The following is a 72089-nucleotide window of genomic DNA, read 5'->3' as shown; positions in this document are numbered from 1 at the left end:
CAAGGGTTTTTTGACTTTCTGACTCTTCTTCCCTGGTTTCCCTGTTTGTTCTTCTTCCGACCTTTTTTGTTGGCTTTTCAAATGTTTCATCGTCTGATGAGCCCATATTCTCTGTATTTTTCTTCTTTTGTTTGATTATATCTGCATAAGAAGGGGAGGAAGTATTACTTGGGGTTGGGATTGGGTTATTACCTGGTTCTAAGGTGTCATTGTTCTCCAGCTGAGGTGGATCTTCTCGCTCTGTCTCTGGAGGATCCTTAAGAGATTCAAAGGGGTTTTGGTCCCCCTCAATGCTGATTGTATCTCTGCTTCCAGTGTTTTGATTGCTTGCACTTTCATGTCCTACTTTATTCTCTGTCTCTTTAGCTTTATTTTTGTTGTTCTGCCTGTTTCTTGTTGTTTTCTTTGCTTGTTTCCATTTTTCGCCCTTTTCTTTCTCTCATACCTCATCATTTCTCTTTTTCCAGTATCTTGCAAAGTGCCCGTACTCGTGACAGTGTCGACACTTGAAGGGCAATTGTTCGTAGTCGAGCTCTTGGATATGCGTTCAATCTGCCACCGATTGTCTTATTGCTTCTGGTAGCCCGATTTCCAGGTCAACCTCTACACAGATTTGAGCACGGGAGGATTGATCCTTCCTCGGTGCCTGATCTATGTATCTTTCTAGGGCATTGTCGATGGATTGTAGCGAGTTCTGACTCCAGCAATGAAGGGGAAGGTGCGGGAGATGCACCCATACAAGGACTGCCTTGGGCACATCTTGTGCTGGATCGAAATCTGGGGACCATTTGTTCAAGTAGAGGCCTTGGGGACCCATGAAGTATGGCCCATTTCTGAAGATTAGGCTTCTGTCCTCTACGTTATCAAACACGAAAATGAGGAACCCTTTGCCTACAAAGTGACTCTTTATTCCTTCATTGACCAGTGGTATCCAGTTTCTTTTAACCCATTCTTCCACTGCTTTCGGGGATGGCCACAATCCCGTAAACTGGCCGATGAGGCCTCTTTCTGCTAGTTTCAGCGCTGTTCTGCAGGTTTCCTCCACAGGCAAGGTCACCGTGGGGATGCTGTCCAGTTTTTTACGAACTTTTGCTGCGAGCTCGTGGTCTGGCGTTTTCCTGTAGCGGCTACTAAAGTTCTGAAGGCTTCGAGCTCCGGAGGCAAGGGAGGAGGGGCCGCAGGGCCACCTCCAAGCTCCATGGGGGAAAGATTGCACGAAGGAGTGTGGAATCAGTCGGGCACGGCTAGGGTTGCAGTAGCGTAGCGCTAGTTGACATACTTACACAACACCTTCACGTTGGGTTGTAGAATGAGCCTATGATTGCTTACCAACTATTTAAGTTATATTGTTGCACTAGTTGATAATTAAATTAAAATTCTACACACCACAAAAACTCAACATCTCCCCTTTAACCAACCAAATTAATTAAAAAAAAACATAATATTTTTTTTAATATTATTTGAACTTTAAAATTAAAAATGAACATATGTACCATGAGCCATCTCTATTTTGGAATAGGGTTTCTAGAACTTTAACCTAATTATCAAACTTAATAGGTGGATTGTAAAGATTTATCCTCCATGGAATATTTTAAAATATTCTTATAATATACACAAATCAAGAGTTGAAATCTATCTCCAAAGTAGGTGTGTACTTTTTGTCTTTCTAATTAAATTGATTAATTAAAAAAGATTCATATAAACAATGAACAAGTGTCATATAAAAAGAGTTATGCTTTTTTGGGTGTGTGGTATTTATAAACCATGATATTGACCCATAATATTATAAGAAAACCTATTTATAAATGAAAAACTTGTAATGATAAAAAAATCATATAAACATTGAACAAGTGTCATTTAAAGAAAGTTATTCTTCATTTGGTGTGTGGTATTAATAAGCCATGATATTAGCCCATATTATTATAAGCAAATTTATTTATAAATTAAAAACTAGTATTGATAAGTCATAGTATCATAAAAAAAACTTATTTATAAATTAAAAGATGATATTGATAAGTCATGATATTAATTCATAGTATTATAAAATTTTTATTATAAATTAAATTTTTTAATAATAAAGTAAAATAAATCTCAATAATTAAAAATCTGATTACATAATAATTTATTTTTTTAACCTATGTTTTTAATCAATATAATATTTTAATATTTATTATATATTCATCTCATTATATGTTTAATTCATATTAATTTTTTTTGTAAACTAAGGCAAAATTCTATTACTTCAAATATGGAGAATATACAAACAGAGGCAGGTCACTACCCGCCCTTAAGGGAAACCGGGTACCACCGATAGTTTTTAACAGCCATCCACAAAAAATACATATCCAGTCTATCTAACCATACAAAAATTCCAGCTATTTGTTCTACAAGCAAACTGTTTCGCCTTTGAGACATTACCATTCAGGATTACAAAAATTCAAAACTGAAAATGATAAAAACCTCTTTACAGCAGTGGCCATATCCTATTTATTCAGGGTGTCTGGCTTGGGTCCGCTTTCTGTCTTGATCTCCATTCCATTTTCTTTGAACAGCTGCAGAATTTTATCAATCTTTCTATCCTACATAATCAGAGTCATCTGGATGTTCCTTAGTTCCCTCTTAAAGGTGGGGAAACCTTGAGCTAATTCCACCATTTCAACAGCTACCTGCTCCATGGCTTTAGCCAATAGCCGCTTCATGCCCCAGTAAGCATGCAAAGACTGTTTGTACAGCGACATTCTCCCTCTCGTATGTCCTGGATCGGGCAGAAACCTCTCCCAGTCCTCCATTTCCGGGTCCGAAGCTGCCTGCATAGCCTCTTCTTCTAAGTGATCTATAATTCTTCTAATGTGAGGGTTTGTCTCTTGAATATATGCATCCTCTGCTTCATTAAGTTTCCTCCTCATGTCCCGCTTCCCTCTTTTCCTGCCTCTGCGTTCACAAGCTCCTCCGTCCTCCGTTCTTTGGTGCCTGCTCCCTCTACCACCTCCTCCACCGTTCCTTCCTCGACCCCACTGTTTCCCTCGTCCTCTCGCTCGTCGACCTCTTCCGCGCCTTCCACCCTCAGCCTCGTTAGTATCCTCTTGCTCCTCAAGCTGTTCTGCTGAATCCTCCGTTTCATCACTCCGACGCCTCCACTTACCTACCTTCCCTCCTGTTGTCCGACGCGGTTCCTCCTCTACCAAATAGTCTCTTATATCAAACTCCTTCTTTGATTCATCTGTAATATCCAGATAAATCCGCGGTAAAGATTCCTCTTCAACACGCTTTCCTTGATATCTGCCTCGGCCAGACCCTTTCCTTTCTGATATACAGGCTTCCCCTTGCTCCGTGTCCAGCGACCTTCTCCCTGCTCTTGACTCCCAGCCTTGCTTGGCATTGTCGACTGCTGCATACTCATATCTCGCTTCCTCTGGTTATAGCAATTGACCCCGACTCTCTCCCTTCTCTCCACTCGATCACATGCAAAACATCATAACTCCCTAATCCGCCACCCTTTCTTCTTAATGCTTCGTGTCCGCCTGTCGCCTTCATTAACACTTGCCTCATCTGCTGGGTCATGATGTGAGATGTACCCAATCTCTCTGACGCAGCTACCTCTCGTTCTCGAAAGTGTACCCATATTCGTCCTTGGGATGAACATTCCGCTCGTTTCTTGATTACCCTCGCCGCCCCTAAGGTTAATTCCATCCACGCGCTTCGTAATCCCCTGCCCAGCATTAATTATCATGTCATATCCCCTCCTATCCATAATAAGGAAGCAATTAATCATGTCCGTGTGATGCAATCGCCTCTTCATAATCCTGTCGAAGTATGGTTTGCAGAGCGTTCCACCTTGGGTCATCCTGATATGATACCCAGCTCCCATCGATTACTCGGTTCGACGCTTCGCTGCCCCAATTGGCTAATAAATCCGCTGCCTAATTGCCATTCCGCAGGACATGATTTATCAGTGTATACTCTATCCTACTAAGCAGCCCTTCTATGTCTTGTATGATCGCTGTTGTCCGCCAACTCGTCGCCACGTGATCCCACCGTTTGCCATTTCGTAATTTTCGGAGCATATCAATCGTAATTTTGGAGTCGCCTTCAACTTCAAGATTACGGTATCCATTTCGAACTGCAATTCGAAGTCCATTATACACTCCCCATAATTCCGCTTCATTATTTGTCATGTCTCCTCCCCATTCCGCATACACCCATCGTGTACTCCCTGTATTATCTCTAAAAATGCCTCCCCAACCTGCTTGTCCAGGATTTCCTTTTGATGCCCCATCGAAATTCAGTTTAATTCGCCTATCCCCTGGAAATCTGAAGTGGTTTGGACTTTGCACATGATATCTATTACGCCTGTCAAGATTGGGGAAGATCATTGTATAATCTATATTCAGCTTTGAGACTATTCGTTGTTCCTCCGGGGTCAGTTTCCAATCATCCTCATCCCATGCTTCAGACAAAACCGTTTCCTTTATCGACTTACATATTACTTCCCAAATTCTTGATTCTTGGGAGCTTTTATCCCTAAAGATCCTTCGATTGCGCTCCTTCCAAACTTCCCATATTGCGAAACCAACCACCAAATTCCATAGTCTCCTTACAACTTTACTCTGAAAATTCCCCTTGCCCCAATGAAATAAGGTATTCCGAAGACTAGTTGGGTCCCTATTCGTTTGACCAAAGAGTACCCTAATTTCTTCCCATATACTCTGAGCGTAGAGACATCGATTGAGTAAGTGCTCCTGATTCTCTGCCTCTTTACTACACAAATAACATCGTGAAGGTCCATGCATACCTCGTTTCTGAATATTTTCCCAAGTCAAGATCCGTCCTCTGCAAACCAACCACGCAAAATATGTTATTTTAGGCCACCATTTTCCTTCCCAAATCTTTTTCCAGTCCATTATATCATCGACCCTTTCCTCTTTCAATTTCCAATAATACGCTTCTTTGACTGTAAACATTCCCTTCATCATTTTACCCCATCTTAGAATGTCCTTACCATCTCTGATCTTAATTTTACGCGATTCAGTTTCGTGGGAGTATCGTTGCCCTGTCTCCAAGCTGATTCGATCTGCCCATTCCTGAGGCTATTTCCACACTTGCCAGATATCGTTTACAGTCCCTCTATGCCAATAATCTCTCACATACTCCATTCCTGCTCTTTGCGCTGACACTTGAACCTCATGAAGAGATTGGTTCCCATTGAGCTTATCACATTGCTGCCACCCCTCTTCCCAAAATCTTGCTGTACTACCCTCACGGATTTCCCAAAAAGCTAGGTTCCCAACTATATCTTTATTACTTCTTGCAAAATCCCATATTTGTGATCCTCGAGGAGTTTCTGCTATTCGTAGGCGTTCTTCAATTGTACCTGGCATGTCATATTTTTGGTTCCAGATTCTTTTCCACAGATCAGTACCCCCCTGCACCCATCGCCACCATAATTTCGCCCCTAAAACCTGATTGATGACTTCCGGATCTCGAACTCCTAAACCTCCTTCCTCTTTTCGCTGGGTTACCTTCTTCCATGAAACTAGAGTCCATTTTTTCTGTTGTTGAGGACCTCCCCAAAGGAATTTTCCAAATAGTTCCCTCAATTTAGAGAGGACACCTTTGGGAGCAGCCATAATAGACAATGAATAGATGGGAATAGACAGTAAAACCGATTTTAAGAGGACAACACGACTGGCTAAATTCAACAACCTGAACGACCAATTAGCTAATCGTTTTCTAATCCTTTCCAACAAGCTCTGCCAATTCTTTATGCGGTGTGAGTTTATATCCAATTGAATGCCCAGATATTTAGTCGGTAATTCACCCTGTCTAAAGCCTAATACTCTGGTTAAATGAGCTTTGACAATTTCAGGTGTATTAAAAATAAAAGTACAAGACTTATCACTATTTATCGCCATACCTGAAGCATTCATAAAAACTGCTAGAACATGCTTGAAACTTCTCACCTCTCTAAGCGACGCTTCTCCGAATAGCATCAAATCATCAACAAACTGTTGATGTGTGATAACTAAATTAGCCCCCCACAATCTAATACCTTTGATTCTTCTTTCACGTACTTCCATCTTGAGCTTTCGACTTAATCCTTCCATAGCTAAGATGAATAAAAACGGAGAGATTGGATCTCCCTGCCGAATGCCCCTGGTGGCGTTAAAGGGATCTGTTGGGATACCGTTGACCAAGATTGAGAAATTGGGAGTAGAAATCATGCTAGTTATCCATACTATCCATCTGTTATCAAATCCAAAAGCTCCCAAAACCTCTCTGAGATAATGCCAGTTAATTCATATTATTGCACTAGTTAATCTTCATATTAAATTTATGTCAATCGGTGTAAAGCTCAAATGGTTTCCATTGTCGAAACGCAAATATTGATTGATATGGAACCTAGTTTTCTTTTAGTGGATCTGAAACCTAATTTTCTTTTTAGTGGACCTGAAACCTATTTTTTTTTGAGTGGTACAGAACCTGCAAGTAACCATAGAAAAACACCAGTATGCAATTTTTTTTGTGCCGTCGGCCGACACGGATTCTAGTAAGACAAAACATAAGAGATCAGATCTGCAACCTTGGGCTTGTCGTGTGATATAAGTATTCTATTATATGTCACAACATGTGGAATTCCTTGTATACTCGTGACTTGATACCGAGAGTCTGTTGTTGCAGTCGATCGTCATACGCATAGTCGGAATTTGGAAAGTCATATCCAGATGATGAAGGAGTTAATGTTCGTTGGCTGTATTGTCGTATACCTGATTTTCACTTAAGATCTTGTGTGGTAGCGATTCTGCCCCATTTTTGCTGTTACTACAGTCCTAGTGATGACAGTTAATGCAACAACAACCAGCTTTAGAGTGGGGCCTGTTGAGCATTCATACAGATAATATAGGTGTTACAAATTTGTTTGGATTTTGCAGGAAACTGGTAATTTAAAAAAAAAATAAAAAAAATTAAATGGTTGAATGGTTTTAAAAAATTAAGTGGTTGAATGGTTTTTGATAGTGGAAATGATTAACAACTGTAACATAGATTTTATTTTTTTTGACAAAATTCTATGAACTGCGTGACGGAACAATATTGATCTCCTTCATTCATTTACTCAAAATGTCCATTTCAATGTTGAAAATTTCTGGGAATTTCAAGCACAAAAGAAATTGCACAGAGAACAGTGCTCTATTGAGGATCTTAATAATAACAAAAAAAAACTGTTACAAAATAGTCTTCCTCTACTCAGAGGGATTACATCAGGAACGCTTCAGTTTTAGAAACCAATTTCACTATCTCATAAAATTAAAGTTTCAGCACTATTTTGCGTTCAAAAAAACTCTAACATTGTTCTAACATGAAAAGAGGAACTGTTGTTCATTACATTTATATGTTAAAAACATATTTGACATTTAAACAATAAAATAAAAAATATCTTCTAAAGCTTATCTGCGTATTGAATGCAGCAAGCTGTGATGCTTTTTGAAGAAAATGAAGTCGGCTGTTTGGAAGCTGATAAATGCCCTGCGGCCAGCTCTGCTGTAAGAAACCCATAATCCTTTTTTTTTAATGCACCTGCACGTGGCGCGTCCTTCTTGTTCTCGGCCATGCTGTTTATTAAATGCTGTAGCTGAGCATTCAATGTGCAGGAGCTGGATCTGATCTTCCTCTTCCTTTGGGAACATAAATAAGTAAATGGTGAAAAGACAGCAATGGCGGTGGCGTGAATAAGCCAGAACAAATAATGGCCGTTGGATCAAAATGGATGGACGGCTGGGATCGTATGCAGGTGAGAGTGCGATCTGCGATGGCTCAGGTCGCATCGCAACATCGCGGAGGGTTTAACGTGTACTGGTGAAAAATCGTGATCTGTGATAATATCGTATCGCAATATCGCATTGCATCGCATCACGATCGGGAAGCAACAGGGTAAGGCGCGATGGCGATCTGTGATCGCATCGTAAGATCGCATCGCATATAACAAGGGAAGCAGGCGAAAGGGTAACATCTGTGATTTGCGATGGATCGCATCGCAGGGAAAAAATCTGCAGTTTTGAAATTATAATTTTCAACATTCAACACTGTGGTATAATTTAATGAAAATAACTTAATGAAAATACTAACCATTCAGTGATATTTAAACAAATATTGATGCCGTGGCCTGCACTTAATAAATAGGATCTGATTGTTCTAAATTGGTGATGTGCTGGGTTATACTAAATTTTGTAAATGTGTGATGAATAAAGAGTATAGATTGTCTGACGGGCTTTATCTTGACCACAGTAAGATTTAGATGGCATGTCTACATGTACACAGATGTAATGATCGAACCCAAGTAGTCTGAGATAAGGGGAACTTCAAGCACCATTCAATAATATAATTGGTGATGTCGTGATGTGGTTGGTTAGACTAAATTTTGTAAATGCGCGATAAATAAAGAGTATAGATTATCTGAGGGGCTTTATTTTGACCACAGTAAGATTTAGATGGCATGTATACATGTACACAGGTCTAATGATTGGACACAAGTAGTCTGAGATAAGGGGCACTTTCAGCACTATGCAATAATATAATTAAAATAGATAGATTAGATAATGTGATATTTAATAGAAAGGTTGAAAGCTGCATATCAAGAGGCATTAATTGCATTTTTTATTAGTGAAAATTTACTCAAAACTAAGTGTTGATAATTCGAGGCTCTTTGATTTTTTTTGAATAATAATGATGATTTATCTTAGCAGTTAGTGATGATTGTTCTTATTTTTTATTTGACAATTGAATTATGATAAGTTTTTATTCCGTGTAAATTTCTTTTTCTTAATTAAGAAACATGGCCAAAAATAATTTTGGAACACTATATAAACTTGATAAGATAGTGCCACGCTGCTCACGGAGCCAACCGACATCTTCACAGCTCCATCAGGGAGCCAACCATCGTTTTTCTCAGCCGTCTCAGGGGGCCAACCAACGTTTTTCCTAGTTGTTATGAGTAGCCAATAGCCTCAGCCACTTTGCAAAACATCGTAATCATTCCCTAAGGCATGCTGGGATCCTGCCACGCCACAGCTCCTGCATGCTGAGCTTTCCGTTTCCACGTTTGTCAGCTCGTGGATGTTCATGCATGCATGCCCCTCTTGTTTCACTGACGCCTGTCTGGAGTTGTGTCATGCTCTTGAAGCCTGAGTTGTGTCACGCTCTTGAAGCCTTCCTCATGCTTTTTAATTGATCTTTTCTCGGCTGTGCGCGGTTTCTGGCCTTTCGGCACCTTGGCCTCCTTGGCCTCTCGCCCTTCCTCTTCTGCGAAGGGGAGGTTTTCACTATCTATCCTTTTTCTGACTGTTTTCTCTGCTCCTTCCTGGTGATTGTCTAACGGATGGATGGTGCTTCGCGCATGGGGTCTTCAGCGCTCTCGCTCGTGGTACAAGCGTATGGTCAAAAGGTTATTTTATCTCTGTTCTTTTTACTAGCTAAGTCTGCGCAATCTTTTGAATACACGTCTAAGGTATGCTTCAATGGATTCTGGTAAATATAGAGAGTAGCTTGTTTGGTTTCAATGGAAAACTGTTTTTAAATGGAATTTCTTCAGATCATTTTGTTATTGAATTGCTAACAGTTTTTAGTTTTATCCTTTTAAGAGCTTCTCCTGTCTTGAACCGTCATAATGCTTAAGACTTTTCTTCTCAAGCTGAAGAAATCTATAGTAATCTACAAACCATGCACTGACTTTCGTTTTAGAATTGGAGAATGGTGGTGTATACTCCAGATGTATTGTTGTTGTATTGATTGTCAGGAAGCCTCTGCCAGTTAGATGCCTTCACTCCCCTTGCCCTGCATCCTCATTCCGAAGTCTGCAATAGCTCCCTAAGGGTTGGCCGGAGAAGGCAATCGGTAATTTCTTTCCGGGATCGGAAATTCTGTTAGTCTTTCCAAGAAATGCTTTTCAAACTCCTTAGAGTTATGGCCCCTGTCCTTCATATGACGTGTTTCTTGTACTTAAGAGTACTTGCAATCTAGGAACATCCCTTTTTGTCAAATTGACGGTTAGCTATCGTCATCCCTTAGCGAAAGGTCTCCCTTGGTTATTTGTGCCTGCCTTGTTTGTCCTAACATTCCCTCTGGAGTCTTCTTCGCGCTGTTTCCAATGCCTGTTCTGAGCCACCCTCCTTAAATTCCCCCCATCTGGCATTCATTCCATCCAGGTGTTTTGTTCAGTCTCGGATCTGGGGAGTAGATATTCCCTGTACAATCCTATCCCGGAAATTAATTAAGGGAGGGGTTTCGCCAGAGTTGGGATTTTCTCTTGATTCAATGGAAGGTGGGTCAGACTCATCTGCCACGGAAGCAATGATCCAAGCCACCATACTGGCTGAAAAGGCACGTGAAGAGTCCAAGTTGTCAGCTGCGTGGCAAGCCACTGTGGACGATATGATCGTTAAGCCTGTGTGGCTAGAAAAGGACAGACCTTCTTCTAGTCGTCCATATCTGAATGCTTTTAGCAAAGGGGAGCCCTCTGCAAAGGAAGTGCGTCCGAATGAACATGCTTCCCATTATAATAAATCCAGAATCCCGGTCAAAACCTCTTCCCCTCCAAAAGCAATCTCTCTGGACAGTTCTTATCTCTAAGAAAGAATCGATAGCCTTCAAAACCTTGCCCTGGTGGGCAGATGGCATTTCCCGGAAATGGACGATGCGGCTATGAGGAAATGGCTTGATGACCGATGGAATCCTTTGATCGGTTATACCCCCATCATTTCCCGCCTTATGAAAGAATGGTATTGTTTCCATTTCCTTAAGGCTTCTGATTTAGAGGTTGTCTTCAAGAGTCCATGGGTTTGTGGTAGGAGCTTTTTAGCTCTCTTCAGATGGTATATTGGGTTTGATCCTTTAAAAAATACTCCAACAAATAACTTGATCTGGGTGAAACTCCCAAATCTCCCATTGGAAATGTGGTCCATGGAATCCCTCACAGAAATTGGAAACTCCATCGGCAGATTTGTTTATGTCGATCCATGGTGCAGAGGAGAAAAAGATAAGAGGATAGCGTGGATTCTCATTGAGAAGGTATATAAAGGAGGATACCCAGACCATATTGAAATTGCATGGGGTCGGCACAGAATTAAACAAAGGTTAGATTTTTGGGGAATTCCTTTTAGGTGTTCCTCATGCCACAAAACTGGGCACTTGATTAAAAATTGCAAGCGCCATCCTATTCCGAAACAAAGGCTGGTCCATCGTAGTCGTCGGGCTGACTCTTCCTTCCCCCTTTCAGAGAAACTCTCTTCATCCTCTTTGAGTTTACCAGATGTCGACCACATGGAAAAGCAGGTTCTTAAAAATCCCGGTCCTAATCTATCACAGAGGCATTCATCCCGGGACCTACCATATGGGCCGGATATCAGACAGTCCTCTCCAACAAATCCTGTTTGCCTCGATATAAATAGGTCCCCATCTTCTTTTTGCGCACCTATCCCTGAACCATCGGATGAAAAGGCTGTCCCTTCTCCTCCGCCTATGCAATTAACAGATTTTGTTGTTGGCTCTCATCCCATTATGATCTCATCATCCTCCCCGACTCCTGATAAGAATCCTCTTCCATCTTCAAAAGGCAAAGAGCCTTGGGTAGCAGCCACTCCTTTCAACTCCCCGGAGTCATCCCCAATTAACAAGTATGACAGCGACATTGACTTCTTGCTCAGTAAAAAATCTCTTGAGCTGGAACCTTTGACTATTCATAAACCTAATAGCCCTACTTCCCCTTTCATAAGCCCAAACTCCGCCAAGAATATTACAGTCAGGAAAAAACACAATGGAGGAAGTCGGCATTTTAGGGGGAGAACGATTGTTTCTGAGCTTGGAGTAAGGAATTTATCCCTTATTGATGTTCCTATTCATGATGCGACTGATCTTCAGCCTCTTAGAGAAAGTATGGCTGGTGAGCCATCCAAATGACTTTTATTGTCTCCATGAATATCAAGGGTTTAGGCGCAAACCCAAAATATCTGGCGCTAAAGGACATCTTCCATTCAGCTCGTCCAAAAATCATTCTAATCCAAGAAACCATGCACAATAGCCAGGTCTCTATTGCTTACTTTAGGAAAATGTTCCCTACATGGTTTATGGTTGCATCTGAGGCTCGAGGTCTATCAGGGGGGTTGGCAGTCTTATGGGATCCTGTATGGATCAAGGCCAAGGCCTACAAGTGTTTTGCAGGGATTCTTATTTCGGCTTTTCTCAGAGGTCAAAGCTTTAATATCAACATTCTGAACACCTACGCGCCCTATAAGAACAGACTTCCCTTCTGGGAAAAATTGTTTGCCTCGGAAATATTTGAACTTGATTCTCTGATGATAGCTGGAGACTTAAATCTAACTTTAAACTCTGATGAATGTTGGGGCAAATGCAGGAAAAAAGATCAGATTGCTGACCAGATTAAGATGGAATTTCTTAATAAAAATTTTGTGGACATTGCCCCTATAAAAATGATGCCTACATGGGATAACAACAGGTCGGGAGAAGCATATATTGCCAAGAGGATTGATCGTTTCATCTTGCATGCTAGCATCATTGACAAAATGGGCATGCCCATATCATCCATAGGAAATGCCTTCACATCTGATCACAGGCCTATTTTCCTCAGCTGGAGGGAGAAAGGTTTCAGATTGGGTTATCCCTTCAAATTTAGTAGAATTTGGTTAGAGGACCCAGCTTTCAATGAAATCATATCAAATTCTTGGAAGGATCTTTCGATGAGGGACCTATTCCCATTCATGACCTTTCGAGAAAAGTTGGCGACTCTGAGGAAGGTGGCGAAGGAATGGCAAATCGAAAAAAGGAAAAAGGACAGACAGGCGCTTCAAGACATTCAAAAAGAGATGGACAACATTTTAGGGGTTATGGACGCTAATGATTTTCCTCTCAACATCAAATGCCTCATAAGAGATCTGGAAAAAAGAAAACAAAAGCTTCTAGATCAGGAGGAGGCTTCATGGAGGCTCAAAAGTAGAGCAATATGGCTAAAGGATGGTGACCGAAACACTAGATTTTTTCATAATTTTGCAAATGCCAGGCGAGAGAAAAATACGATCTGGAGAATCAGTAATGGAAAAGGTGGCTATTATTTTTCCCAACAGGATATCACAAATGAAGCTGTGAGATATTTTAAAAATCAATACAAAAGGAAGGAAGTAGGTGATTTTCAGGATACCCTTTGGGGTATCGAATTGGCTCCATTAATGTTTGATGATGCAAAGAATGAAAGTTTTTTCCAGCCAATCTCAGAAGAGGAACTTCTTAGTGTTATCAAAGCCTTTAAGAAAGATAAAAGCCCGGGTCCGGATGGCTGGCCCATAGAGTTTTTCTCTCATTTTTATGACATTTTCAAAAATGACCTGTTGAGGATGGCAGAGGCATCTCGTATGTCCGGAAGTATCCACCACATCATTTCTTCTACTCAGATTGCTCTAATCCCAAAAAAGGCAGAGGCGGATTCCTTCCAAGATTTTAGACCAATATCATTGTGCAATATCTTGTTCAAAATTATCTCCAAAATTATTGCGGAGAGAATGAAATCCACTTTGGCCTCCTTCCTATCCAAGGACCAACATGCTTTCTTAAAAGGGCGCAACATTTTGGATGCAGTTGCTATTACTCAGGAAAGTCTGTTCTCAATGATATCTAGAAAGACGGATGCAGCCATTCTAAAAATTGACTTGCAGAAGGCCTACGACTGCTTGGATTGGGGATTCTTGAGATGTTTACTGGCAAAGATTGGACTAAAATCTCAATCTATCAATTGGGTTATGTCTTGCATAGAGAACGTTCGCTACTCGGTCATTATAAATGGAATGCCTTCTCCCTTCTTCTCAGCGGAAAGAGGTCTTCGTCAGGGGTTCCCCCTCTCTCCTCTTTTATTTATTCTGGCGATGAACTCTCTCAGTCTTCAGATTAACAAAGCAGTAGATGAAAAGAGGTGCAAGCCGGTTAGGATATGCAGGGACGTCTATTTATCTCACAACCTCTTTGTTGATGATGTACTCATCTTCGCCATGCTGTGCAGAGCTTCCTGGATTTGCCTCAATGAAATTCTTGATAGATTCCAGAAAGCCACTGGCTTATTTATCAACAAAGGAAAATCCACCCTTTTCCATAATGATACAAACATGGCAATGGTGATCTGGATTGCTGAGTTGCTTGGTATTGTTTCGAGACCGCTTAAAGATGGGTTGAAATACTTGGGATTTCAACTAAAGGCCAAGGGCTACTCAAAAGCGGATTGGCAATGGTTGGTGGAAATATTTTATAAAAAGATCTCAGGCTGGGAGTTTAAGACTCTCTCTCTGGCAGGCAGACTTGTTCTTACTTAGGCAGTCTTAGCGCAATTAGCGGTTTATTGGGCTCATATTTTCTTCCTTCCAGCAAGCATCATTAATAAAATGAACAGACTGTTGCAAATTTTTTATGGGGTGGAAACTCCAATCAAAGCAAAATCCATTTGTCGAAGTTGGACAAAATTTCTATGCCTAAGAAGCTAGGTGGCTGGGGCCTGCTTGATATGCGGTCTTTTGGAAGATCGCTCTTATGCAAATCGCTGTGGAGAGGCATTTTTGGTGATGGTCTGTGGAGTCTTACTATCAGAAAGAAATATCTGCAAGATAAAGATCTGGAATTTTGGTACAGAAGGGGATCTATCGGAATCAGGCAAGGCTCTGCCATCTGGCTCAGTCTCAGAAAAGTTCAACAATACTTTCTGGAGAACTTAAGATGGAATCTCTTCTCTGGCTCCCGAATCTTAATCGGTATAGACTCCATTGTGGGTGGTCGGGAATGTGTGTTTTTTCCTGAAAACCTATTAACTTTTCTTCACAGGAATGGTTGCTTTACTTGGGATAAAATGATCTCTTCCTGGAGCGGACCCATCCCATTATGGAAAGATGGCCACGATCTTCATCTGCCAGGCCCGCTGCTACCAGTATGGAAATCAGTAAAAGAAGCCTTATGTAGCTTGGGTATCCATCGTTCTGGATCCAAGGACCATCTTATATGGACCGTTCCAAACGCAAAGGCACCTGTTTGTGTTAAAGATATCTATGTAGATATGATTTCTTCAAAGGCTCCAAGCTCCAGTTCTTTATATCCTCCATGCTTATGGAAATCGGGATGCCCTCTCAAAGTGATTTTGTTCTCGTGGCTAGTTTTCAACAACAGAAATCTGTCATGGGAGAATTTGAGGAAAAGAAGCTAGCATGGCCCAAGCAGATGTTCTATGTGCGAAGCTGTGGAGGAATCTAATCTCCATATGTTCTTCCAATGCAACTCTTCACTTCAGATCTGGTATGACTATCTCTGTTTTATAGTTTTCCTCACATTGTCTTTGTTTCAGTACAGGATGCTTTTCAATGTTGGAGCGAGCAAAAACACTCTTGGAGATCTTTGTTTATTATTGCCTTGTGGTTCTTATGGAAATTGAGGAATGCTAAGATCTTCCAAGAGTCAAAGGAGCCCATAAAATCATCTCTGCAGCGCATAATGGCCTTTCAAGATATGATGCCTATGAAAAAGGACAAGATGAAAAAGGATTGCAAAAAAGTGCCTGATGCTATCTCCATTGCTTCTCCCTGTGCTTTCTTCGATGGAGCTGAGCAGAATAACATTTGTGGATGTGGGGTCCACATTATTATCGACGAGAAGCTGCAATATTTCCTATCTTGGAATGGTGGGAGGGGCTCTAACAGCTTGGCCGAGGCGAGGGCTCTTGTTGGTCTACTTGCCTTCTGTGTACTTTTTGACATCGAGAACATTTCAATTTTCGGTGACTCGAAATCAATGATTGACCATGTTAGGGGAGCTTGCCACATCAACTGTCCTCATTTGTCTGGGTGGTTAAATAGGATCATGTATTTCTGGAGCAATATGAAACAACGCTCAATTCACCACATCCCTCGCTCTCTAAATGATCAAGCTAACCATCTGTCGAAGAAGGGTTTGTTTATGGTGCTGGGTTCTTGGTCTTTGATGGTCTCTGATGATGATTTTTCCTGTTTCATCCAGGACTTCTTCATCCCGGGAATATGACCTTTTTCTCTTTTCATCCATCTCTTTACCTGTATTGTGGATAGTTCCTTGTGTTATATATGTTTAAGACAGTTGCTGATCTTGTCATGGATACCTTTTTGCACTGATTTTGGTATGATATAGTGATGATCTCCTTTGTGATATCCTATGGCTTTAAGATTTTGATTTAGATACTTGCAAGGTTTCTGATCCTTGTCATATCTTATGTACTCTTTATATTATCTCAATAAAATTCTATAAAGATTTTTCTCTCAAAAAAAAAAAAAGACCTAATAAGTTTTTTTCATCAATTTTTAAATAATTCTATTGAAAATTAAATGAAAACACCAACTCCTGCAATGAATAAAATAACTATAAACCAAAAAATCTAATGTCACAGATAGTTCTGAATAACAAAAATAAATCGGGCTACAACAAAGCATCATGCATTAACTATAATCCTAGGATATGGAAAGACTTAAAAAGATAAAATGGAAAAATAGGTGATTTGTAAAACTACACAAACCTCAAAGTGCTTTAGCTAGTCTTTCATTTACTCCAAAGATATGAAAAGAAGTAAAAAAAATGGAAAGAAGTAAAAAAAATGGAAAAATAAGTGATTTGTACCATTATACAAAAGTGCTTTAGCTGGTCTTTTATTTTTTGCTCAGATATGAACGCTTAAGATCAAAAGTGATCATTTATCTCTAAAGACCTGCTGTACATATATCTACGGAATATAATTTTATTTCATTTTTAATAATAAAATTAATTCTCTTATTTTTTGCTCAGATATAAAAGCTTAAGATCAAAGTGATCATTATCTCTACAGACATGCTGTACATATATCTACAGAATATAATTTTAATTTTATTTTTGTCCTGACAATTAGATTTCAAAATATAATTTTTTTCCATGACAAATAGCTTTCAAAAATTATTTTTTTCCATGACAATTAGATTTCATGACGATTTTTATATACAATTAGATTCATTTCCATATTTAAAAAGATTCATTTCCATATTTAAAAATATGACAAAACATTATCATCAATTCTGAATCACCGTATTACAGCTTTAAATAAAAAACAAACAGTAACCCCATTAACCTACGCCCTTCTCTATCACGTACAGAATTTCCAAGCATTCACGTATTTTGGATCCTGCGGAGAAATCGCAGTGAAACAACTGTCAATCAAATTAATTTTTATTTCCTTTTAAAATAATTATAGTATAGTTTAATTTCACCTCATAAAATATTACTCAAAAAGTACCTTTTCACATGTCACACCATACGGATTTTGTGAATGAAATCCCACTAGAATTTCTATCTCAACTTAAATTCTGTGCGGACCATGCCAAAAAGGTTTTAACCTACTAATTCATTTGTTAATGAAAATGTTTTTGTTAGGAAATGGACGTAATTATGTCCTCATCATGAGCTCCTCAAGACCGACTCACTTCCAAATTCTTCTGAGAGGGTGACCTAGGCCTATAAATTATGTTACAACAATAACTCATAGGACGACACATGTTACATAATCTTGCACTCTGCAATGGAACACCATAATTCTATCAGGCATGAGGAGAGAAGCGATGGAACATATGGATCTGGGCACTGGGATGCTAGATCTGAATTTCTGCACTTAGTCAGTGTTGAAATTCCTGCAGCGAGATACTTTGAAGCATTGGAGGGGCCCGAGCTTGAAGTTCTAAGGGTGAGAAGACTATGGATATATGCTTCACTGTATTATTAGTAGATCAATAAATTCAAGCTATATTTGTTTGCATATGTACTTGTACTGGTTTATTGAGGTATAAATTATTAAGTATCTATGTTGACATGTATTTTTATGGTAGTTGAAAGCTTTTTTGATTAATCATATTATTAGGATTGGGTAGATCTTTTGAACCAGTTAATGTGGTTTATGCTCAGCTAATTCCAAACTTGAACCCAATTTTAATAATGTGATTAATCTTAAAAAAAATTATCTATAATATAGATCACAAAAATCTCAAATCTAACACATCTTTATTTTTAATTTAATTTTGATTTGTAATATGAAATATAAAAATATTTGAAAAGAGTAATTCGCTGTGAAATATCCAGAGTCCATGAGATATCAAATTCTTTGGAGGTATTCTATTCTTGAGAGATATCAAGTGTCCACGAGATATCAAAATCTTTGGAGGTAGTAATTATTTGTGAAATAATAGTGCTGTTGAGATATCAAACTTTTTTTTAGGAGGTAGTAATTGCATCAATACAATTGATAAAAGGATAGTTGAGTTTAGTTCATGCTGCAGTCTGTATGGGTTAGGTGTAAATCTATTTCGATTAATTATGAACAATTCGATTAACAGCCCAAGGATCATCAATACCGAATATTTCACATACAGAACTTAATATGATCTATTGTTTAAGATGACATACCTTGATTAACAACGGAAGATGTAATGGCTGCCATCTTCTTACTTCTGACTCCAAACGGTTACTCGAATTCGGTTTCTCTTTCTAGCCATCTTTCTTTATGCGCTTCTTGATGGAGAAGAATGCGACTCTTGGCAGGGGGAGAGAGGACCCAATCCTTTTTATATTATTTAACACTAAATCTGGTACGTCCATCATATACCAATTCAACGCTTTAATGCTTTAATGCTTTAATGCTTTTAACGCTTTAATGCTTTAATCGGGTCACATTAAGATTTAGAAACTGCAGATTTCTAACATTCTCCCACTTGACCCGACTATTCATAATATTAAGTGTTGAACATCATACTATGATAAATTGCTGAGAGTTATGGCAGTTGTGCACTATTAATTCAATGCATTTCCTTCCATATACTACAATACCAGCAAACCATCAATTCATACTCATAATTTATATAAAACAGCATAATGGTCCACATAATGTCTTATATCATAATGATTAAACATAATATCTTTATAAGACTCTTTCTTGTTTAAAATTACATAAAATACGTACTACTATATTAAAACAAGAGACACATAATTGTATATCAGAAACACATAAAAGAGCTCAGAATGTCACACATCAATTATTATTAATACAACCAAGACCCATTCTTTGAACATGTTCCTTAAATTGTCTTGGTTGTAACCCTTTCGTCAAAGGGTCTGCAATCATAAGTTTTGTCCTGATGTGCATGATTGACACTCTTTGTTTCTGAACCTCATCTTTCACAACAAGATACTTCAGATCTATGTGTTTGGCACCTTTAGAGTACTTGTCGTTCTTTGAGAAAAATACTGCTGCAGAGTTATCACAATAAATTTTCAGCGGCTTGCTAGTGGTGTCGACAACCGCAAGTCCTGAAATAAAGTTCCGCAACCATAATGCATGAATTGTGGCTTCAAAACATGCCACAAATTCTGCCTCCATAGTGGATGAAGCAACGATAGTCTGTTTCGCACTTTTCCATGATATGGCACCTTGAGCAAACATAAACAGGTAACCAAAAGTCGATTTTCTAGTATCGATGCATCCAGCAAAATCTGAATCGCTATATCCGATCACCTCCGATTCATTGGATCTTCTATACATGAGCATGTAATCTTTCGTGCCTTGTAAGTACCTCAAAACTTTCTTTGCAGCTTGCCAATGTTCCCTTCCTGGATTACTTTGATACCTCCCTAACATACCGACCGCAAAGCTGATATTCGGTCTAGTACAGGGTTGAGCATACATCAGGCTACCAACAAGAGATGCATATGGAATTGATTCCATTTCCTTTCATTCAACATCATTCTTAGGACATTGCATGAAACTGAATTTATCACCTTTCTGTACAGGAACTGTCCCAGTTGAACATTTACTCATTCCAAATCTCTCTAGAATCCTTTCGACATATCCTTTCTGAGACAATCCCAATATTCCTTGTGATCGATCACGAAATATTTCTATTCCAATCACATAGGATGCCTCTCCCATATCTTTCATTTCAAAGTTCGTTGAGAAAAATTCCTTAGTCTCATGCAATATACTTAAATTATTTGCAGCAAGCAAGATGTCATCAACGTAAAGGACCAGATAAATAAACTTGCTCCCACTGATCTTTTGGTATATACAGTGATCAACCGTATTTTCCTTAAAACCAAAGGATGTAATAATGGTATTGAACTTAATATACCATTGCCGGGATGCTTGTTTAAGCCCATATATTGACTTATTAAGTTTACACACCAATTGTTCTTTACCTTCTATAGAAAAACCCTCAGGTTGATCCATGTAAACATCCTCATCAAGATCTCCATTCAGAAAGGCTATTTTCACATCCATTTGATGCAACTCCAAATCATAATGAGCTACTAATGCCATTATTATTCTTAGTGAGTCCTTTTTCGAAACATGAGAAAATGTCTCCTTGTAATCAACACCATCTTTCTGAGTGTAACCCTTAGCAACAAGTCTAGCTTTATACCGTTCGATATTACCACTAGAGTCGTGTTTGGTTTTAAAAACCCATTTGCATCCGACTCTTTTACAGCCATGTGGTAACTCAACGAGATCCCAAACTTCATTCTGTTGCATGGATTTCAGTTCTTCTTTCATGGCATTAATCCATTCCTTTGACTCTTTACTTTCTACAGCATGTGAAAACGAAACTGGATCCTTATTGATTCCAATATCATAATCTGATTCTTGCATATAAACCACATAATCATCAGAAATAGCTGACCTACGATTTCTTTGAGGTCTTCTTAATGCTACTTGTTGTGGTTCATGCATATTAGCATTATGTAAGTCATTTCCTTCAGGAAGTACTTCTTCATTTATATGTTGTTCATTATCATCATGCTGTTCTACAACAGCTGGAACAACATTTGGAGTAATAGTAGATGGAGGAACTATTCTAGGCAATGTAACATTTACCCTTGTTTCCTTTATTTCTACTATTTCTCTTCGAGTACTCCCACTGACTTCACCATTCTCAATGAACCTTGCATTACCAGTTTCTACAATTCTTGGACTATGATTAGGACAGTAAAACATGTACCCTTTAGATTTCTCAGGGTAACCTAAAAAATACCCACTGATCGTTCGAGAATCTAATTTCTTTTCATGTGGATTATAAATTCTCACTTCCGCTGGACAACCCCAAACATGCAGGTGTCTTAAGCTAGGTTTCCTGTTAGTCCATAACTCAAAAGGAGTCTTTTGAACAGCTTTACTAGGAACCCTATTCAACAAATAATTAGCGGTTTTGAGAGCATACGACCACAAATTCTTAGGTAGTGTAGAATCTGACATCATACTCCTAATCATATCCATTAACGTCCTATTGCGCCTTTCTGCTACACCATTTTGCTGTGGTGTACCTGGCATTGTGTATTGCGCACATATGCCATGACTTTCGAGGAATTTTGCAAATGGACCTGGACACTGGCCTGACTCATTATATTTACCATAATATTCACCACCTCTATCAGACCTTATGATTTTCACCTTTTTATCTAATTGCCTCTCAACTTCCTTTACAAACGCCTCAAGGACATTCACAGATTGAGATTTTTCATGAAGCAAATAGACATAACCATAACGGGAAAAATCGTCAATAAAAGTGATGAAATACTTTTCTCCATTAAAGGCTAGAGTGTCCATAGGTCCGCAAATATCAGTGTGTATTATTTCAAGAAGCTGGCTGCTTCTGGTGGCTCCTTTCTTATTATGTTTGGTTTGTTTACCTTTAATACAATCCACACATAATTCTAGATCACTAAAGTCCAAATTTGACAAAATTTCATTACTTACTAGTCTCATCATTCTTTCTTTGGATATATGACCTAGTCTTTTATGCCACAAGAAAGCAGAATTTTCATTCACCATGCTACGTTTACATCCAACATTATTTACTACATTCAACAAGGAATTCGCATAAGTGTCATTCAGTTTCAATTTATATAAACCATCAATTAGAATACCAGAACCAACATTATCAGTATTCTTATATAAATCAAAACAGCCAGATCCAATCATACATCTAAAACCAGAATTATCCAACTTACTTACTGTTGGATACCTATACCAATAGGTTTCATATTTCATGATTGGCCAAAGAAAGTCCAAATATGCTCTGCTTTGATATCACAAAGATCCCATATTTCCTAGAGAACAAGAGGTGTGTAAAGTGTTTCAAATATTGATGACCTTATTTCAAATTTTGATGGATGGTCCAAAAGTCTAATCTGGATCATGCCATGTTTAAATTATCTGTTGTAGAATAGAGAAAGGAGTCTGTCCAAACTGCTTAATCTTGGCAGACAACTAGTTTAGGTAGAGAAGAAAAGGATCCCAACAGCCTAATCTGGGACCTTGGAAGAGATAAGGGCAGAAGTAGATAGAAAAGAATAAAGAAAAAGCCAAAGAAAAGAAAAGGCAAGTAAGGGTTTGCAAGTCCAAGTGCACCCTCCAATGGAGAAACAAAAAATGCTAGGAAAATAGCTGGGTAAGTAGTTGTGGTTGCAGAAAGGGCATTTTCACCATTGCACATATGTCAAAAGATGTATTGCCAAGGCAAAATCTATCAATGGACAAAGTGGTTAATTCCATCAAATTGCAGCAAGGAGCATGACTAACCTCCCTTTCCCCCTTCACTCCATTATTAACATTCCCTTTTCAGCTGAGATTCATGGAGAAAGATCATGGTTTTATGGTGGTTCTTGTTCATACAAAGGCCACATTTCTTGTCTAAGATCTTTTCATTTTGATCTACTCTCAAAACTAAATCAATTTCAGATAAACTCAGTGAGATCCCCTTCATTTGCTCCCTCATTCATATTAACCTCTAATTCTACTATATAGCTCCCCTATCTTACCCTTCCCCTAATAATATTAACACTATGGTGTATAAAGCCCCAAATTCTATAAATACTCCTCCTCTTGGCATTATAGCCATATGTTCTTCAAAAGGAACCAAAGTGACCTCTGGTCACCTTGGTGAACCTATCACTTCCCATTCCCCCTTTGCTACAAGCCAACTTGCTCCTCAAACTGCCATTTGCATTGAAAAAACCTTTATAAACCCTCTTTTACCCTTAAAATCCTTTGAAAAAATTACCCAAAGTCTAAAAGGCCCGCCTCTGGCACATTTCCAAAAGGTTAGCGCGCAGTTTGTTTTAATGGAAAACATTGAAAAAACATCAAAAAACCCACAACCCAAAGTTTTCCGCCCGCGCATATACTCCGAGCACGTTGTTGCTCCGCCCACCGTCGGATCAGGTCCCGAGGATCCGACGATCCACATCAATATCGGAGCGGCCCCCATGGTGGTCCTTTACCGCCCGAGAAAGTGACGTTGCGTCACGTCACGGGCAGGCCACGCGTCAAACGATAAGGGCTCTCGGAGCCGGGCCTGACACTTTCAGCGCCGTACCCAGACCGCCCCGAGAGACCGTAGCGGCTAAGCCTTAACCGTAACCGCTACGGTCCTGACCGCCAGCTGCCCTCCTATGTCATATCGCCACGTCATTTCTGCTTGTCCTTTTGCCGTTGATTGGCCCACCTCGCTGATGACATGGCTGCCACCTCATCGCCCCCATGGACCAATAGCTTACCGCCACGTCACCCAATGACGTCAGCTGACGTCACTTGACCTTGACCCGCCAATGACGTCATGCTGACGTCATCACTAAAAAGGGCAAAAATGGTAAAAAGGTCCACATTAACCCAAAAAACCGTGTTTTTTCTCACTTTTTACTCCTGTCGCTACTTCGGCTCTGCATGGCTGTTTACGTCCAAATTTTCGCCAACCTGCTCAGTTAACCAAGGCGACCTCCAGAGCTCCAACAGTGCACGCCCATGCGACCTCTGTTCGTCAATTAACAGGTATTTACCGCTTGCTGCCCTCCATACGCCTGTTATTGAAATTAAAGTTACTCAGAGGGCTAAGGAGACCTTAAAAATTATATTTTCACCGGCCATTTCCCTCTGCACATCCACATTTGCAACTGTGAAGTCCAAAAACATCAGCCGAGCCTTAATACCTGTAATTTCTCTCAAAAACATCATTCACTACGTATTCCCGGCAAATTTCTGGTTAAACTCAATTCACCCGCTAAAAGAGGACATAGTGAGACCATAGAGAAGCCCTGCTCCTGAAACAAACAGTATTTCAACTGCTGTTGTGTAAATTCCTCCTCTGGTATCTGAGATACAAACTGTTTTTACAGAAAATCACTTCTAATCTGTGTTGCTTTCATTAAACCATCCACCTACAATTGTTGAACTTTGAAGAAGATCATGGAGACTCCCATTGCTCTCAACATCAAGCCCCTCAATGCCCCTCACCAGGAATTGGAGTGGAAAGCCCTGGGAGATATGGATTACCAAATGCTGGACTGGTTTCTTATGGGCTCCAAGTATAATATCCAGATGCTGAATGAGTTGAAAGCCCAGCACCTGAGTGGAGCAGACATCTTGGGGATTTGGGACTCAAACCTGCCAATCTACAACCTCCCCCAGGTAAATCCTATGCCAGAGTTGATATACAGCTGCCAGGAATGCTATGACCCAAGCCGAAGAGCTGTCATTAGCCCCTCAGGCTTAGTTTTGTTCCAGATCACCTCAGAGAGTATTAATGAGATGCTGCACTTCCATACTGCCAAGCAATTGACCCCCCTCAACATGCAGAATTTGATAAAGAAAGGGAGCAAGCTGTCAAGCGACCAACTCATTAAAATCAATCAGCTGTTTGTAAAACCTGGCTCTGAATCTGTCAGAACTCCTCCTATTGGATATCAGTACTTGAATGAATTGGGCAGGATGTTAGTGGATTTGATCAGCTATGCCCTAGGATTCAAGGGAATGGAGGATGTGGATGAAACCATAATAGCAATGGTGTCTCTATTCTCTCCTGGTAAGCCCCCAGCTGTGCATTATGATTATGCTACATACATTGCAGATAAAATCCATGACCAGTTTATGAACTTAAAGAGAGAAAGACTATTCAGGTATACCTCATACATATACCACCTCTTCTTGTTTTATCAACCAGCTACCTTCTCTTTTCCTTTGAAGCAACTCAATGCCCAGGGAAGTCCAAGGTCAGTTGTGTTCTGGACCTCTGTTTTTCATCATACATCTGTATCCCCTTACACATACTCTGAGTTCATTGACTTATTCATTTATCCAGCCATGACAGTACTGCAGGGTACTCCTCCTCCTAGACTAACTGATGACATGAGGAGAATTCTTCATTTGAATAAGTCCTACAGCATTGGTAATTGGTACTTCTACCAAAACCACACAGTCATCAGAATATATGGCTGTGAGTTGACACCTTTTAGATTGCCAAGGTATGTCCCCATGAGGCTTTTTGCCTTGGAATATTTCAGACAGTTTGGCAACTCAGACTACCTGCATTTTCAGAGCAAGAACAAGAAGTCACAGCTAAAGGTGAGGAGCCAGCTGGGTCCTTTCCTATATAACAGAAAAGAGGAGGGATGGAAAGAGGCAAACACTATCCTGGAAGGCCTCAGACTGCAAACTAGTTTTGAATGGATACCCTATGACCCCAATCATTTTGTCTCCCTCAGGAGGATAAAATACAAATTGGGTGGTTATGCACACAAGAGACAACCTGAGATTGAACAGTATGCGAATGCCTTAAGCTGGGAAGAGGGTACCTTAGAAGAAGAAATAACTGCTGAAGAGCTTCTAGAAAGAGAAGCTAGAAATATACAAAAGCAAGCTGACTTGGAAAATTGTGGACAGGTTCCTCATTCATACAGAAGACAGCCTGGAGCAGCTACTACATCATCAACAACACAGCAGCAAACTGCCGAGAAGGCACCGCAGACAGCAAGCAAAGATAAAGGAAAGCAGGTGGAACAGCCACCTCCATTGACAGAAGAACAAGTGGAGACATTGCTACAACAGCAAGAAGAAATGGAACAGCAGGAACAAGGGCAGCAGCAAGAAGAAGTACCACTTAAGGAACAGCAACCCTTGCAGCAAGAAAATGTGATTGACACTCCTAGTTCCACTGAGCAACAGGCTCAGAATATAGTGCCTCCTAGGGCAGAAACTACTTTTGATACATCGGTCCTCCAAACCCCACAAAAGGAGGACTTAACCAGGAAAAGAGATAGAGAGACTCCCCTCACTTCATCCATCGATCAGGGAGAGAAAAGGCAAAGGTTGAATGACTTCCCAAAAGATGATGAGGCAATAAGACAAGCATCGGGCATGGGCCCACCCAGCCGAGAAGTATCAGCCAGTTCTTTCCAGCATGAACATGATAGAGCTATGGGAGGGGAGGTCAGCTCCTCCAGCCAGCACAAAGAAGGACAGGTAAGCATCAAACAGCAGTTTATCGACATTAAAAGGAGGAGTGATCCTATTAAAGTACAGCTGTACAATCATTTGCTGAACCTGGCTCCCACCAATCAGCAAAGACTCATGTCTGCCTTTGATGTAAGTGAAGGCAAAATGATCATGAGTCACTTCATGCCCACAACTCTGCATCCCCAATCTACCTCGGATTACCTAAGGACCAACATGGAGGTTCTGGCCAAAGATATACACCCTATGGATAAAATCGAACTGCATAAACAAACTGGTGAAATGGTGTATGCCTCCTTGGCAGATGAAACATTGGAAAACTACAAATTGAAGAGCAGCCTTGATAATACAGCCTCTTAGCTGGAATTGGAGAGAGCATCATCACAAGCCAAGGACAACAGAATCAAGTCCTTGGAGGAGGTAATTATAGAAATAGGACATGATCCTAAAGATGTTAAAGGGATCCAAGAACTGTTGAAGATAAGGGATCAAGACATGGCTGCCTTAAGAAAGAAAATCAAGCTCCCAGCCACCATCCATCCTCAAACAGATGAAGTTGCTCAGCAAAGGCTAGAAAAGGATGCTACGGATCTGATGATATCCTTATACAAGGAGCTGGTTCGGACTCAAGACCAGCTAGGACAATCAGAAGCTGCAAAGGCAGCATTATAGACAGCATTGAAACAGAGAGAAGAGGGCCAAACTTCCCAGCCCCCTCCGGAAGTAATCAATCTTGAAGAAGCTCCTCCAACAACTACTCTTCCTCCTCAGCAGACAGGAACTACAGCACCATCTACAGCAACAACCACGCCAACAACAGAGCAGACTCCTAGTCTGGATATGCAGAAGCTGCAAGCTGAGATCCGAGTTCTTGAATCCCAAATGAAAGAGCTTGATGAAGTCAAAAGGTCTTTGACTAAGGTGAATGAAAGATTTGACAAAAGCAAGCAGAATGAGGCAACAAAGGAAAGAGAAATAAAAGTTCTAAAAAAGAGAATAGCTGAACTAGAAAAGGAGCTTGCACTAGAAAAAGTAACAGCAGAATTAAAAGCAGTCCTCTGGGGCAACATTGGTCGATCCATCACCAATCAGTGGCAGTATATTGAGACTATGGATGAGCAAATAGTACTCATCACAAAGGAAAACAAGGAAATACACAGAGCAAGAGCAAGCCTTGGCCACATGCCAGATGCTGCCAGCAGAATGATCAATATTTTAAATAACAAGACAAGCTCTCAGCTGGCCACCATGGGAATTACTAACAGGACTGAAACAATCTCAGTAGTTAAAAGAGTCCTGACACTAAGAAGCCTAGTTGGAACACTGGAGAGGAGAACACAGGACATGCAGACCGAAATCAACAAATTCCTGGACAGATTCCTGGCATTACAAAACAGAGGCCTCCCCAGCATTTTAAGCAGTGTAGGAAGACTGCTTACCCTGGAAAATTACATCAAAAGGGTTGATGCCCATGCTGCAGCCCAAATTGCGAAACAGCCCAGTACCTCAGCAGAAACAGGGCCAGCATCAGGACAGAATTTGTATGATAGGGTGGATAACCTGTTTTTTATTATGAATGAAATTGATCACCTGTTTGATACACCACCAAATTTCTTTAAGTATACAGAAGCAGATGAGACTATGGGGGCAATCATAAATCATCAATTGCCCACACAGGAAGTATGGAGGAATTTGACACAGATAATCTTATCAGGCCAGAACCTGTAGCGTTAATTTTCTCCAGTTTATGAACAGTCATGCACAGGCAGAATTTTGGTGGATAACTCCACAAGGAAAAGACAGATGCTGAGCCAACTCGGCAGAGCTATTTACTCACCACAGCAGCAATCACAATCACAGGTGGCAGACCCAAAATACAGCGCACGAGCCATAAAGTCGGGTTCTCCAGCATTTGATCAAAGTATCCCAACCGACTTAGCAGCTCCCAAAGGCCAAAATATCTTCTGACAGAACATCAAGACGCCTTTATTTTGTATTCAATGCTGTAATGAATTTCTGATAATAATATCTCAAAAGTGGGTGAGAACATTAAGTCTGAGATAACTTAGAACTCAGATATTTTTGTAAAATCGTATGTATATATTCGCCCCTCACTGAAGCTTGGGGGGTGGTTGTTATTTTCATTTTGGGCATCTCATTCGCTGTAAAATTCTCAGAGAAATAATACAAAGGGTGAATGGAATTTCCGAAGCTTGGCGTACCTTGATGCATTGTGATGAATGGTGAATGTTGCAGGATTCCAGAGTGTTTCATAAAACAATAAGTCTTTCTTAAATCTCTGTGTTACATGTTTTCGAGTCTTTTGTTCTCTTTTATTGTTTAAATGTTTTACACTTAATAGAAAAGTAGAAGAATAGTTCCAGGATTTAATCACTGATTACCCTGAACTCAATCTGAGCTATTATCCATGTTTTCTTCAGATACAGTGAATGAAGTGTAATTCTTAATTGCTGCACTTTAAAACTATATCTTTTACAGTGATAGACATTCCCAGGGATTCAAGTTTTGCTCCTGAGACATCTATCCGTTTCTCATACCTAGTTTGGTGGAAATACTTAAATACTTTAGTGAAAATTCTTAATTGCTTTCACTGCTATTTTCACCTATTTGTGTTATAAATCAAAAATTTTGTTGTATGAAGTATCCAAATGGCCCTGTAAGTTTCACCAATTCACCTCAAGGTTTCTAGACACCTACAGCCCTAGACTCCATTGCCCAATGATATTTGACTCTTTGAACATTATATCACAAGACCTGAAAGAAAATCTTCAACCAAAACATAAACAAAACCTGTGCATAATACCTAGCCTAAAACACTATCATAACAGATACAAATCATAAAGAGAGAGCCCTCTCTGATCACAGTTTGGCTAGAAACAGTGATCAAAAGATTGGTTAGTGGTTACCCCGGCCGTATTCCCTTGGGAGTCATAGGGAACAACCTGGGTGTTAACACTTACGGAAATAAGGTTTCTAGATAATGAAGGTACATAAAGGGTACTGTATAAGTCTAATACATATCCACTTTCTAGAATTAGACGATAAGTCCCAATGCCTTCAATTGAAGATTTCATTCCGTTTCCCATAAAGAGAAAACGATCTTCATTTGGATTTATGGTTCGGATCATAAGAAATCCCTGCATATTATTGGAAACATGAGTTGTAGCACCAGTATCAAGCCACCATGTATTAATGGGAACTTCAACTAAATTTGATTCAAAACATGCGAAAGATAGATAATTACCTTTCTTTTCGAACCAAGCTTTCCTTTTCGGACAGTCACTTTGATAATGTCCTTTCTTTTTACAGAAATGACATTGAACATCCTTTAGTTCCTTCTTTTCCTTATCCTGCCCATTCTTAGCAGGTGCCTTTTTCTTCTTGAAATGACTTGATTTTCCTTTCTTTTCTTTACCAGCTTTATTACTCACAAAACTTACTGAGTGATTCACTTGATTTTTCAAACATCCTTCTTCCTGACAAATTCATTAAGATTCATTAACATTCCAATTCATTAACATTCCACTTATCCTTTATAGTGTTATAGTTAATCTGAAAAGGTCCATATTCAGAAGGTAGCGAGTTCAGGATGAACCGGACAAGAAAAGAATCCTCTACTGTAAGTCCCAGGGAGTTTAACCTTGCTGCAAGATTAGTCATCTCTATAATGTGCTCTTGCATAGTTCGCGACCCATCAAACTTCATGGTCATGAGTTCTGCCATAAGAGTACCAGCGAGTGACTTATCAGCTGAACGAAAACGCTCTTCCACAGACTGCATATATTCCTTAGCACTTTCTGTTTGTGGAATTGTTGACTTGATGTTGTTAGAAACAGTCATCTTAATAAACATAAGGCTCAATCTGTTACTGCGTTCCCATGCTTTATGGTGTGATTTTTCTGCCTCAGTACTATCTTTTGTAAGAGCAGCAGGTTTATCCTCAAGGAGTGCCAAGTCAAGATCCTGAACACCTAAATGGAAATTGACTTGTTCTCTCCATTCAGAAAAATTAACACCAGTGAACAATGTAACAGATGAAGCATGTGTATTCATGGGAACTCCTGCAAATTAAAAAAAATAAAAAAAATGAAATAACTGTAAGCTCATAACTAACGCGATTCAGATGTAGACATAATAGCATAATATAGCACTCCTTTGGGTAGATACTATCTTATACTTAACATAATTAAATACCAAAACATAAGTAGGTAATAAATATATTCAATTAAATAGAACTGACATCTTTGGATGATCAATATTTATTTAATCAAAATATCTATTAAACCTCATCATGTCAACTAGTTATAGAACAAGACTTTCCTTTGGGTAAGCTCTCAGGTTCTATCATTAGTGACGCCAGTGTTAATTGGTATTATTATAACTGGCAATTTCTATCAATAATCATTATGTCACTTATGCACTAAATGACTATTCTGATTTTGACCACTTTGGTGATTAACAAAATCATAAATCTCATGTGCATAAATGATTTATAACACATACTTTATGCAAAACAATTTCAATCCCACGAAGTAAAAATTCTGGTCAATTACAGGCCCCAACAAACCCAATGCAAAAATCTGGCAGAATATGGGAAAAGTGAGTTTCGCTCGCACTTTCCTTTCAATGAGGAAGGTGAAAGGAGCAAGCACAACCGTAGTGGCGGCATTCCGGTATACTACAAGCACAAAGTGATTCATCCCTCTATTAAAAGAGACTTTCGAGATAATATTCATGCCCGCATATTCAAACTAAATTGATCGCAATAGGTTGCGAAGACGTGGAGAATTATGAATCGAATTATGAATCAAAATTCCACCGAAAAAATTCCTGAGCTCTACATTTCACCAACGAATCGGATATGGGCAATCGCCGGTATCATATTCGTTATTATATTTTATCACGGAATGACAGAATTATTTTACTCAGTAATAAAGCAGTGGATGGTAGATCAATTAAAGCAGATACGCGAAGAAAGCAAATCACTTGATCAGAAAATTGTGGGCATGCGGAGGATTTGATTAACAGATCAATTGCAATCATAGGAAATATTCAGTTATTGATTGGTGGCTCTGATACCAAATGTAAATCTATTTCGATTAATTATGAACAATTCGATTAACAGCCCAAGGATCATCAATACCGAATATTTCACATACAGAACTTAATATGATCTATTGTTTAAGATGACATACCTTGATTAACAGCGGAAGATGTAATGGCTGCCATCTTCTTACTTTTGACTCCAAACGGTTACTCGAATTCGGTTTCTCTTTCTAGCCCTGTTTCTTTATGCGCTTCTTGATGGAGAAGAATGCGACTCTTGGCAGGGGGAGAGAGGACCCAATCCTTTTTATATTATTTAACACTAAATCTGGTACGTCCATCATATACCAATTCAACGCTTTAATGCTTTAATGCTTTTAACGCTTTAATGCTTTAATCGGGTCACATTAAGATTTAGAAACTGCAGATTTCTAACATTAGGTGTTCCATAAATTCTTTGCATATTTGTTCGATGTATGAGAGAAATTTATTATATTTGTCTATTGCCTACCCAGAGGCTATGAAACTTTTGGTGTATCTTTCATGTTTATACAGAGAATTAATCTTGTTGGTGTGGTTTAGTCGTTGGAGCGAGCAATTATATAAAAATATTTTATAGTTTCACGATAAGAAATTTATCCCAAAACAGATTGGGAATAAATTTTATCCTTGTTTTCCTCACATATGAAGAGGGTTGACAAAGATTGTACACTTTGACTGCTATCAAATAGATATAATTAAGGAAGTATACAATACTTGCAGGGAGTCTAATACAATACTTGAAGAAACTGTGTGTATTTCAAGATCAAACAAATGACCCACTTCAAAAATATTCTAACTTATGAGATAACCTCCAGTTTTGAGTAAATTATGTGTATTTCAAGTTCAGACAAGTAACCCTTTTGACGGATATTGGAATTTATGAGATAACATCCCGAAGGTGATGAGAAGGGTTTTACCGAGTCTTGGAACAGATTAGGAATTGAGGATGTTTAAGATATGATTATTATGTATATGGGAGTAGAGACAAGTAAAAATGAAATGATTATATAGATATTTCACCCTGGTGAAATGATTATATAGATATTTCAGCAACGTGAAGAGTTTTATTTTTTTGATTATCGTGAATCAGTAATTTATTGAAGTAATTTGAATTAAATTAATAATTTATTAGAATAATCTGAATTATTTTCAAATCTATTATACCCTGAAAATTTGTATCCAAGATAAGACATTCTAACCTAGACCTATTAATCTATATAACCTAGAGGTGAAAAATTGTATCTAAGGTAAGACATTCTATAGGATAACCTAGACCTATCAATCTATATAACCTAGAGGTATGTTGGTGGTTACATTCTGATGTTTTTTCCTTGCTTTGATTTCAGGACTGTGAAAAAGTTGCAGTTCCTCCCGTGGACAAAAAATGGCCATTTCTTCTTAGATTTCCAAATGCATGCTTCGGAATGTGCATGGGTTTGGCCAGCCAAGCATCTTTATGGAAGACTCTTGCCACCTCTCCTACTGTTAAATTCCTCCATATCTCGCCGCAGATAAATTTAGCTCTCTGGTTACTTGCAGCGTGCACACTCACCCTTGTTTTCTGCATTTATTTCCTCAAATCGATTTACCATTTCGAGGCTGTCAAGAGGGAGTTTTGCCATTCAGTGAGGGTGAATTTCTTCTTTGCGCCATGGGTTGCCGCTATGATACTAGCTATAGAAGTACCTCCAGTAATAGCAGAGTCAGTTCATCCATCGGTATGGTGCATTTTCATGGCCCCTTTGCTGATTTTGGAGCTCAAGATATATGGCCAATGGTTGTCTGGAGGAGAGAAGAGATTATCAAAAGTAGCTAAACCTTGCACACACTTGTCTGTGGTAGGAAACTTTGTGGTATCTCTATTAGCGGCCCGCTTAGACTTGAAGGAGGCTGCAATATTCTTATGGGCTGTAGGGTTGGCCCATTACATAGTATTATTCGTGACACTCTGCCAGAGATTGCCTACCAGTGAAACGCTGCCCAAGGAACTTCATCCTGTATTCTTTCTGTTTTTGGCTGCTCCGGCTACCGCAAGCTGCGCCTGGGAGACAATTTTCGGAGAATTTGACACAGTTTCTCGCATCATGTATTTTGTTGCACTCTTCATCTACACATCTCTCGTAAGTATAATTAGATGGATCATTTTCGCTGCTTAAATGTGACGTTGAGTTTATACTTCTTGAAATTTAAACTGTTTTCTCTAATTGATTATGCAGGTTGTGCGCGTGAAGTTGTTTCGAGGTTTCAGGTAATCATCTCAATTCTGCCACTAAAACGACATAAACTTTATTGAAAGGCGTTGTTCAAGGAGTATACAATTTGACTGGGAGAGGGTTTAAATAGTTTTGTTAATAAGAAAATGGATTCAGCATCATTTTTGGGCTTATACAAAATCTTGTTGGGGATTTTTCTGGTAAAATCCCCAAAACAAACAAAATAAACTCCACAGAGGCAATGCTCTGTTTCCTCTCCACAGGATCTTTTGTGCACAGGGAAGTTTTAATTAAATTTAGTGAGAACAGAGTATTACATCACCACAAAAGATTTCTATTCATTAAAACAAAATGCCTGATACAAACTTCATCCTCTTTGCTGAGAGGGATTCACCAAAATTAATTCATTCTACAAAACTCTGTTTCACCTGAGAATTTACTGAGCTGGGTTTACTGCTGTAAAACCCTTTTTTACATTACTGTTGTAAAACAAATTTTTACATACACGGTAAAAATTTCATTACATTCACTTATAAAAAAAACTCACACCATACGCTCTTTACTTCATACACTAGTCACATTAAAACCTTACTGAAAACTCCTCCTTCTGTCTTTATCCACTGCTGTGCAAAAACTTCAGTTTCATTACATTACTTCAAAGAAAAATTACCCACGGCCCCTGTTCTTCTTTTTCTACACACTGCTGTGTGTTTCATTGCTAATACAATGAACAACTGCGCGGGCATGTATTTTTGGCTCGTTATGAAAAAAAACTTAATACAAAACAAAAACAGATGTATCAAAGCATACAATAAACATAAATAAATGCTTTACGTGCCGTAAAAAAACTTTAAAAACTTCTACCTACTTTCTACGATTTGGAAGAGTTTCACTTAATTTCTTTGCAGACAGGAGTGGCGGTCAAACTCAAAAATTTTAATCCACGCAAGTATTAAATGCTGGCTCGAATGCAACTTGGAACAATCGACGGCGGAGATCGATGGAGCAGATCTGACAGTGGATGAGAATATCGGGAGCCATCACTTGACTAAACTTTACGTCCCAAAATATTACGTATGTTGACGTATGGGGTGGGACGCGTGCCCAAATTTTATTGCATCGGGTTCAATTAGCTGGAAAATGCCTTTGCCGGAAAGTGGTCCGAAAAATTTCAGGCGGGTTTGCTAAACGGTTTTGTGCTCCCGTCGTTGTGCTTGCTGAGTCGGCATCCGTCGCTGCCCACGTCCGCCTGCAGCCTGCAGTTGGAATTAACATTCCAACACTCCCCTTTAATTTCAACTGCTGGGCATTCTGTCATACCTAGACACTTTCTCAAAAATTCAAAGCTTTTCTGATCCAATGGCTTTGTCAAGATGTCTGCAACCTATTCCTGAGTCCTGCAATGTTCTAAGACAATTTCTCCATTGTTCACCAATTCTCTGATGTAGTGAAACCTTGTATCAATGTGTTTCATTCTCTTATGAAATACTGAATTCTTTGACAATGCAATAGCTGAGCTATTGTCACAAAAAATCACTGTCGCTTTTTCCTGCTCTTGGCCTAAGTTCCTCAACATTCTTCTCATCCAAACTGCTTGACATGCTGTTGCTGTAGCTGCCACATATTCAGCCTCTGCTGTAGACAATGCTACAATGGACTGCTTCTTAGAAGCCCATGAAATGGCTCCTGAACCCATATGAAAAACATAACCGGAAGTGCTTTTCCGATCATCTACACTTCCAGCCCAATCACTATCAGTGTATCCAATTAAATCTGAATGTTCTGAGACATTATATAAAATTCCAAACATTTTGGTACCTTTGACATACCTCAAAATTCTTTTTGCTGCCTGCCAATGTGCCTCCTTTGGCCTCTCCATGAATCTGGAAATTAAACTAACAGCAAACATAATGTCAGGCCTAGTAGCTGTTAAATACATAAGGCTGCCAACAATACTCTTGTACAAACTAGGATCAAAATCCTTGCTGCTGTCCTCTCTGCTGAGTTTTAATCCCATTACTGTGGGAGTGATCGCTGCTTTGCATTCTTGCATGTTAAATCTGCGCAACACTTGATTTACATATCTAGCTTGTGACATAAAAATTCCTTTTTCATTTTGATCTACTTCTATGCCTAAGAAGTATCTCAAGAAACCCATGTCAGTCATTTCAAATTCTTCTTTCATGACTGATTTAAAATTCTCAATGAGCTGATCATCATTACCTGTGAAAATAACATCATCAACATATAAAACAACAATCAAAATTTTACCATCCTTTTCTTTGATGTAGACTGTGGGTTCTCCTTCACACTTGTCAAATTCATTATCCAATAGATAGGAATCTATCCTGCTGTACCATGCTCTTGGCGCTTGCTTCAGCCCATAAAGAGCTTTCTTCAATTTGCACACTTTGTGCTCTTCACCTTTTTTCTCATAGCCTAGAGGTTGTTCAATGTAAACCTCTTCCTTTAACACTCCATTTAGGAATGCTGACTTCACGTCCATTTGGTAGACTTTCCATTTGTTTTGAGCTGCTATGGACAACACTGCTCTCACGGTTTCCATTCTTGCAACCGGGGCGAAAGTCTCCTCATAATCTCTCCCATACTGCTGTTTGTACCCTTTGACAACGAGCCTTGCCTTGTGTCTTTCTATTTTACCTTCAACATTGCTCTTAGTCTTGTAAACCCATTTGACTCCAATGACTTCTTTGCCTTTTGGTAGCTCAACCAAATCCCATGTTTTGTTTCTCTCTATGGCATTCATCTCCTCATCCATAGCTTCTATCCATTTCCTATCTTTAATTGCATCCTCGAAATGAATAGGATCATCAACATGACAATACAAGGCAAATAAGGAATTCATTCCTTCATCATAAATGTCACTTAGATTTCTAAACTTCTTACCTCTTTCATTTGGTGTGCAAGTGCTTGAAGACGCACTTGAATTTCCTCCTTGTGGTGTGCTTGGAGAAGCACTCTTATTTATCCTCAATGGTGTCCCTTGCTGTCCTTGTGTTGGCGCTGCTGTTTGGGGATGTATTTCAGCCATCTCCTCATCATCTTCATCATGAGACAAATAGTTTTTAACATTAACTGTCTTCTCTATGCTTCCATCCCAAGCTTCCTCTTCAATGAATTGAACATCTCTACTAACAAAAAATTTCTTGGTAGATGGGATATACAACCTGTAAGCTTTGGATTCCTCACTGTATCCAATGAAGATACATTTCTCCCCTTTGCTGTCCAACTTCCTCCTTAGCTGATCTGGTATGTGTGCATAGGCCACACATCCAAAAACTTTCATGTGGGTGACTCCTTGCTTTCTCCCACTCCATGCTTCTTCCGGCACTTTGTTCAACACTGCTTTTGTAGGACACCTGTTCAAAATATACACTGCACAATTTACAGCTTCAGCCCAATAATCATTTGGCAAATGCTTTGCCTTCAGCATGCTCCTCGCCATATCCATGATGGTCCTGTTCTTCCTTTCAGCAACTCCATTTTGCTGTGGGGTGTACCTTGCTATAAACTGTTTATGAATTCCATTTTCTTTGAAAAAACGTAGGAATTCCTTGGAGATATACTCACCTCCTCTATCAGTTCTCAAAACTTTTATGTGCAGCCCGCTTTGGTTCTCCACAAGTGCTTTGAAATTTCGAAATTTTTCAAACACTTCACTTTTGTTTTTAAGAAAATATACCCAAGTTTTTCTTGTAAAGTCATCAATGAATGTTAGGAAATATTGGCTGCCTGCTAATGATGGAGCTTTCATTGGTCCACATAAATCTGAGTGGATGATTTCTAAGGGTGCCTTTGCCCTTATGCTCTTCCCTGATGGAAAACTTTCTCTGTGTTGTTTTCCCAAAATGCAACCTTCACAAAGGCTGTCCGGTTTCTCTATCAATGGTAGTCCTCTTACCATTCCTTTCCTACTCAACAAATTTAGACCTCCAAAATTGAGATGTCCAAATCTCAAGTGCCACAACCAATTTTCATCCTTTGGCACGCTTTGGAAAGCCTCTTGGGTGACTGCTGCAATTTCTCCTTTGTTTTTCAAATCTGCCCTTATTCTAAGAGGGAACATCCTGTTCCTTGTCATCTTCACTTCAGCGATGTATCGTTTGCTGGGTGGTATATCCATGATGGTGCACACATCATTCACAAAGAAAACATTGTACCCCTTTTGAACAAGTTGTCCAATACTTAAGAGGTTACATCTCATTCCGGGGACATAGTAGACATCTGCTATGGTTTTCCTTTCTCCTTGCTTTGTAAATATTTTTACCTCTCCTTTTCCCGTAACAGATATTTTACTATCAGTTCCTAGTGTGACTTCTGATTTCATATTCTGATCTAGAGCAGAAAAGAGGGCTATGTTTCCTGTCATATGGTTGCTGCAACCTGAGTCTAAAAACCATATGTCTTCACTGTTTGTTTCAGCCATGTTACAAGCTAACAACACATTATCTTGACTGTTGTTTTCTCTAGTGACATTTGCATTTTGTCTATTACTCATATCATGCTGCTTCTTCCTACATTCACTGGCATAATGTCCATATTTTTTACAATAATAGCATTGGACATTGGATTTTTCATACCTTTTTCCTTGAGCATGATGTTGTCCTCTTTGTTGGCTGCTGCATTGGCCTTGGTTCTGATTTGGATTGCTGCCTCTTCCTTGAACATTTGCTGGGTTGTTCCTTCCACCTCTATTCTGGCTTCTGCCTCTTCCTCACTTGCTTCCTCTACCTTGACCTCTTCCTCTTCCAAAGTACATCTGGGTCTTGAAGGCTTGCTCTAGAGATGAGTTTTCATTTCTACTCAACCTCTGCTCATGTGTTATCAGTGATGCATGAAGCTCATCAACTGAAAAGTTTGAGAGATCCTTTGTCTCTTCAATGGTGGTGACAATCGCATCAAACTTTGAGGGTAAGACCCTCAATACTTTCTCCACAATCCTCCTTTCTTCAATGGTTTCTCCATGAGTCCTCATCTGTTTGACCAAACAAATCACATGTGTGAAGAATGAGTCAATATTATTTGACTCCTTCATGCTCAGATTCTCAAAATCTTTTCTCAGCAATTGTAGTTTTGTTGTCTTCACTCTCTCCATGCCTTGATAGGCTGTCTTGAGGGTTTGCCATGCTTCATTTGCTGTCTTAGCTGCTGCTAACCTTGGAAACACACTCTGGTCTACTGCTAGATACAACAACACACGGGCTTTTGAATCCTTCTTCCTATTGCTCTTCAGTAGATCTCTCTCTCCCTGAGTTAATGCATTGAACTCATTTTCATCTGCTGGTTCTTCAAAACCATCTTCAACTATTTCCCATAAATCTTGAGAGGCAAACAGGGCTCTCATAGTTATTGCCCAATAGTCATAGTTTTTCCCATTGAACTGTGGGAGCTGGGTATTAAACATACCCATGCTAGTGCTTGTGCTAGCCATTCCTTGACTGTGTATTTAAAACACTGACTGTCTCTTCAGCAGTAACAAAAAGAAAACTTTGAGGAATACCTGAATCTTTTGTTGACTGTGTCTTCACTCTGCTGGAGAAGATTTACTGCTGCAACAAAAGACTCCTCCTTTCAGCTTCTTGAACACTTTCAAAGAGCCTAAGCCTGCTCTGATACCACTGTTGGGGATTTTTCTGGTAAAATCCCAAAAACAAACAAAATAAACTCCACAGAGGCAATGCTCTGTTTCCTCTCCACAGGATCTTTTGTGCACATGGAAGCTTTAATTAAATTTACTGAGAACAGAATATTACATCACCACAAAAGATTTCTATTCATTAAAACAAAATGCCTGATACAAACTTCATCCTCTTTGCTGAGAGGGATTCACCAAAATTAATTCATTCTACAAAACTCTGTTTTCACCTGAGAATTTACTGAGCTGGGTTTACTGCTGTAAAACCCTTTTTACATTACTGCTGTAAAACAAATTTTTACATACACAGTAAAAATTTCATTACATTCACTTATAAAAAAAAACTCACACCATACGCTCTTTACTTCATACACTGGTCACATTAAAACCTTACTGAAAACTTATGCGCTCCTCCTTCTGTCTTTATGCACTGCTGTGCAAAAACTTCAGTTTCATTACATTACTTCAAAGAAAAATTACCCACGGCCCCTGTTCTTCTTTTTCTACACACTGCTGTGTGTTTCATTGCTAATACAATGAACAACTGCGCGAGCATATGTATTTTTGGCTCGTTATGAAAAAAAACTTAATACAAAACAAAAACATATGTATCAAAGCATACAATAAACATAAATAAATGCTTTACGTGCCGTAAAAAAAAACTTTAAAAACTTCTACCTACTTTCTACGATTTGGAAGAGTTTCACTTAATTTCTTTGCAGACAGGAGTGGCGGTCAAACTCAAAAATTTTAATCCATGCAAGTATTAAATGCTGGCTCGAATGCAACTTGGAACAATCGACGATGGAGATCGATGGAGCAGATCTGACGGTGGAGGAGAATATCGGGAGCCATCACTTGACTGAACTTTACGTCCCGAAATATTACGTATGCTGACGTATGGGGTGGGACGCGTGCCCAAATTTTATTGCATCGGGTTCAATTAGCCGGAAAATGCCTTTGCCGGAAAGTGGTCCGAAAAATTTTAGGCGGGTTTGCTGAACGGTTTTGTGCTCCCGTCGTTGTGCTTGCTGAGTCGGCATCCGTCGCTGCCCACGTCCGCCTGCAGCCTGCAGTTGGAATTAACATTCCAACAAATCCTGAAACTTGACTGCTATAATCACAAAAATTCTGAATCCTGAAATTTGGTTGTTATAATCTGAAAAATTCTAAAACTTGATAGCTATAATCTGAATCTTGAAAAAATTCCATAGAATTTCCTTAAACTTAACCACTATAATCTGAGTTTTGAAAAATTTCCACAAAATTTTCTCAAAATCATAAAATTCCAATATGCCCATGTATCCACCCAAACCAAGCTGGGTTAGAAATGTTGAGACTAAATTGGTTGTAGATGAGTGGAATCAGATAAAATTACAGCCACTCAAAATATATTCTATTAATTGTTGAATGAGGAAATTACACACATATTTATACAATCAATAGTCTCAAGATAGGAATGCTATCTTAGACGTACAGTAGTGTGGTTGAGAGATTCTCTCAACCACACACTAAGCTAGGAGAAACTAAATTCCTATTACATAGGAACAAACTCCTCAAATAGAAAAGTGCAACCATAGACAAGTAGGAATTAATTATTTCCAACTCCCCCCCTTAATGACTACTTGTCATGATAGTCAAATCCACCACCATCAGGCGAATTGTATGCACAAAACCTCCAAAAGCACAATCTGCCGCCCTCAGAGAGATCCACAACTTCTATGATCCCACGGATCCCCTTGAAGGTGAATTGGCGCGATCCTGAACGAAAAACCCGCACCCATTGGCGCGATTAATGGCCTAACAGACACGCCATTTGGCCTTCCTGGCATTGCTGTTAGCGCGAAAAACGCCAATCCCCTTCTACTCAGAAAAAAAACATCTGAGTCCGAGCCAGGTGTTCTGCAGTCCACCTGCTCAATTGAGCACAAAGCTCTCGTGTACACCAGCCACAAAGGCACCTCAAGCCACATAGGCGATTCAGCCACAAAGGCACTTCGGTCACAAAGACTATATAGATGGTTTCTGGCTCACCACCAACCATTCAGCCACAAAGGCAAGCTGGCCACAAAGGCACTTCAGTCACAAAGACTATATAGATGGTTTCTGGCTCACCACCAACCATCACATTACAGTGACAAAAGATGGTTTCAGGCTCACCATAAACCATTACAAAGTGGTTTTAAGATCACCACGAACTTTCAGATGCCCTTAAAAATCTTACATCTGATTCACATTTTGGAGTTTCAGAGTACATATAATGACTATTACAATAACATGCTAGGGAGTCTATTCCACAAACCACACTAAGTCAAACAAACATATACTTTGTTGTCCATCATAAACGTTGTCGCTGCTCCTTTACCTCATCTGTGAGGGGTCCACTGATAAAGAAACTGGAACATAGGCACTCACAGCCACACGAAGAGAACACAATTTTCCCTTCAAGAACAGTAATCCAGGACTCCACGGTCCAATCCTCCATCGCATTTCAGTATCAGATTCTCCTGGCATCGCAACATAATGCCACTTCCCCTACTCACAGTATCAAGGCTAGTCACTGTTTTTAAGCATACTACCTCATGCTCGCTAACAATCTGCAGCACGATCTCAATCATCCTCCAATTTCTGATGTAGCTCCAATTGATGTCGTTTTCACTGTCATGTGTTCACCATTCCCTGCAAATCTGCTTAGTGTTGGAATGACCAGTTCCAACACACTCAGCATTGTGACAATAGTTGGTCATACTAATGTCACTTAAATTACAACTAGTTTCATTGTCATGACAGTTAATCAATATATTGCAACATCATCAGAGAATTAAAAAATACATTTCGACAATAGCATAAATTTCTCTATATATCTAGCAGCTCCAACATGGCCGCTCACGGCCTTCCAGCATACAAATTTTGATACCGTCCAGCTCTCAATTACCGGATCTTTGATGTTCGACCTGGAGCGCTGCACATCTCCTCAAGGAAAAATCCAAGCCCCATCCATGCACCAAATACCAGATGCAACGCCAAGCTTTTCTTGAAAAAATAGGCGCCATTATTTCCACAAAAGCCTCACAAGATGGACCCCCATAACCGCATGACCACTCGGCCTTTTCAATACCCCAATGGACTTCCCCGCTTGCCCTCTTCTTGCTTATCGCCCAAGAAATTCTCCATCCCCATGGTTTGATCTTAGCCACATAAGCCACAACAGCAAAGTGCATTACTGCGTCAAATGCATTTTCTGCAAATATTTTATTTACCGCTTTGCTATCACCCAAGTCAGCACAAATAAACTGCAGCCTTCCCGATTCTGGAAATTGTTCTTTAAGAAGCTTTACAGCCCCTAGATTTCCCCGTGAAAGATTATCCATAATGGTTACTCTGTAGGAATCCTTTAAAAGTCGAAAAATAGCATGTGAACCAATATAACCAGCACCACCTGTTATTAGCACATGAGTGACCCCCAATTCATGCCTAGAGAACACATCTGAACGAATAAAACCAGATGATTGTCTCAGAGCAATAATACAAAAAAAATGGTAAGATAAGCAGCCAAAAGAATGAGTCCTTCACCGCCAATTGCTATCGCAAAACCAAAGCATACAACGCGCACAGGGATCCGGCCAATGAAGGTCGCTAATCTCGGTTTGCTGCGTATACTTCTTCGACTCAATACTCAATCGGACGAGTACATTTCTCTCACAGTTTAGCTGAATAAAGGCACGACCGATCCAGCATGAGGCACTGCAGCTGACCGCTCGAAGAGCCACACTCTGTTCACACGCAAGAGCCACATGGGCAACCTTTCCATGCTCCATGCAACGGCTTCAGATCTGGGTTTTTCAACAAGTCCTCATAACTGTGACAGGCAACGATCTCTGATCTGATCCAAGATTTGGAATTATGGAGATTTGGAATTATGTTGAATACTGAAACAATGCTTGAGCAGAGAGGTCTCGGCCTGATAATCTGCAGATGATGGTCACGTGGCGTCCCACGACCTGCAAGCGGCATCATAACTTGCCATCCATCCACAACATATACCAACGCTGCCGGCTCGACTATGCTGGACCGCCGGCTTAACCGATCTGCTGCCTCTTGATCAGATCTCTCTCCCAAGTAGCAAACACACCACGATTGGCCGATCTGTAAAAAACATCGCAGATCTTTTCAAAGAGAAAGAGCATGTTCTTCTTAAAGAGTAGCGACAAAACCATTCACGCTTCTTATGTCTGAGAAGAAGATCGCCTCCTTTGCTGCTTCTTTGCTTTCTAACACTGATCCTAGAAGCTCATGATGTGAATAAACTACCATGAATGTTGTTGTGCACAGACTTGTTTCAAAGCCTGTCGCGCTCCACACTGAACAGTCTCATAGGCATTCACAGGCTCCAACAAAAAATAACTGCCAGACATCAGAGATCAGCGTCAACAATGATTCTTCAGCTAGGGCACCACAACAATTCCCAAATGGACCTCTTTGAGTCGTGGGACCGATCAGTCCCACGTGACCCGATCGTCCAACCTCTATACTATCAGGCATACACAGGCCATTCAGATCAGCTGCCACAGTTGACCGATCTCATGTCCAAAAATTCCTATGCAGATCAGCTAGCTCGCATCAACAAGCCTCCACAGCCATGCTCGGATCTGGGACAAAAATTCCAGTGAGACAACGGCTCTACAGAGTATCAACTTAGACCTCCCACCTTGTAGCTTTCTTCAATAGGCTCCACGAAAAACGGACAGCGCTCCTCATCAGCTAGCACATCTTCCAACGCTCATAGCAGTGACAAAAAAAATATCACACAATCGTACACAGATTCAGTCTTCACGCCATAGCCATTACTTCACACCCTTCCAAAAAAAATTCGTTGCACATGAAACTAGCAATAACAGCAAATGAAACAAACAAACTAATCATCAACTTCTTCAACCCAGGAGTAACCAAGCCCACGAGGGGCTAGGCCCTCAGGCTCTGATACCAAGATAAAATTGCAGTCACTCAAAATATATTCTATTAATTGTTGAATGAGGAAATTACACACATAATAATACAATCAATAGTCTCAAGATAGGAATGCTATCTTAGACGTACAGTAGTGTGGTTGAGAGATTCTCTCAACCACACACTAAGCTAGGAGAAACTAAATTCCTATTACATAGGAACAAACTCCTCAAATAGAAAAGTGCAACCATAGACAAGTAGGAATTAATTATTTCCAATTGAATCTAAGCTGGGTTAGAATTGTTAAGACTAAATTGATAATAGATGAGTTGAATTTAATGGATTGCAAATTTATGAATATTTTAGAAATCAATAAATCTTAATGGATTACAAATATATGAATATTTTAGAAATCAATAAATCTAGTACAAAATTTAACTGTGGGAGTGTTTAAATAGCTTTGTTAATAAGGAAATGGATTCAGTATCATCAAGATTTATTTTAGCTTATATTGACAGCTATAATCTAAATTTTGAAAACTTTTCACAAAATTTCCTTAAACTTGACCACTATAATATGAATTTTGAAAAATTTCCACAATTGTTTCTCAAAATCATAAAATTCCATTATATCCATGTATCCACCTAAACCAAGCCGGGTTAGAATTGAAGCTGGGTTAGAATTGTTGAGACTAAATTGGTTGTAGATGAGTTGAATCTAAGGTGGGTTAGAATTATTGAACTAAATTGGTTCTAGTTGAGTTGAATTTAATGGATTGCAAATTTATGAATATTTTAGAAATCAATAAATTTATCTAAATATAGGAGCACACAAGTTCACTGTGAGAGTGTTTAAATAACTTTGTTAATAAAGAAATAGATTCAGTATCATCAAGATTTATCTTGGCTTATACAAAATTCTGAAACTTAACTGTTATAATCTAAATTTTGAAAACTTTTCACAAAGTTTAATGTGACCACTATAATTTGTATAATGAAAAAATTCCACAAATTTTTCTCAAAATCATAAAATTCCATTATATCCATGTATCCACCTAAACCAAACTGGGTTAGAATTGTTGAGACTCAATTGATTCAAATAAGTTGAATCCAACCCAGGTTAGAATTGTTAAGACTAAATTGATTCTAGATGAGTTGAATGTAATAGGTTGTAAATTTATGAATATTTTAGAAATCATTAAATCTATTTAAATATAGATTTATGATTTTTTTTTTGAAAACCTGATATTTTGATAAATAAAATACTAAATTTAACTTTAGTTTTATCACATTTACAAAATATTATGAAACCTATCATTAATATAATATGAATGAAAGTTGAATATAATAAATTTAATTGATGTTGATCGAGCATCCGGAACGAAACAGGCACAATTCTGTATAGACTTTAGTGTCACACAATGCAATTTCTTCATTTGACTCATTTTCTTAAATTATAAGGGTTCGATTTTTTTAATATAGTTCTAGATATTCAATGCAATTTCTTCATTTGGCTCATTTTCTTAAATGACAAGGCGTCCTTTTTTTAATATGGTTCTCGGCATTTTTAACGTGTTTGATGCTATCTTTTGGTATTTTCGAACATAAAATATGGCGTGTGCTTTATCGCTACTTTACTAAATTCGATGTTGTTGGAATTTTTTATAATTCTAAACAAAATTGAAAAACAGAACAATACTCTGTTTTTAACACAACGGAAATAAAAATCGTTTTCGGAATACGGTGTTTTAGCAACGCTGAAACTGGTGTTTCAGCAACGCAGTTTTGTCAGTTGCTGTTTGCAGTGTATCAGCAACAGTGTTTTAGCAATGTTGAAACTCGTGTATCAGCAACACTTTATTTTGACGTCAAGACTATTTTCTGGTTACAGTGTAACAGTAACGCGCAAATAAAACTTCTATTTATAAACAGTAAACCAACTGATACAAATTCGTCTTCCTCACATAGAGAGATTTTCACAAAAGATTATGCTGAAGAGCATCTTCCTCTTGACAGAGAGATTACAGCAGGAATTCTTCAGTTCCACAAACCGATTTTTCACTATCTGAAAATTACAGTTTCAGCACTGTTGTGCATTACAAAGAAGGAACTCTTTATCATTCTTCTCTAACGTAAAATAGAACTGTTGTTCATTACATTTATATGTTAAAACATATTTGTCTTTAAACAATAAAATAATACAAATATCTTCTAAAGCTTATCTGCGTATTGAATGCAGCAAGCGGTGATGCCTTTTGCAGAAATGAAGTCAGCTGTTGCAGGGGAATTTAATGCTGAAAATTTAATGCACATAAATGTGGAAAATATCAAGCACGACTTTGAGGCATTCAACAGTCTGGAATATCTACGGCAAATCAGATTTCTGTCCAGCTATTTATCTTGCAGTTGGAATTAAATTCCAACACTCCCCCTTAATTTCAACTACTGGGTTTTTCTGCATACCCAGACATTTCCTGAAATGATCAAAACTTTTCTTTCCCAATGGTTTTGTCAAGATGTCAACGAACTGATCCTCTGTTCTGCAGTGCTACAAAACAATTTCATCATTATTAACCAATTCACGTATGAAGTGAAATTTGGTGTCTATGTGCTTTGTCCTTTTATGAAAAACAGAGTTTTTAGACAATGCTATTGCTGAGCTATTGTCACAATAAATGGTTGTGCCCTTTTCTTATTCATGACACAAATCTCTGAGAACTCTTCTCAGCCATACTGCTTGGCATGCTGTTGATGTTGCTGCCACATACTCTGCCTCTGCTGTTGACAAAGACATAACTGGTTGCTTCTTGGAAGCCCATGAGATGGCTCCCGATCCCATATGAAACACATATCCCGATGTGCTTTTCCTGTCATCAACACTTCTAGCCCAATCACTGTCAGTGTAACCTCTCAACATGAAACTTTCAGAATAGGAGTATAAAATACCAAACCCCTTCATTCCATTCACATACCTTAGAATCCTCTTGGCTGCCTGACAATGAGTCTCTTTCGGTCTTTCCATAAATCTGGAGATTAAACTCACAACGTGCATAATGTCCGGCCTAGTTGCAGTCAAGTACATAAGGCTGCCAACTATGCTCTTGTACAATTTTGGATCAAAATCATTGCTGCTGTCTTCTTTGGTCAATTTCAACCCCATTATAGTTGGAGTCATGGTTGTCTTGTTGTTCTGCATGTTAAATCTCTTCAACACTGCTTCTACATATTTAAATTGAGAAATGAAAATACCATTTTCACTTTGGTCTACTTCAATTCCAAGAAAATATCTTAAGAAGCCCAATTCAGTCATTTCAAATTCATGTTTCATGACTGCTTTAAAATCAGCAATAAGAGAAGCATCATTGCTAGTAAAAATCAAATCATCTACATATAAAACAACAATAAGAATCTTACCGTCATTCTCATTTATGTAGAGTGTGGGTTCACCATAACACTTATCAAACCCATTCTCAATTAGATAAGCATCTATTCTGCTGTACCATGCTCTTGGAGCTTGCTTCAGCCCATAAAGAGCCTTCTTCAGTTTGCAGACTTTATGCTCTTGGCCTTCAACTTCATAGCCTGGAGATTGTTCAACATAAACCTCTTCTTTTAACACTCCATTCAGGAACGCAGATTTAACATCCATCTGATAAATCTTCCATTTTTGTTGTGCTGCAATAGACAACAATGTTCTGACTGTTTCCATCCTTGCTACTGGTGCAAAGGTTTCATTATAGTCTTTGCCTTGTTGCTGCTTGTAGCCTTTCACAACAAGTCTTACTTTGTGCCTGTCAATCTTTCCTTCAGCATTGCTTTTGGTCTTATAGACCCACTTAACTCCAATGGCATCTTTGCCTTCAGGGAGGTCCACTAACTCCCATGTTTTACTCTTCTCAATTGCACCAATTTCTTCATTCATTGCTTCAATCCATTTATCTTCATTTACAACATCTTCAAAATGAACTGGGTCATCAACATGACAATACAAAGCGAATAATGAATTCAGACCGGTATTGTTACTTACCTCTCCTTGTTCATAAATCTCATTCAGATTTTTGAATCTTGGTCTTCTTGGTGTGCTTGGAGTTCCATCCTAACTTGAGGGTATTTCTGATCCCTGTGGTGTGCTTGGAAAAGCACTTCCTTGACTTCTCAAGGATGTTTGAATTCTAGCTTGTGGTGTGATTTGTTGTACTTGCTGTGGTGGAGGAGGAGCCACCAAGGAAGGATTATTTGTTGTTGTCCCTTCCTCTTCTTCTTCGTGAGACACAATTGTCTTCACATTCACTGTCTTCTCTAAGCTTCCATCCCAAGCTTCATCTTCAATGAACTGCACATCTCTGCTTACTATTAATTTCTTGGTGGATGGATTATAGAGTTTGTATGCTTTTGACTCATCACAATAGCCAATAAAGACACACTTCTCCCCCTTACTGTCAAGCTTCTTCCTTAGCTGATCCGGTACATGTGCATATGCTACACAACCGAATACTCTCATGTGAGTGACAGTTTGCTTTTGACCACTCCATGCTTCTTCTAGTATTTTGTTCATGACAGCTTTAGTTGGGCATCTATTCAAGATGTAAATTACGCAAATAACAGCTTCTGCCCAATACTCATGCAGCAAGTGTTTTGCCTTCAGCATACTTCTGACCATGTCAAGAATGGTCCTATTCTTCCTTTCGGCAACATCATTTTGCTGAGGTGTATACCTCGTGGTGAACTGCTTTTGTATGCCATTCTCTCTGCAAAAATGCAGAAAGTCTTTGGAGATGTACTCTCCTCCTCTATCTGTTCTGAGCACTTTGATATAATGCCCACACTGCTTCTCAACAAGAGTTTTGAAGTGGCAGAATTTCTCAAACACTTCACTCTTCTATTTCAGCATATACAACCATGTCTTTCTGGTGTAATCATCAATAAAAGTTAAAACATATCTATTTCCGACAAATGATGGTATTTGCATCGGTCCACACACGTCAGAGTGAACAATTTCCAAGGGTGTTTTTGCCCTTATACTCTTTCCCGCTGGAAAGCTTTCTTTGTGTTGCTTGCCCAAGATGTAGCTTTCACAAAGGCTGTCCGGTTTCTCGATCAATGACAATCCCTTTACCATTCCCTTTCTGTGCAACAGATTCAAGCCTCCGAAATTGAGATGTCCAAATCTCAAGTGCCACAACCAATTCTCATCTTTCACTTGTTCCTGAAAGACTTCTTGTGTTACAGCTGCAATAGTTCTTTCTTCCTTCAAATCTACCCTGAGTTTGAGAGGAAACATTCTATTGCTAGTCATCTGCACCTGTGCAATGATCTTCTTACTTGGAGGTATGTATCTGATTGTACACATATCATCTTTGAAGAACACATTGTAACCTTTGTTAATGAGTTGTCCTGTGCTCAAAAGATTACATTTCAGACCAAGTACATAGTATACCTCTGGCACAATCATTTGTTCTCCATTTCTTTCTTGGATATTGACTTTGCCCTTACCCTTGATAGATATCTTACTATCAGTTTCTGTTGTTACCTCAGATTTCACATTTTCATATAGATTGGCAAACATTTCAATATTTCCAGTCATGTGATTACTACAACCTGAGTCTAAGAACCAAACATCTTCTTGTTTTTCTTGTGCAATGTTACATGCTAACAACACAATCTTTGGATTCTTATTTTCTTCATTTGCAAAATTAGCATTCTGCCTATTATTCATGTCATTTTGTTTTTTCCTACATTCATTGGCATAGTGCCCATATTTCTTACAATAATGACATTGGACTTGCGATTTGTCATACCTATGTCCATGAGCTTGTTGTTTGCTTGAACCTTCATTTTGGTTCTGATTGCAGCTCCTTCCCCTTGTGCTTGCAGGATTATTTCTACCTTTGTTTTGGCTTCTTCCACGACCTCTGTTATTTGCTCTACCTCGACCTTTTCCTTGGCCAAAAGACATTTGAGTCTTGAATGTTTTCTCAAAAGAGGAATATGTTCCTCTACTCAATCTGTGTTCATGAGACATAAGAGAAGCACTCAGTTCATCTACTGTGAACTGTGAGAGATCTTTTGTTTCTTCTATTGCTACCACAATAGATTCAAACCTTGAGGGTAAAATTCTCAAGATCTTCTCTACAATCCTTCTTTCTTCAAGAATCTCACCATGATATCTTATCTGGGTTATCAACCTAATAACGTGAGTGAAGAATGAATCTATTGTATCAGATTCCTTCATGCTGAGTGTTTCAAAGTCTCTCCTCAACATCTGCAAATTTGCAGTCTTCACCTTCTCCATGCCTTGATAGGCAGTTTTGAGAATATCCCATGCCTCCTTGGATTCTTTTGCTGCTGCAATCCGTGGGAAAACACTTTCATGTACTGATTGGAAGAGAAAAAGGAGGGCTTTGGCATCCTTCTTCTTGTCGCTCTTCAACTGGTCTCTTTCTGCTACTGTCAAAGTAGCCAACGCTGTTGCATCTGTAGGTTCAACATAGCCAGTTTCAACCAGCTCCCATATTCCTTGAGAAGCAAACAATGCTTTCATTGTTATGGACCAATAACTGTGATTTTTCCCATTAAATTGTGGCAGTTGGGAACTCATCAAACCTATTCCAGCATCTGCTATCTTAACCTATATAAATAAAGAAGAGATACTGACCGTATAAATAAAAACAAGCATAAACGTTCTCTGCTGGAGAAAATCTGCTCAATAAGCTTCTTACAGCTCCTACAGTGAAAAACAAACTCTGTTTTTGACTTACTGAGTGCCTAGACTAGTTCTGATACCATGTTGGAATTTCTAATAATTCTAAACAAAACTGAAAAATAGAACAAAACTCTGTTTTTAACACAACGGAAATAAAAATCGTTTGTGGAATACGGCATTTCAGCAACGCTGGAACTGGTGTTTCAGCAACACAGTTTCGTTAGTTGTTGTTTGCAGTGTATCAACAACGGTGTTTTAGCAATGCTGAAACTTGTGTATCAGCAACACTCTGTTTTGACGTCAAGACTATTTTCTGATTACGGTGTAACATCAACACGCAAATAAAACTTCTATTTATAAACAGTAAACCAACTGATACAAATTCTTCTTCCTCACATAGAGGGATTTTCACAAAATATTACGTTGAAAAGTATCTTCCTCTTGGCAGAGGGATTACAGCAGGAATGCTGCAGTTCCACAAACCAATTTTTCACTATCTGAAAATTACAGTTTAAGCACTACTGTGCGTTACAAAGAAGGAACTATTTAATATAATTCTCCACATTTGTATGTGATGCTTTATTCTAGTATTTTCTAAGGATAAAAAGCTTATGCTTTATCACTATCACTACTTTAGCTCGCTACACATTACATCAGTCAAGATAGTCTTAACCTTACATTATCTTCTTAGAAGTAATAGACGTGAAAATTAGTTGTCCAAAATATGTCTCTGCAAATTACATCACAATAGTCTAACTATAGTTTTTTCTTAATTACATCACAATGCCCTAGAGTTACATCACAATGGCCTAACTCTATAGTTTTTTCTTAATTACATCGCAATGGCCTAACGCTATAATTTTATCTTAAAGTTAAGACAATGTAAAAGATAACGTACAAATTATATCTATGAAACTTCAAAAGTAAGTAGAGTCGAAAGAAGAGTAAAACTTTTTCTTTAATTACATCACAATGGCCTCATTTATGGCTTTTTCTTAAGGTTAAGACAATGTAAAAGATAGCGTCCAAATTATATGTACGAAGGTTTAACAGTAAGTAGAGTCGAAAGAAGATTTTAATCTGAAATAAGCAAAACCCAAAAGAAGAATAAAACTGAAAAAAACACAAGTCAAATAGTATGTATATAATATACTTCGATCAAAATAAAACAATGTCAAGGAGCTTAATTCCTTTGAGAACCATCTTTTATAAATGTACTTTTTGACATTTACCATCAAAATTTATACACATTGCTATCTCCCTTTTTAATGAAGTTTCAGTCTTTCCAATTTCTGTACATATTATCAAATGGGTTTCATTTTCCTGAACTTCTTCAACTTATATAAGGTTGAACTTATATCAGTTTATACATATTGCTATCTCCCTTTTTAATGAAATTTTAACAAATGGGTTTCATTTTCCTGAACTTCTTCAACTTAAATAAGGTTGAACTTATATCGGTTTATACATATTGTTATCTCCCTTTTTAATGAAATTTTAGTCTTTTCAATTTCTCAACATATTATCAAATGGGTTTCATTTTCCTGAACTTCTTCAACTTATATCAGTTGATTACTTATATAGCTTGAATTTATATCAGTTGATTGGAAATATGTTCCAATCTGAGAGAGGTAGATTTTATATTTTTTATCATCAAATTTTAGTTTTTTTTTTAAATCTACAATATCAACAATTATATATATAAATATAGATACCAATATCAATTTAACTAAAATTAAATCTCTCGTAAATTTAGATTTACAGTTTCTACATTTCTCCGCTGACTCCCTTCTATAAAATCATAATGTTCTTTCTTATATTTCTTCCAAATCTTTTTACATGTTCATTCGCTGCAAGTCCTCTTAGAATCTGCAATTTTAATGTGAATACATCATATTTAGTTGCAATTTTATCGTATTGTTGTTAGATATTCTACAATTTTAACAATGATTCTGCATGCGGAATAAACTCAAGGAATCATTAAACCTTACTTCCCAGGGATACGAGTTACCTCCAGCCATTGGTGATGCATTGAAGCAGGCCACAGTCCACAAGCTTCTCCTTCAGCACTCCAGCTTCTGTCCAGACAAAAGAACACAAAATTCTGAAGGCACTTCCGAGCTCTGCTATCTCAGCTAGATGGTGTAGAACTGAAGGGGGTTTGAGATATGAGCTTGGGGACCAACAGATGAACATATAGCTAAGCTTCCATCAAGCTTCTAAATGCTATGTGTTAGAAAAACCACAAATCAAGGTAGAGATGAGATCAAAGTAATGGACCACTTTAGTAGCTCCCAATTATTAATTTAGTAATTGCAGTTGATTTTCTTAACTTAAGGAAACTACTGCAGTTGGTTTCCATAAGTTAAGAAAAGCTGCAACTCCATAAATCAAGGTAGCTTTTGTGTTAAATTAATGGAGCTTAACATTCTCCCACTTGGTCCATACTTCCAAACTTAATGTCTCAACTTAAAAACCATTGACAATCTTTATTAAGTAATAGATACATGAATCATGGCGATAAGTCCTCTTATGACGAGTATTATCTTCCATGTATTACTATGCATTTATTCTTATTATAATTTATGTGGTAACAATATCTTAATGAATAAACCCTATGTTTATTCTTGGTCCTTCTTAAATGAATTTTCTCAAATCAACTTAAGGTGCACATAAATATGAGAAAAAACATCACAATAATTAAGAATTTCATTATCATTGTCCATACAATGAAAAACTGCATAATGGAACCAAGTCCCATATTCAATACATGATCCTTGAAATTAACTGTGGCATGCCCTTAGTCAAAGGATCATTGATCATTAACTCAGTGCTGTCGTGCTCAATGACCACTTTATTTTCTTTAACACGTTCCCTTATAGCTAAAAACTTAATGTCGATGTGTTTATTTCGACTCCCACTATTTTAGCCATAAAACCAGCATCTGAATTATCACAATATATTCTCAATGGCTTAGATATAGAATCCATAATTCTAAGCCCAGAAATGAAATTCTTAAGCCATACACCATGTAAAGCAGCCTCAAAACAGGAGACGAACTCGACTTCCATAGTGGAAGTGGCAATCAAGGTCTGCTTGGCAAATGTATCCTGATGTTGATTTGCGTGAATCAACACATTCAGCAAAGTCAGAATCTGAGTAGCCAGTTACTTCCAAGTTGTCCGTCCGTCTATACATAAGCATGTAGGTACCTCATTACTTTCTTTGCAGCTCTCCAGTGGTCTAAACCTGAATCACTCTGACATCGTCCCAACATTCCTACATTAGGCTTCCGACAGCAGAAGCATATGGAATGTTCTTCATTTGTTTCCTTTCTGAGTCGTTCTTCGGGCATTGGTTCAAATTGAACCTATCACCCTTCACAATGGGAGCTATACTTGGTGAACAATCCTTCATCTGAAATCTCTCTAAAATTTTATTAATATAGGTTTCCTGGGACAGACCCAAGATGCCTCGAAATCTGTCTCTATGGATCTTAATGCCAATGACATAAGATGCCTCACCTATATCCTTTATATCAAAACTTTTAGAGAGGAATTGTCTCACCTCATGTAGCAAACCCTTATCATTGGTTGCTAGCAAAAGGTCATCCACATATAAAACAAGAAAACAAATTTTACTCCCACTAACCTTCAGGTATATACATTGACCCATAATGTTTTCTACAAAACCAAAAGAAGAAATTACATTATGGAATCTCAAATACCATTGGGAGGATGCTTGTTTTAAACCATACAATGACTTCTTGAGCTTGCAAACCAATTGCTCACCATGACTAGAGGGGAATCAATGAAGATGTGTTATTCATGAAGAAGTGTTATCAATCATTAATCTTTTAGTGCCAGTGTGAACATGCATTGAATCATATGTGACTTTGTTTTGCAGTAAAGACCATTAGACAAAATACCATTCCCAACATAATCAGATTTATAGAATAGACTGAAAGATTCTTCTGAAAAGTTTAAGGAATATCCAAAAGGTACAAGCCTTGAAACTAAAATCAAGTTTCTAAAAAAACTTGGAACATAAAAGGTCCTTTCTAACTCCAAAACAAAGCCACTACTTAAAGTTAAATAACATGTTCTTATAGCTTCCACATGCGAGCCCATCTTGTTTCCTGATAAGATGCTTTGCTCACTTCTCACTGGCTATTAACGTTAACCATATTAGATTCATAATAAGCAACGAGATTACTTCTTCAAGTTCGGGAATGTCAGAACGAATCTCAGAGAAATTTGCAGGTTGTTCTACTGCATCAAAATAAAGAATCACATGCTTATGTTGAGGCTTAATAAACTTTCATGTTCTACCAATGTAAAACATGGTAAAATGAATTGAATCAAATGACATGAAAATTGCCTGTGGGCTAAATTTTCAACTCAAACAGATTCAATAAAACTTTATGAACTTTCATGTTTTACCAATGTAAAACATGCTAAAAAGAATTGAATCAAATGACATGAAAATTGCCTGTGGGCTAAATTTTCAATTCAAGCAGATTCAATAAAACTTTTATGAACTTTCATGTTTTACCAATGTAAAACATGCTAAAAAGGAATTGAATCAAATGACATGAAAATTGCCTGTGGGCTAAATTTTCAATTCAAGCAGATTCAATAAAACTTTTATGAACTTTCATGTTTTACCAATGTAAAACATGGTAAAAAGAATTGAATCAAATGACATGAAAATTGCCTGTGGGCTAAATTTTCAACTCAAACAGATTCAATAAAACTTTATGATCTTTCACGTTTTACCAATGTAAAACATGCTAAAAAGAATTGAATCAAATGACATGAAAATTGCCTGTGGGCTAAATTTTCAACTCAAACAGATTCAATAAAACTTTATGATCTTTCACGTTTTACCAATGTAAAACATGCTAAAAAGAATTGAATCAAATGACATGAAAATTGCCTGTGGGCTAAATTTTCAATTCAAGCAGATTCAATAAAACTTTATGATAAAACTTATTAATTCATAACTCCTGTGGGTAGGTTATGAAATTTTATCCTAATTAATCACATAAATATAATAAAAATTCCTGTGGGATAAAATTTATTATATTCAGTGTAATTAATTACAATTTAATGTCTAAATAATCTTTATGTGATCTTGCCAATCAATATATAATTTTATTTAATTAAAGATGCTGTGGCTACTCTCTAATTAATTAAAATTACATGGATCACTAGACATTAATTTTGTTGCATAAACAAAACTTAACCAGAGAGAAAAATAATGTTTACTGAAAGGAGTAAGTCAAAATGACATTTTAATAAACTCCATATAAGTGTAATAATTCTCCAGCAAAATCAAAAGCAGTCAGCATTACCGAAAATGACTACAAATTGATTGTTCAATTTATAAACTTAACCCGGAGATAGATTGAATCAACTTTGATCTACTTTGCATTTGCATAGCAAATGCAGTTCGAAGACTAGCTGGCTTGACTTCAGGCTCCGTCCTTAAGTTTATAAAACAACAAAATAGACCAGCAAACAAGCTATTTTGCTCACAAGATAAATGGAATTAAAATCAAATTTACATTCCTTAGTCTCACTGTCCCATAATTTATTTAAGACTAATTCTTAAATCAATTACAAAATGGGCTCTAAACAATTTGCAAACAAAACTGCAAATTTGAAATATTCAAAGACTAAATTATTTCAAATATTGAAATATTGAAATATTTAAGAATGCATGAACTATTTCCTTTAACATGACTCATATTAAAAAGAATAGACTTCACAACCATTTCACGTTCATACCCGAAACTTTGGTAAGAACCTTTATGTCATGAACATTCTTGAATGAATCAAGTCATATAATGACCTTTCCATTTATTTTAAATATATATTTATAAAATCATCTAAAGTTATGTAACCAAAATACATATAACCAAAATTATAACCAAAGTTATAACCAAATATATATAACCAAAATATATATATCAAAATATATACCAAACGAAACAAACCATACAATATGGTATTAAAAAACGGATTGACTCAAAATTCCAAAGCACTCGTCTTCAAAATAGTAATCACATCAATCCAAATCGAACACTTCTCTTTGCAGAAATTCAATCTTTAAACGACTTATAGAATCTTAAGTTGCAAAGACAACTAAGCTGTTCAGTCTCCCAAGACATATCCCTTCACTTTCAAATGTCAAATCAATGATCTGAGTTTGTCAATGTTAATTAGATTGTCAACAGAATTAGCATCCATATATACCTATTCGATGTTTACAGCCTATATACCAATTGGTATGTTACGATTATTCATGACCATTCCTTACATCTGTCATCCAAAACCGCTGACGAAAACCCCATAGTAGGCGTTACAACTATACAAAAGCGACCACTAGTGAAAACTTTGCATTATCAACCATTACGCTTGTCTCTAATACGGTAATGTGTTTCTGACGGCAATGTGTTTGTATATTATCAACAATGCCAATTACCAGGGTTCGATTTTCATTGTGGTAGCCAGCAAACACATGACAAGGGATGACGCTGCAACTGGCATATAAATTTACCAAAGGAACTCGTGTCAAGAGCATATTTCTCAATGCAACTTTAAAAAAGGGACTTTTGTTAAATATTTACCAACTGCAACCGTCATAACTGGTTTCCCACCTTTCAACCATTTTTAGGTTTTCTTCACCAAAAGCCACACGACAAAACGATGCCGCATTCTGGGTCCGATTAACTGAGAAATAGGAAGGTTATTTTAAGCCGAATGGTACATATCTTTTTAATCTATTAAATAAAATTATAATTCGTTCCAGCTCTCAGCTCACTGCCGACATTTGTTAAAACAAATATATGAATTAGAGTCCAAGAGTTCAGAACCCAGACGGACGGACCGCAAACTCGGCTCCACATAAAATTTCTTTCTGTCATGGCATAACCCTACCTCCTAGCAAACCTAATGGCGGAACCGAGGTTGAAGTTCACCAGTGCTCAGAGCAAGAACAAGAATGATTTTTAACATTTACCAGAAAAACATCAATTATAATTTCTCGTCTCTTTAAAGGGTTAATGTTTTCTACTGGTTTATCTTGGAGCTGAAGATGTTTCTATTTTAACCCACACCAGAAGGAAAAGTCCTTTGATAAGGGCGATAGAGCTTCGCGTTTGTTCATATTTGAGTGTGCATGTTTAGAAAAAACTCCCTCTAGCCGGAAACACCCAATGACAATGAAACCCTTAGTCCCTCCGCTTTCAAATAACAGATTCAGATTGGCCCTGTCGAGTCAAAACACTCCATCGCCATCGCATAAATCAAGAGGGGAATCATACTCCCCTCGCCTTGAGACGATAAAGCTACCAGAGGAAAGGACAGGCAAGTTAATCAAACTACAAACCTTCACATGCAAATGAAATAGAAAACGAATACGCATGCTGGGGGAGAAAAGGTCATGACTTAACCAGGGTTTTGTGCCGGCCAAAACACTTTTCAAATAAGCTGATGTGGTCCGCTACTTTTAGGTTTCTCACTCCTTTATATCAAAGTCCAAGGTCTGAAGGGACTCGAATACTCTTCGGCATCGAAAAGAATTTACTATAATGAATGGCATCGATTATTATTAATAATCTGGTAGGTACATCAATCGCTTTCTAACAAAAATCGTTCGATGAACCAAATTTAAAACTTAAAACGCATAAAAGAAATGTAAAGTGCGCACTTAAAGAATGTGGAGTTCGGCGCACTTAAAAACCCAAGGCAGAGGTAAAAGGGCTCTGATACCAACTGTTAGATATTCTACAATTTTAACAATGATTCTGCATGCGGAATAAACTCAAGGAATCATTAAACCTTATTGCCCAGGGATACGAGTTACCTCCAGCCATTGGTGATGCATTGAAGCAGGCCACAGTCCACAAGCTTCTCCTTCAGCACTCCAGCTTCTGTCCAGACAAAAGAACACAAAATTCTGAAGGCACTTCCGAGCTCTGCTATCTCAGCTAGATGGTGTAGAACTGAAGGGGGTTTGAGATATGAGCTTGGGGACCAACAGATGAACATATAGCTAAGCTTCCATCAAGCTTCTAAATGCTATGTGTTAGAAAAACCACAAATCAAGGTAGAGATGAGATCAAAGTAATGGACCACTTTAGTAGCTCCCAATTATTAATTTAGTAATTGCAGTTGATTTTCTTAACTTAAGGAAACTACTGCAGTTGGTTTCCATAAGTTAAGAAAAGCTGCAACTCCATAAATCAAGGTAGCTTTTGTGTTAAATTAATGGAGCTTAACAATTGTGTGTTGCAATACTTGCTGTGTCTGTCCATATTTCTTACTGTAACCTAATCCTATCAGGGATTGAGTCTAATGCAACTGGTGGATATAAATGAAAGCCATGGCTGCCTTTTTGCAGGTTCTCTATTTCATGGTGGGCATACACCTACCCAATGACATCGACATCAATAGCGACAATAAGATACTCAGAGCAAGTACCCCATCTTTTCGCACACGTCTTGGCTGTACTTCTTTCTACAGTTGCTACTATTACAATCTTTGGTCTCTTCGTCACAACTCTCTTGCACGCCTTCGTTTGGAAAACCCTCTTCCCCAACGACATGGCCATCGCAATTACAACGAAGCAGAGAAACAATATGACCAAGTCATCTCCCAATCCCAAATTCAAAGTCTCTGATATTGAACGACCCAATACCAAACCCAGAGGGCCAGTTCGCACCAGTTTCGAGCTGCTGAAAGCTACAGTAAGGAACCACGGACAGCGCAGAGAAACAACGATATATCCAGAAAATATATTAGTAGATGGCCAGTAGGCGAGGGGGAAATGTTGGCCAGATCAGCTTGCCTAAAAAATGCTGGTCATAGTCCCCGGGATTAATTTTCCTTTCAGTATTTAATTTTCTCTTGTATTGTAGTACTTGATTTTCTGTTGTCTCTCTACTGTTGTTAGAACTACTATGCCATTATTGATGGAGCTATGTACAGTAAGAGACCTCTCTGATCACCAGCAATGAGAATTTGTTGGATTGACACCTTTTCTTCATCTCTCATTAACATTAACGAGAATTTGTTGGGTTGCCTCTTTTCTTTTTCCTTTTCCTTGGAATGGTACTTGTTGGAATGCCATTTTCTCCCAGTGGGATGAGAGCTGGTTGACGTGTCAATATGTCATCGGATTCCGAATCACGGTAGCATCAGCATTAAATCAATCATTTGTACAACGTTTTGAATAATAAACTCCCCATGAGTATGAGAGCATTATTTTTAATATTTCCTGTTCGCATTATTACTTAGGGATTTTGCAAAGGAGAGTGTGGGGTTATTCCTTTCTAATATTGGTCGACGTTGGCAGATGTCAAATAATATGTACACAGATGCTTTCGTTGCTCCAAAATTTTCAGTTCCCATCTTCAGACTATCATCTATATATATAATTCATACATTTTAAGTTCGCATGATGAATAAGGGTTTTTGCAAACTATTTCTCTACGCGTTGTCCACCGGGGCCGCATTTTAGCCAGGACTTGCCCAGTTCTAGTTGGAATTTGGGTATTGTTTTTGAAAAATATGGCAGTGTTTAAATTGTTTATGGATGACAGAAATAGATTTATCTCAACCAAAAACCCCTTATATCCAAATAAATTCTGATGTTCAACAATTGTAACTTAAATTTTCAAAAAATTCTATTTTTCTCATGTCAAAACTAAATTGTAACTTGTTTAGACTAAGCAATTTCTTACTATTTAACCTTTGCAAGTGTCAAATTATCTAATACAACATTTTTATATTTTTAAGAATAAACATGTTAACATGGATGTCATGTTAAAAAATAGAGCAGAGATGCTCTTCTCAATATTATCAATAGTTAAATAGATTACATAGGAAACATCAACAATAAATGACTGCACTTATAGTGAAATACAACTCAATTGAAGTGGACTGAACTCAACTAACTATGACACTTGGATGCACGATTATTACACCTAGTATGTGGTTGGAATTAAATTCTCCAAGGCTCCCCCTTAATTACAACCACAAAAATGAAAATTTAAACTAAGATGCCTATTGGTCTAAGTCTCATCTAGGCTTACTATTTAAAAAAAATTGACATAAGCTAGATTTCCTTTTCTTTTTCATTTTCTTCGATATTCTAAATCTTCTTAATTGCTTCTGCTTTGTCTTTTTGTTGTAAGCTTCAAATGGTAGTTTCTTCATTTGTTGGTGTATTTCTTCCATTGTTTGAGATTGTTTACGCATGTTGTGTATTTCTTTAAAAAACAGAATGCATGTGGATTGCTCCCACATGTAATCTCTTGTAGTGCACTTTTCATCGTCAATCTTTTGGTGCAATATAAGTCCATAATACAATTTCATCTCTTCATGACTCCAATACATCAAAATTTCATTAATGTTTTCATCATCCATGTGCTTTTCAACATTCATTTTTCCAACTTCTATGTAGACTTTATCAAGACATGGTTTTGCAAACCATGCTTTAAGGAACTTCATATCTTCTTCATAATCTTCATGTTTAAGTGCACACTGGAAATCAATGTTAGGATTAAAAACATCTGCAAAACCATATTTGTTATGTTCCTTCTACTTTGCAATGAGAGCTATCTCTTGTTGCGCTTCCTTTTCTACCTCTGTCGCTTCCACTTCTTTACTAACATGTGTTGCTCCAAATAGGTTGTCTTCCACTTGGTTGTCAATCTCAAGTGGGTTTCTCTCACAGAATAATAATTTATCTATAAGATGCTTTTGTTGCATCATATACAAGCATTCATCATTACCCAACTAGTTTTGGTCAAATTAAACATCAACAAATTGAATTTCTAGATTGACTATAACGTTGAATGCTTCATTGTCATCAACAAGTATTTTTTTTGGATTAATCAAATAGTAATCCACTTGCAGTTGTGTGTAGTGGGATTCATGAACATGTATGTGTTAAAAATATGCAACTACAGTCAAATTCCACTTTGGAAAACTCACCTGATGGAGATAATGATTGCATTGAATTCCTCTTTTCAATAGGACCAAAATCGACCTAAATATCACTCAAATCGGATAAGGGAAAGTGTACTTATGAAGAAAAGCCCACATGTGCACATTTGACAAGGTCGACCCTAAAGCAAAGTGGACCACCTTGAAAGGCTATAAATATAACTCACCTCTACCTCATTTAGACACAATGATGAAACACTCTTTTATCTTCGTTTTTGGCCCCCACAGGTCTAAGCCTTGTCCGTGGAGGATCAGGCTCATTTTGAGGTGAAATTGCAAGGTCCGAGGCTCACATCTATGCTTTAGGGCTTTGCGCCCTAGTGATAGGCACAAAACAAGAAGGATTCAATTATAGTCGCATGCACATAAGTTCATCTGTGTGGTTGGAGCCTTCTAGTTGCATGGGAAACTAGGGATTTAGGGTTTCCGTAATCGAGATCTGACCCGAGTCGCTTGCATGCTAGGCTAAAGGGAGCGACTAAAACAACTATAGTCACTTGCATGTCACTTCCTATATGTGACCAAGACCTAAAAGATGAAATATCAAGCTTCCGAATATTTTTCTCAGTGACCAAGACAGTTGATTGCAAATAGTGACACTACATTACAATTTTCAAAATCAATGTTTTGATTATATACATTGTTGGGTTCATTTCATGGATGTTGTAGTTGTTTTGATGGTTACTTACATAGATGAAGATATGGATCATTGTACTCTCTTTTTCTGAATCAAGACCTCAAAGATGAAATCTCAGGCTTTTGAAGATTTCACTCAGTGACTGCAGGGTTCGACAGTTGATTGCAGACACTATGTTGAGAAATCTAGGGTATGAATAGTTAAAAGATTTTTCTTCTTGATAATAGATTGTGATATACTTTTACTTATTATCTTATAGCCTCTTCTTCGTTATGTTATTATTGTGTTCCTTTCATCAAGACAATTACTAATATGCACAATAAAAGACAAGTGACACAGTGTGTAGGCTTATCAGTGAGGGCCAAAACCTCTCACCTCTTGAGAGGAAAACTAGATCAAAATTATTCTTCTAGATCTTCAATTGATGAGTATCAAGACCATGACAAAGACCCTTGACTCTAGTATCCTCCCAAGAACCTTATCACTAACCTTGATGCTCTGCCTATTCCCTTCCTTGACTTTCTTCTTGATTTAGAACTACTTTCCTTGGCTTCCTCTAGAGAAACTCGGTCTCTATCCTTCACACTGCTTCTTCTCAGCTTCCCCTAGATAACCTTGGTCTCTAGTCTCTAGATCGGTCACCCAAGACAAGTACCCTAGAAGAACCCTTCCTTTGCTATCTCCAAAAGAAACTTCTTCTTTGTTGACCCTAGAAGAAACTCTCCTTCGCTAACCTAGAAGAATCTCTCCTTTGCTAACCCAAAAGAAACTCTCCTTCACTGACTGAGAAGAAACTCTCCATCGTTATGCTCAGAAGAATCCTTCCTCTGTTATCCCTTCTTCACACTTCTGCTTGGAACCTCTTCTTCACACTTTTACTTGACCTCTTCTGTGTACTTCTTCTTGATCGAATGCTTGTCGAGTTGCTTGCCTCTAAGTGAGTTTGAGTGTGACTATATATACACCTCAACACATGCCCTTTAGGTTGACATGATCACTAGTGGTTAGGCAGATTTATTATAGCAAGTTCTTCCATCATTGTCGGCTAACTTGAAGAGGATAAGTGACAAGGTCTTGGAGGATACTTTACATAGACAATTTTGACCTTTTACAAAGTGTAACATGATTTCATTACATGAGAATGACTCTAATATTTTATGACTAGATGAAAAATAATTCCTAAAGACTTTTAATGGGAGTCTTGACTCAAAAATAAAATATCTTGCTCATGAAACCCATGAAGCAAGCAGTACAATAATTTTATATTTTCTTCTTTACATCTCATTATATAAAATCATAATTACATGTCATTATGAAGATCGAACCTAGTTACACTTTTCAACACTCCCTCTTAACTAGGGAGGTATTCATGATGGTAATTGGTCATTCTCAATCTAAAGAATTTCTCATAAGAATAATTCAGATTGGTAACTCATTTTTATAGAATCATATCAACCAACATTGTCACATAGAAATGCCTTGACTAACAACTCCATCTCTCCATAAGATCTGAGCTCAATTCTGGTGAGACCAATTATTTATAGACACTTTCATCATTGTCTCTCTCAGAACATCCCCTACCTGAGTACTCAAGGTGTGTTCCATGAGGACAATTCTTAACTTGGACTCCCTAGCCCTTAAGGAATATCGATCCTCCACGAATACTCTTCTATTGGATGCCCTATCTCATCCTCAAAGGGTAACAGATACCAAATAATTACCTAATCCTCCATTCTATCTTCCCAAGTGAATACTAGAATGATGTGTCTATCTCTCCCTCTCAAATAGGGAGGACATATTCCAATAAAGGAATGTACTCATTCATACAAAAGGAATGTACCTAATCTCCCTCTTGCCTTAGGAATTTCCAAGTTTCTTCCAACTAAGAAACTTCTTTTTAGGCTCCCTCTTAACTAGGGTCCTACAATAGCTCCTCATGTGGAGATCATGGAACAACCATCTTCTTGAAGAGCTCCTTCCTTTGATGCCACGAATTTATTATTCGTTATGGAGTCTTCATCTTTTAGGACTTCTTCATAGGGCACATTCCATCCATCACTTTATTTCATGAGCTAGTCATGTCCTCATCCCTTTCATCAGAAAGCAATTCATTAGTTTTTCGGTCTGGCTTTGCTTCATATCATGTTGCTTTCTTCAGGCCATATTTTTGGAAAGATCTTACGTCCTTTTATATGGACTTCCTAGAAGTCATCCACAGATCTTCCCTTTGGCAGTCCTACATAAGCCCATCTAGATATTAGTTCAAAAATACAAAATGAACACTTAAATCAAAATTACCTTTGTGGTCGTCTCTTATCATGACATATTCCTGTAGGTATCAACACCCTACATGCATGTTGACACATCTCCCAAAGATATCCATTGTCAAGGGCCTTCATCTTTTTCTGACTCTCATCAGAGTCTTCATATCTTTCTGGGAGATATTCCAATCAACTCTTCTTGGTCTCAAATGTTGAATTCCTTCTACCTTTGTTTCATATTTTACAATCTCTTCCTTTCTTTTCACACACTTCATTCTCAGGAGCTTTCAATCAGAGTTTCTTAATTGTAGTCAAGATTCTTCATGATTCATATGATAACATATTATGTTGATTTCATCTAGTGTGACTTATTCTTTTCTGAAATATTTCGTATGAGGAAATCCCTTTTTCTTTGATAATGTTTCCCAAGATGGAACTGGTGATCCATATTATCTGCAACCATATGACGTGACTTTAATAATAATTTATGTAGGCATACATACCTCATATTTCCTTTGGGTCATCCAGACTTCCTGTAGCAACTTCCTTTGAATGAATGAGTTTTATCCTATTTCACTGTTATGTCATCATACCATCATCCCTTGAATCCCATGAGATGAAATTCCTGATGAAACACTTGCTTTCTTTCTAGATTGATTAATCCTATGATAAAGAGTCCATGAGAGAAACTTGAGGATCTTTCATATCCTCACCCAACATATGTTTCCTTATTGACTATTGTATGATGATCCTAGTCGATGACGACCTCTAATTCTTTATATAAGTATTATTTAAGATTTCAATGAGGTTTCCAAGAGCTCTTATTCTTTAGAATTTATTCAAGACATTATTTTTGCTTCCCATGTCAAGATATCTTCCTTATAATACTTCTATCATGATGTTATTTTCTAATTTGATGCATCCTATCTTATTTACATTGTTTCCTATTTATAAATTACAAGTGGAAAGTACCTTATAGTGAAGAAAATCATCTGATTAATAATATAGATCTTTTACTTCTTCCTTCGTAAGCTTCTTTGTCTCAGGTTATTTCACTTCCTCAGTAATATGGTCTTCTTCCCTATATCTATTATCCTTCTTATGTTTAGGACAATCTTTTATGTAGTGCCCAAGTTCCTAGCATCCATAACATCTTACCTTAGCCATGTTCTTCCTTTTCTTTTGAGGACCAAACTTTCCAAATTCCCCTTTTCTTTTGTCACTGATTGATCCTATTATCTAATCTTTTGTCACTTTCTTTCTTCAACCTGTCTTCTTCTTCCTTGAATAGAGACCATAATTTGATGAATGGGATAACTTCCTCTTATTTAATAGATATGAGGTTACCTTTTTCATCAGTCAATGCATTTAGAATAACAAAGATCATTTCTTTATCAAACACCATCTCTCCTAGATCTTGCAATTGACCTTTTATTTGAGATGCTTTTGAAAGGCAAGAAGATATCCCTTCATCCTTTGACACCTTCAATTTATATAGATCAAGTCTACATGATATGGTCTTTTCTATCGTGATTTCAGAGAAAAGTTTTACCAACTCATCATATATCTCTTTAGATGTCTCCAGCTCGGCTAAATAGGAAATGAGAGGAGTTTTGATAGATTCCTTAAGAACATTTTGAACCTGTATATCCATTTCCATGTATTCAGATAATGTTGGTTCTTCAGATGGCTCAGAGACCTTTCCATGGACATGATCAATGACTTCATTTACTTCGAGGACTATGTGTATCCTACTTTTCCATAGAAGAAAGTTTGATATCCTGACCAACTTATGGTTCTCCTTGAGACATGAAGTCATTTTTACTATATTAGATTATAAGAAAAATGTACTTACTTGTGAAAATAGAATCTTCAACTTGATAATGATGATGAACTTTTTGCTTCATATGATCCTTTTAAGAAGGTCCTTAGTTCAATGAGGAAAGACTGCCTTCTTTAGGATGATCTTCCTCTAAATGAGATCCTTGCTTCAAAAAAGAGAAGATTGCATTTTGATCTAGCCTTCCTTAGTTTTGAAGAGATTCCACTTCTTTGATGATGTATGAGTGATGATCTCAGAAGTGCTTCTTGGGTTTCGGTCTTTCTTCCCGCTTCCTTCTTGAAGATAATTTCAAGACTCTTGTTAGAGTATATTTCTTTGATCTAGGGTTTTATTATGATGAACATATATGTTTTTGTTCTTTGACTTGCTTTGATCCTTCTTTGAAGCTTGATTCTCATGTTTCTACTTACTTGAATGCCCATTCTTGACTTCAACACCTTAGCTCTGATACCATGTTGAGAAATCTAGGGTATGAATAGTTAAAATATTTCTTTGCTTGATAATTGATTTTGATATACTCTTACTTCTTAGCTTATAGTATTTTCTTCATTATGTTATTATTGTGTTATTTTCATAAAGACAATTACCAATATACACAATAAAAGACAAGTGACACAGTATGTAGGCTTGTCAGCCAGGGTAAAAACCTCTCACCTCTTGAGAGGAAAACCCGATCAAAATTCTTCTTTTAGATCTTCAATTTATGAGTATCAAGGCCATGACAAAGACCCTAGACTCTAGTATCCCCCCAAGAACCTTGTCACTAACCTTGATGCTTTGCCTCTTCCCTTCCTCGACTTTCTTATTGATCTCGAACTACTCTCCTTAGCTTCCTCTAGAGAAACTCGGTCTCTGCCCTTCACACTGCTTATTCTCTACTTCCCTTAGACAATCTCGGTCTCTAGTCTCTGGCTCGGTCACCTAGAACAAGTAGCTTAGAAGAAATCTGTTGAGAATGCAACAAGATGATGGAGCTTAGTGGAAATAAGTCACCTTCACTAAGTGGGCCCGCAGGGTATTTTTGGTGCACATTCTATTTTTAGACATATGGATCATGGTCTATGAGTTGCAGGATGTTGTTTATGGATGATTGGTCATGTTGGGAAAAATAGATGGACTTCTAGTTTTGGTTCATAGCGGAGTGATCAGAGTCTATTTTTAGACTCCCAGGCTAAAAATAGAAACAATCAAATATTATTAGCCCTTAGTAATATTTGGACTCTAAACATTATCTTATTCTCTTGGAGCACTTCAGTTCGAGCTACGGATGTGGCACATGCAGCTGACAAAAGGAATCATGTGGTTTCTTATGTGTTAGTTGAGCTATTGCATGGAGGACTTCAGTTAGAACTCATGCATGTGAGTTCTGTGGAGTTGGATGTGGAGTTAATGGAGTTGTGTTCAGTTTGACTTAGTTGAACTAGTTGTATTTAGTCTAATTAAAGAATACACTAGTGATGAGTTGTGTGAATTGATTTTTAATTAATTCACTAATTATTAACTCATAAAGCAACTAAATAATACATCAGTTAACTCAGTGCATGGACATTTCAACAGAGACAGGTGTTAGAGGTAAGTGAAAGGGTGAGTTTTGACTATCAGTTGTGCATGAGATTTGCACATGCATGGATTGAGTAATGCCAATTATGACTGCGTAGTGTGGGCCAATATCAAGGCAATTGTAGCCTATGCTCACGTGATTCATTCTCTTGCAGGATTGCGTAGTGGAGGCAGGCAAAGAAGCGGAGGAGATTGGAACCTGTGACTAATTCAGATCTGAGCTAGTTTTCTATGTAACAGGTGGAGATAGTACTGAGTACTTGTGAGGAGTATTGTACTATGTATTGTTACATGTTCTCAATCATTATAATATACAAATAGTGTGGGGTTTTTAGCTGTATGCTTTCCCCGGGTTACATATTGTTCTAATGTATGCATGCGGTTGATGTTTCATTGTTTTTAATGTTGCTAAATTGATGATCAACATAGAGGAGGTTATGTATTATGCATGTATTTTGCAATAGTGTATAATTGGGATAATCTCTGTGAATAAGTGTTTATTATTCAAAATTTCTACATGGTATCAGAGCTAGATAATTGTAGAAAAAGTTTCTACACGGTATCAGAGCTGGTTGATTTGTAGAAAAATTTCTACAGGATATCAAAGCAAGATTGATCATTAGATCTATTATTCAAATAGTGTTTAAATTTTATTTCTTCAGGCAGAGTCTGTAATTAGGCCAGGTAGCTTCTGGATTCATCCTTCTTTTGGAAGGTGAGATATCCAGTGAATGCCCATATAGTTGATCTTTGTACAAGAAATACTTTGTTCTCACGAATTTTAGATCAGAAGCGGTTAAGTTTTGAGTTGGTGGAATGGTGCTCAAGGATAAACTCAGAAACATCAAATCTGAGAATGGAGATGCCACAGATTGTCTGCGGAAGAAGAAAAATAAGCAAGCTGTTGGATCTGCAGCGGGAGAGGCCTTAGCCTCGCAGTTTGAGCTAGATTTTTCGCTGATCACATGCTTGGTATCAAGTGTGATGGGATCGGTATGGTTCTTGGACAATGGTGCGTCTTCTCACATGACAGGAGATCGAGATTTGTTTTCTGATCTGGATGAGAAAGATCTTGGAGTGCACATCGAGATGAGCGATGATGGTAGATACAGTGCAACTGGTATCAGTACCATTTCCTTTGAGAGGGAGTCTGGTAAACCCTTCAGATTGAAGGAAGTGATGCATGTTCCGGGATTGAAGAAGAATCTTATCTCTGTGGCGATGTTAGAAGACAAGGGATATGATGTTGTCTTCAGCGAGGGAATGGCTTTCCTGCGCAACAAGACAACTGGAGAAACCGGGAAGATAGGGGTTCGAGTCAGGAACCTTTATCAGTTGCATGTAGATGCATGCAAAGCCTTGAGCAACAAAGCAATTGATGGAGACTTGGTGGTTGAGAGGGAGGGTATATTACCTCTCAACATGCAAAGCCAGAAGAAGTCTCAGATGATTATGGAGGAGCCACGCTTGGTGCAGCAGCTTCAGAAGGTTGTGGAGTAGCCACAACAAGGGAAGCTGAGAGGAGATCAAGAAGAGACATTTACTCATGCAGAGACCACGAGTAGGAGGAAACTTCGAGCCTGGTGGGTAGAGCGATCACATGCAGCCATACCTCCAGGTAGGAGGTGGGGTGATGTGGATTGATCGTCCCAAGGAGGAAGGGCAGGATCCTTGAGGTACCCAACCTCTTGGATGAGACTTTGCTACGGGAGCCCCGATGTGGAGTAGCAGGAACTAACTGATTGGGTAGAGACAGATGCGAATGGAGCGGCAGAGAAAGCGACAGTGTAGGGAATCCCAGGACAATGCATAGCTAGCAGGCTGCAGCAATGCGAGAGGCACAAGTGTTTTTCACAGTGCTAGGTGGCACAGAGAAGTATGCAATGGTGCAAGATGCATGGAGATGTTACAGTAGCACAGATGTCAGAGAGGGAGCACTTGTCAACAACAGGTAGAGCTTCAGCATCAAAGTATGTTCCTAGCCCAATAGAGTGGTCAGTTGGGAGTGTTTTTGTTCCAAGTGTTGTTGGAGCAAATGGACCGGGCACATGTGTTACATGCAGAACATTCCAGAGTTGCAGGATAGAGGTTGCTGATAATCCATATCTTGTTGAGAGGGAGTGTTGAGAATGCAACAAGATGATGGAGCTTAGTGGAAAGAAGTCGCCTTCACTAAGTGGGCCCGTAGGGTATTTTTGGTGCACAGTCTATTTTTATACTATGTCTATTTTTAGACATATGGATCATGGTCTATGAGTTGCAGGATGTTTTTTATGGATGATTGGTGATGTTGGGAAAAATAGATGGACTTCTGTTTTGGTTCACAGCGGAGTGATCAGAGTCTATTTTTAGACTGCCAAGCTAAAAATAGAAACAGTCAAATATTATTAGCCCTTAGTAATATTTGGACTCTAAACATTATCTTATTCTCTTGGAGCACTTCAGTTCGAGCTACGGATGTGGCACATGCAGCTGAAAAAAGGAATCACGTGGTTTTTATGTGTTAGTTGAGCTATTGCATGGAGGACGTCAGTTAGAACTCATGCATGTGAGTTCTGTGGAGTTGGATGTGGAGTTGATGGAGTTGTGTTCAGTTTGACTTAGTTGAACTAGTTGTATTTAGTCTAACTAAAGAATACACTAGTGATGAGTTGTGTGAATTGATTGTTAATTAATTCACTAATTATTAAATCATAAAGCAACTAAAGAATACATCAGTTAACTCAGTGCATGGACAGTTCAACAGCGACAGGTGTTAGAGGTAAGTGAAAGGGTGAGTTGTGACTATCAGTTGTGCATGAGATTTGCACATGCATGGATTGAGTAATGCCAATGAGGACTGTGCAGTGTGGGCCAATATCAAGGCAATTGTAGCCTGTGCTCACGTGATTCATTCTCTTGCAGGATTGCATAGTGGAGGCAGGCAAAGCAGCGGAGGAGATTTGAACCTATGACTGATTCAGATCTGAGCTAGTTTTGTGTGTGATAGGTGGAGATAGTACTGAGTACTTGTGAGGAGTATTGTACTATGTATTGTTACATGTTCTAAATCATTATAATATACATATAGTGTGGGGTTTTCAGCTGTATGCTTTCCCTGGGTTACATACTATGTTAATGTGTGCATGCGATTGATGTTTCATTGTTTTTAATGCTCCTAAATTGATGATCAACGTAGAGGAGGTTATGTATTATGCATGTATTCTGCAATAGTGTATAATCAGGATAATCTCTATGAATAAGTGTTTATTATTCAAAATTTCAACAAAACCTTCCTTTTCTATCTATAGAAGAAACTTCTCCTTTGTTGATCCCAAAAGAAACTCCCCTTCGCTAACCCAAAAGAATCTCTCCTTCACTGACCCAAAAGAAACTCTCCTTCCCTGACCCAGAAGAAAATCTCCTTCGTTATTCCCAGAAGAATCCTTCCTTTGTTATCCCTTCTTCACACTTCTACTTGGATCCTATTCTTCGCACTTTTACTTGACCTATTATTTGTACTTATGCTTGAATTAATGCTTGTCAAGTTTCTTGCCTCTAAGTGAGGCCAAGTGTCGCTATATATACACATCAAGGCATGTTCTTTAGGCCGACATGATCACTAGTGGTTAGGTCGACTTCTTCTAGCAAGTTCTTCAATCGTTGTAGGCTGACTTGAAGAGGATAAGCGACAAGTTTGACCTTTTACAAAGTGTAACATGACTTCATTACATGAAAATGACTCTAATATTTTATGACTAGATGACAAATATTTCTCAAAGACTCTCAATGGGAGTCTTGACTCAAAAATAAA

At 38.2% G+C, this 72089-nt stretch overlaps 1 protein-coding gene and 1 pseudogene across 2 annotated transcripts; both read left to right on the top strand.

Annotated features, from left to right (window-relative positions):
- Positions 1-15522: 15522 nt before the first annotated feature.
- Positions 15523-16068, top strand: LOC149255931 (uncharacterized). The gene has a single exon (XM_089455155.1). The coding sequence runs from the start codon at positions 15523-15525 to the stop codon at positions 16066-16068; it is 546 nt and encodes a 181-aa protein (XP_089311281.1).
- Positions 16069-17543: 1475 nt separating this feature from the next.
- Positions 17544-60237, top strand: LOC149255930 (guard cell S-type anion channel SLAC1-like; annotated as a pseudogene). Its single transcript, XR_016266426.1, has 4 exons — positions 17544-17764; positions 32806-33579; positions 33676-33707; positions 59387-60237. The product of XR_016266426.1 is annotated as a guard cell S-type anion channel SLAC1-like (transcript).
- Positions 60238-72089: the final 11852 nt, after the last annotated feature.

This window comes from Pinus tabuliformis, chromosome 7 (assembly GCF_031772625.1).
Source record: "Pinus tabuliformis cultivar Carrire ecotype Pingquan chromosome 7, CPIR1, whole genome shotgun sequence".
Classification (NCBI taxonomy): Eukaryota; Viridiplantae; Streptophyta; class Pinopsida; order Pinales; family Pinaceae; genus Pinus; species Pinus tabuliformis.
Note: the sequence above shows the minus strand (reverse complement) of the source record. Positions and strands in the feature narration are given on the sequence as shown.

Excerpts from the sequence above, each read along its gene's own strand:
- LOC149255931 (XM_089455155.1), top strand. The coding sequence starts at position 15,523 with ATGGCCTTTCAAGATATGATGCCTATGAAAAAGGACAAGATGAAAAAG.